The 62,810-nt window shown below is 38.7% G+C and overlaps 1 protein-coding gene across 5 annotated transcripts; it reads right to left on the minus strand.

Moving 5' to 3' along the window:
• Positions 1-5,724: 5,724 nt before the first annotated feature.
• On the minus strand, positions 5,725-58,607 carry LOC128692700 (protein FAM151B). Of its 5 annotated transcripts, XM_070090020.1 has the most exons (8): positions 58,301-58,504; positions 57,512-57,646; positions 55,621-55,800; positions 46,856-47,013; positions 43,940-44,029; positions 20,395-20,511; positions 17,403-17,594; positions 5,725-8,370 (listed from the first exon to the last, which is right to left on the minus strand). In XM_070090020.1, the coding sequence occupies exons 3-8, from the start codon at positions 55,781-55,783 to the stop codon at positions 8,104-8,106; spliced, it is 987 nt and encodes a 328-aa protein (XP_069946121.1). In that variant the 5' UTR covers positions 55,784-55,800; positions 57,512-57,646; positions 58,301-58,504; the 3' UTR covers positions 5,725-8,103. The 5 variants fall into 5 exon arrangements, with proteins under 5 accessions (XP_069946121.1, XP_069946120.1, XP_069946118.1 ...); XM_070090019.1 differs by lacking the exons at positions 57,512-57,646; positions 58,301-58,504 and adding an exon at positions 58,537-58,607; XM_070090017.1 differs by lacking the exons at positions 57,512-57,646; positions 58,301-58,504 and adding an exon at positions 58,520-58,583.
• Between the last annotated feature and the right edge of the window lie 4,203 nt (positions 58,608-62,810).

Below are 62,810 nucleotides of genomic sequence, written 5' to 3' on the forward strand. Positions count from 1 at the left end.
ACAATATGGTGCAGGGTACAATATGGTGCAGGGTACCATATGGTGCAGGGTACCGTATGGTACAGATACAGGGATAACTATAGAAATAAGTCACCCTGACTTTTTTGCGTTATCCTAGGATTTTATACATATGCTACTATGTATGATAACCTATGTAATTGTATTTCTGTACACCTGAATAAACTTACTCAAGTGCATGTGGCATCATAAGTAAGTTTATTTAGTTATACACAAATAAAGTTACATAGAATATCATACTTAGCAGCACATGTTTGGAGAACATAGGATAACCCAAAAAAGTCACAGATTTATTTCCATTAGGGTCTCTGTACCATATGGTACAATGTACTATATGTACATTGTGCCATATGGTACCATTGTACCATATACCATTGTACCATGATACCATTGTATGACATGGCACCATTGTACCATATGGTGCCATTGTACCATATGGCACAATGGTATATGGTTCAAAACCATAGAATTCGTCTTCAGCTCCACTTCCATCAGTCTTAGAACTGTAAGTTGTGAAGAGGAGAGTCAGAATTCGCCCTGAGAGTGAGTGGGGAGTGAGAGCATCTTGCCGCCAGGCACTATGAACAAAGCTGTACTTTGCCGGCGTTCCCACAATGCCATGTGGGCGTCCAGATTTTTTCTATGGTGTGCACACTGACCACCCAGACCCATTCTCTTAGATGTAGGCCTACCAGCCTTCTCATGCTAAATTTGAGGGCGCTAGAATTTTGGCGTAGATCTACGGTTTGGACCCTGAACGTAAAGCCGTAGATCTACGGGACGGACCCTGAAAGGGTTAAAGAAAAAGGGAGTAAAACTAAAGGTCTGCATCCAACTTATCAAATTATGTAAACGTTAGAATATTAATAAATTCCTTCCTCACTAAAAAGACTATTAGCCATATAATAAATATTTTCACTGCATAATATTCTGGGTTAGGCTAAACTAGTTTAATAGGCTGGTAATTCTACTAAAATTTAAAAAAGTTTAGATGCAAATTTTAAAATGTCTTATTAATTTACTTAGATGCCATAATTTGTGCTACCAGAGATGGTTTATACCAACTTATTGCCACAACCTGTGCAACTAAGAGATGGTTTACATCACTGTTCTGTTCTATATTCTACAATTTATAAGTGGATATATATAGAGAATTCTATGGCAAGTTTTGAAGTACGTACTATGTTTTGATAAAGTACTGAACAGGTTGTATGCATGCATACGTAAAGATTACATACTGTAATAAGTTTGCATTAAACATTACTGAATGGAATGACTTACAACCCAAAACACTACTGCATACACTTAAGGAAAGCACTAACCTCATGCAAGGCAACACAACTGTAATTACTCCAACACTTTTCACCCTTTCAGGGTCCAGACCCCCAATCTGAAACTTGTCCACAGGGTCCAAGAATTTAAAAAGAAAAAAAATTTCTTATGAAATGGTAGAGAATCTTTTTCTGAAAGTAATAAAATAAAATACGAAATTTGATGAAAAACTGACGAAATGACACACGCGAATTTTGCCGTCTCAGCAATATTTATGCATCGGCAATTTGGCCTGCTTGGACTCCCATTTTAGGTCAATTACATTATTCTGGTCGACCAAATTCTTAGCCATTTTGCTAGGAGATTAGGAGGCTGAAGGTCCACCTCAATGGGCCTGGGAGAGAGTGTGAGGTGGTTGGAGATGTGGGGAATGAGGCTTCTAGCAGTGAGGTGCAGTCTGTCTCTCACTGTGAGGAGGCTGTAGGTGGGGAGGTAGCAACGGGTACCAGCAGTGAGGTGCAGCCCAGCACCTGCTACAAGTGGCGAGTTGTTCACAGTAATGGGAGGCGCATCAGAGTAAGGAAAGTTAAGAGTGAAGATCTGAAGGTAGGAAATCGCTTCTCTGTTCTCCAGGATGAATGTACTTCAGTGGCCAGTGAAGGTAAGGGTACTACTGCCCCTGCTAATGAAGGTAAGCGCATTCTTGTGGTTGGTGACTCTCAGGTAAGATATGTTGACCGTGCTTTTTGTAATAGGAATAAGAAGATGAGAGATAGAGTGTGCTTCCCTGGAGCTGGTGTTGGGGACATTGTCAACAGACTGGATAATATCATGTCAGGTAATGGGAACAAGCCCATTATCTGTCTCAGTGCTGGTGGAAATGATATTGGGAAGGGTAGGAGAGAAGAGCTGCTAGATAAGTACAGGTCAGCTATAGATTTCATTAAGTCTAAGGGAGGGATCCCAATCATATGTAGCATCTTGCCTAGAAGGGGAGTAGGAAATGAATGGTTGTCTAGGGCAATTGGTGTAAATTGCTGGCTAGACAGATACTGCAAGGAACTTGCAATCCCATTCATTGACAACTGGAACAACTTTTATGGCAAACATGATATGTATGCAAGGGATGGGGTTCATCTCTCTGGGGCAGGGGTGGTAGCACTTGCAGACTCGATTGAGAAGGCCATTGGTGAAATGCCTATGATTTTAAACTGATGGAAGATAGAGGTATGGGTGTGTGTGGGAAACAAGCAGGTTGCAACACTAGGGTTGGAAACAGTAAATGTATAAAAGGCATTCAGCATGAAGTTATAAATAAAGACAATAGAACAGGTCAGAAAACAAAGGGGGACAGCAGAGGGCAGCAAGGGACTAGCTCCCTTAAGGTTTACTATACTAATAGCAGGAGTGTTAGAAATAAGATAGATGAGCTAAGATTAATTGCAAGTGCAGGAAACATAGATATTATTGCTATAACAGAGACCTGGCTCAATCTGAAAGATAGAGAGATGCCATCTGAATGTCACATACAAGGCTATAAATTATTCCACACTGACAGGGTCAACAGGAAAGGTGGTGGAGTAGCGATGTATGTCAGAGACAATTTAAATTGTTGTGTTAGACAAGATATTAAATTAGAAGCGTCAGCCACTGAATCTGTTTGGTTACAGCTTCTCGAGGGCCGAGAAAAACTAATTTTGGGTGTGATTTACAGGGCCCCAAATCTTGATAGGGAGTGCAGTAAACTTCTATGGGACGAAATTCGTAAGGCATCTACATACGAAAATGTTGTGCTAATGGGAGATTTCAACTATAGACAGATTGACTGGAGCAATTTGACAGGAAATTTAGAGTCGGGTGACTTTCTTGATACGATCCAGGATTGTTTTTTAAAACAGTTTGTGACAGAGCCAACTAGGGGAAATAACCTCCTTGACTTGGTTCTTGCCAGTAGGGAAACACTAATTAATAATCTTGAGGTTAATGATGAGCTTGGGGAGAGTGATCACAAATCACTCAGTTTTAACATATCATGGAATTCCCCTAATAATGGCAATCAAGTCTCCGTCCCTGACTTTCGCTTGGCTGATTTCATAGGACTGAAAAATTACTTAGGTGGGCTGAACTGGAATGACCTGACTAGGGGTCAGGTAGGTGGTGATGGTTGCCGATATGATGCTTTCCAGGGCATAGTTCTAGCTGCTCAGTCAAATTATGTTCCAAATAGGGAAATCAGATCAAACAAAAATGATCCTAAATGGATGAACAATAGATTAAAATATCTGATTGGTCAAAAGAGAGGCATATATAGGCAAATCAAAAGAGGAGAGGGGCAATTAAGAAATCGATATATTCAGTTAAAGAGAGAAATAAAAAAGGGAATTAGAAAAGCAAAAAGAGATTATGAGGTTAAAGTTGCAAGAGAATCGAAGACTAACCCAAAAGGATTCTTTCAGGTATACAGAAGTAAGATCAGGGACAAGATAGGCCCACTCAAAAGTTCCTCGGGTCAGCTCACTGACAGTGATAAGGAAATGTGTAGAATTTTTAACACATACTTCCTCTCAGTTTTTACACAGGAGGATACCAGTGATATTCCAGTAATGATAAATTATGTAGAACAGGACGATAATAAACTGTGCACTATTAGGGTCACAAGTGACATGGTCCTTAGGCAAATAGATAAATTAAAACCTAACAAATCCCCAGGCCCTGATGAACTGTATGCAAGGGTTCTAAAGGAATGTAAAGAGGAGCTTAGCACACCTTTGGCTAATCTTTTCAACATATCACTACAAACTGGCATGGTGCCAGATAAGTGGAAAATGGCAAATGTGATACCTATTTTCAAAACAGGTGACAGGTCCTTAGCTTCGAACTATAGACCAATAAGCCTAACCTCCATAGTGGGAAAATTTATGGAATCAATAATTGCCGAGGCAGTTCGTAGCCACCTTGAAAAGCATAAATTAATCAACGAATCTCAGCATGGTTTTACAAAGGGACGTTCCTGCCTTACGAATTTATTAACTTTTTTCACTAAGGTATTTGAGGAGGTAGATCATGGTAACGAATATGATATTGTGTATATGGACTTCAGTAAGGCTTTTGACAGGGTCCCACATCAGAGACTATTGAGGAAAATTAAAGCACATGGAATAGGAGGAGAAATTTTTTCCTGGATAGAGGCATGGTTGACAAATAGGCAGCAGAGAGTTTGCATAAATGGGGAGAAATCAGAGTGGGGAAGCGTCACGAGCGGTGTTCCACAGGGGTCAGTGTTGGGCCCCCTGCTGTTCACAATCTACATAAACGACATAGATGAGGGCATAAAGAGCGACATCGGCAAGTTTGCCGATGACACCAAAATAGGCCGTCGAATTCATTCTGACGAGGACATTCGAGCACTCCAGGAAGATTTGAATAGACTGATGCAGTGGTCGGAGAAGTGGCAGATGCAGTTTAATATAGACAAATGCAAAGTTCTAAATGTTGGACAGGACAATAACCATGCCACATATAAACTAAATAATGTAGATCTTAATATTACGGATTGCGAAAAAGATTTAGGAGTTCTGGTTAGCAGTAATCTGAAACCAAGACAACAGTGCATAAGTGTTCGCAATAAAGCTAATAGAATCCTTGGCTTCATATCAAGAAGCATAAATAATAGGAGTCCTCAGGTTGTTCTTCAACTCTATACATCCTTGGTTAGGCCTCATTTAGATTATGCTGCACAGTTTTGGTCACCGTATTACAGAATGGATATAAATTCTCTGGAAAATGTACAAAGGAGGATGACAAAGATGATCCCATGTATCAGAAACCTTCCCTATGAGGATAGACTAAGGGCCCTGAAACTGCACTCTCTAGAAAGACGTAGAATTAGGGGGGATATGATTGAGGTTTATAAGTGGAAGACAGGAATAAATAAAGGGGATGTAAATAGTGTGCTGATAATATCTAGCCTAGACAGGACTCGCAGCAATGGTTTTAAGTTGGAAAAATTCAGATTCAGGAGGGATATAGGAAAGTACTGGTTTGGTAATAGAGTTGTGGATGAGTGGAACAAACTCCCAAGTACCGTTATAGAGGCCAGAACGTTGTGTAGCTTTAAAAATAGGTTGGATAAATACATGAGTAGATGTGGGTGGGTGTGAGTTAGACCTGATAGCTTGTGCTAACGGGTCGGTTGCCGTGTTCCTCCCTTGAGTCAATGTGACCTGACCTGACTAGGTTGGGTGCATTGGCTTAAGCCGGTAGGGACTTGGACCTGCCTCGCATGGGCCAGTAGGCCTTCTGCAGTGTTCCTTCGTTCTTATGTTCTTATGTTCTTAAAATAGGGTACAGAATAAACAATGCAGACATTCCTGGCACTAAAATAACATTTCCTCTGTTTATCAGTTACATTTCCATGCTTACAAATGAATTCCATTTTGATTTTTTATTCACATAATGAATTTTTATTCACACTAAAAAAATAGAAGATTCAACATTATGCAATATTGTAATAATTGTATAAATAATATCAGAGCATTTGTGAATGTACATTAGACCCACCAGCTGACGTATACTGGACACGTGACGTCATTTGTTTACTCTTGAACACTGCTCAGTTTCAAGCCATTTCCAGTATTAAAACCAATCAAAATCATCTCTATTTCCATAATATATCTTCCATTCTGACCTGACGAGCTGTTGGAGTGTGAGCAGGGTAATATTTTACGAAGGGATTCAGGAAAACCGGTTAGCTGGACTGGAATCCTGGAAATGAAAAGTACAATGCCTGCACTTTAAAGGAGGGGTTTGGGATATTGGCAGTTTGGAGGGACTTCTAAATTGTTGTATCTGATCACCTCTGCCAAGACAGTGATCATGTATGAATGAGGTGAAAGTGTTGAATGACAATGAAAGTATTTTCTTTTTGGGTCACCCTGCCTCGGTGGGAGACTACCAACATGTTGGGGAAAAAAAATCTTCCACTATCAAATGAGACCAAGAAACCGCGAATACAACTGTAAAACATACGAAAAAACACCACAGTCACTGTGTTAATCTAAAAATGTGATCTCAGTTTTTTCTCATTATGCACTGTGTGCTGCAGGTTTTGTTTTATGTGGTGCACACTTACAACACAGATGCATTCTCTCATATCTAGACCCAAATTTACCACTCTCAGCTTATCTTAGTGAGCTGAGCTGAGCTCATGGCGTAGAACTATGGTTTGCACCCTGACTTCAAAGCCGTAAAACTACGGGATGGACCCTCAAAGGGTTAATCCTATTAAAAAAGCTAAGCTACATGAAGAACTGCTAGATGTGCAGCTACCAGCTTGAATGTTGGCTGCATGAGTGCCTCCTAGAATGGAAACTTCTGTCTGAACCAGAGGTAGGTATGAAATTTTCTGAAGTATTCTCAGTCATTACTGGTGGCAGTTGCTTGGTGAAATCTGAAATATTCGCATGAATCTTCCCTTCAAGTTTTGCAATATCCTCTGCTAGTTCTTTGAAGTCATCAAATGAGTTCTTATCATAGCCAAATTAGACTTTTTAAGTATTTTACATTGCAAACCATGTATTTTCCATGGTGATCCTTGGAAATCAAGTGTGACAACATTTTTGATGGCCAGATAAGTTTGACTATCATCTCTGACATAGCTGTATACAAACTGCACACATAATACATTTAATTCCATCGAATCAATCATATCTTCCAGAGATTGTTCAGTAAATATTCCACGTGGCTCATTAAGATGTTGCTGGACCAACTGCCTTCTAAGGTTTGGATCTTGCTGTGTTAATAATTGCTTCTGATACTTCTTGTGGCTTTTGCCATTTTCATGAATGTTAAAAGGATCATAAGACATCAAGTCCTAGGTGCAAACCTCACAATGGATACAGAGGCAAGTCCCATTCAGATTATCTTGATAGTCAACTATGTACTTTCCACCTTCCTTGAACCTCTGGTCGGCACTTAGTGGTGTGTAGCAGCTGCTGCTTGTCCTAACCCATAGTGAAGGTTACCAATGAGCATTTTCAAGCATTTCACACAAATATATAACAAATGTACTACTGTTATGGCATGTGTTGCGATGATGCCAATACCTCATTTACTATAATTATAACTTCTTATAGAATTATTGTACAGAGCTGACACACGCCAAAATATTGCCAGATTCTTGAACTTTTTTTTTTTTTTTGGCAGGCTTAACTCATTTTTCAATTTTTTTATATGCCTTTACTCATCACACACCTCCCCTCTTAACAAGAACGCCCTTGGTATCAATGGTTTTGGATAAACAAAGTCCTACTGTATAAAAGTATTTAGGAATGATATATACAGGAGGGCACTGTATTTTCAGCTCCTTTTCAGTCTCACTATTTTGGCAGTTTTCAATTACTGTAAGTCATTTTTCATTATGTTCAGTGCTTTTACTGTGTTTCCACTTACTGCCATTTTTGTACAAGAGTTGCATAAGGAAGGACGACTGATGTTGTATTTTAGGTATGTATAGTGTATTTATCTTTTTTTTTATGCCTAGCTGTATTGAACACCTAATATTTGATAGTGTTAACATGCTATCAGGTGCTTTACACACCTGCCAGCAATTTTCACTTACCGTTTTGGGCCATGAACCTTTAAGCCGTAAGAAGGGTGCCCTCCTGTAGTTTTATCTTTCACTCAAAAGTTGTAATTGTAGTTTATGTCATAGTAGTAAGGCACATTAAATACCTGCTTCAATTAATGTAGCTTGAAGGCAGCACTCATTAATCATTAATAAACTGGAATAGCCAACAAGATAGACAACTCTTGTTATTCATACAAATACAGAGCAGCTAAAGCAGATGCTAGGGCAACACCTGCAGTAGCCCAGGCATTAATATTCTGAGGAAAAAAATTGAACTTTGCTGCAGCACTAGTGAGGCTTTTTACTTTGGCTTCATCAAAAGCTTTTTGTTGTTTTTCTGGAAGGTCAAAGTAGACTACATCATGGCCAACATTATCACGGAGGGCAATAAGGGCTTGGACATCAATGTCATCTGATGCAGAACTCCACACAGTAATGGTGCTATCAGGAATCTGGAGATGAGAAAAATATTTGAAGGCCCTTTACACACACACAACAATAATTAGTTTGTCATATAGTCTACACAAACATTCTATAATTATGTTATCATTTAAACCTAATCCAAAGCAAAGCATGAAAAAAAAAAAAAGACATCTTCACCCCCAGACAGAATTAAGGAGTTAACTCAAAAATCATCTGGTGTTCATGAGGAATACAACTTCCAACAAGTCCAAGTTTATATTTTTAAAAACTTGGTAAAAGTAAACATGGGGCAGCCAAACAGCAGATTCAACAAAAAATACAGAGCACTAAACAAAACCAACTTCCTCTCTCCATCATAATGGCTGTAGTATAAAACAAAAGAAACCTGCATCTCAAGAATTTCTCTACAGAGAAAGCCATCTGCTCAATTAATAGAGTCTCTTGAGAACATCAAGTAATTCCAGAAATCTACACTGTCGCCAACATCCAGGTTCTGGAGATTCAGCAACTACGAGTGGAAGTTCCGTGAAAGTTTTACACCTGTTTAAACCAAGGTGACGGGAAAACAACATACCACCAGCAACAATGACTTGAAAACAAATTAAATAAATCAACAAGCAATGCTGTACACAAAACCTTTAACTGTATTTGCGACTGAGCAAGAAAAAAAACATCCAAGATTTCCCCTCAGATAAGCGGCAACAATCAAACAGAAATTAAAGCCAAAACCGGTATACAATTTACTAATCTTCAAATACAGCTGTCTGACAGCATGGAAGGACAACAGTAGTAGAGGTTGCAAGTGCATTCACACCTTGAGTATGTTCCACTTTCTTGAACTGCCTGCCCTCCATCTCATCTGTGACTTCTTGACAGAGCAAGACAGCTCATCTCTTGCCTGAACCGAGCCTGGATAGATCTGCCATTTCAGCAGAGCTGGAGGGATGTGGGTGGCCTTACTTTTATGTATAAGGCTAATACTGTCTAAGTACCACACTTGGCTCCACTCCGAGAATACACAACAACAAGATTGGTAGCAAACAGCAACTTCATTCTGACTGTACCCTCCTCCAGAACATCACTTCGTTTGAAATTATTTATTTCCAGGATGACTCGAATCTGGAACATGTTTGTACAGTTGACCAAATGAAATCACTGGCCCACAGATGGTTCTAACTTTATCCTGTTCTCTATTTGTATGTTTCATAACAATAAAAAGATTTTCTAATGAGCTGACATAGGTAACAGCACTTATCTTCTAAATAAAGTTAGGAACCTTAGGCTAACGTTGTAAAACCTTGCAAGAAAAAAATGCATGCAGGTGTATTTGTATGTACAGTAGAAACTCCATATCCACAGTTTCAGTTATCCACAGTTTATTTTGGCCCAAAAATAACTCTTAATTTTGCATAATAATGTCCTCAAAGCACAAAAGTAGAGAAGCTGGCAGTTCTTCAAAGCCTAAGAGAAGCCATGAAGCACTTCCCATCAGTGAAAAAGTGATAATTCTCTACTTACTGTGCATAATTTATCAATTAAATTTAACGATGGAGTTCCATTCCTAAGACCACATCAATAAACAAAATCATCACTAAGTGAAGAGCATACTATAATGGCACAGGGCTTGTGTCAACCATCTTTGATATTATTTTAATGTCACCTTTGCACCATTTATAACATTTCTTTTATACTTTTAAATGTTTATACAGTAGTATGCTGTATATTGTAATAAACAGAATAGAGGAAATCAGCTCTACTATACATTATTTAGATATGCATACTGGTCAAATAGCCCATCGTAAGTCCGAGTCGTTGGTGAACTAATATGTTGCTAAGTGAGGAGAGGCTGTACGTATAAGGTTTGCTACTATCCGTGGTTTCGGCATCCATGGCAAGTCCTTGGAACGTATCCTCCACGGATATGTGGGTTCTGCTGTCTATGCATATATGTGGATATGCATGTATGTAACCAGCATCACCACCACTTTCTCCACCATCTTCAGCCTGTGTATATATGTGAATGTTTAACAAATGACAACATAAGTCAATCACTCAGCAATTCCTGAAACTGTGATAACAATGAAAAGATGACCTTTAACCCTTTGACTGCTTCGACCGTATATACATGTACGTATACGTCTTACTAGCCAGTGTTTCGGACATATATATACTCAATAATTCTGGCGGCTTCAAATCAAGCAGGAGAAAGCTGGTAAGCCCACATGTGAGAAAATGGGTGTGTGTGGTCAGTGTGTACCACATAAAAAAAATCCTGCAGCACGCAGTGCTGTGCAGTGTTTTTGGATTAAAACGCCGACTTTGAGGTGTATTTTTGTATAGTACTGATGGTTGTATTCTCATTTTCTTGGTCTCATTTGATAGAATGGAAAACATATTACAGAAATAGAGATGATTAGTTTCACGATGAAAATGACCTTGAAATTGAGCTCAAAGTAGTGAAAATATTTGATTTTTACCAATGTTCAAGAGTAAGCAAATCACACCACACGTCCAATACACATCAACTGGGGAGTCTAATATTCTTTCGCTAGTGAACTGATATTATTTATACCATTTTTACAATAATGCAGTAGTCTGCATAACAGTAAATCTTCTATTTTTTGGTGAATAAAAAATCAAAATAGAAAACAAGAGTAATGTAAGAGGGGCCTGGAGACGTGACTAATGACCAGAGAATATGTTTTTTTAGTGTAAAAAATGTCTGCATTGTTTATTCTGGACCCTATTTTGAAATTGGCATCTTTTTTAATTTGTGTGAAATTGGCCAAATTGCCAATTTCTGACCACTTTATTGGGTAGTTGAAATCAGTAAATGGGCAGTTTCTTGTACTCAATTGATAGAAAAAATAGAGTTCTACAGAAATAGCTATGAGTTTGGTCGACTGGAACAATGGAATTGGCCGAAAATAGGGCTCAGTCGGCGAAATCGCCGATGCGTATACTGTATAACGCTGAGATCGCTAACTTCGGGGGAGCGTAATTCCATAAGTTTTCGAACAAATTTCGTACTTTTGGTGTCATTACCATCGGGAAAAGATTCTCTATCATTTCATAAGAAAAAAAAAAAAAAAATTCCAAAAATTTTGCGACACCAGGAGACATTTCAGGATTTGGGGTTGCGACAGTCAAAGGGTTAAGCAATCTCATGGAAATCAATTTCAAGAAAGGTCTACTTTAAATTAAGTATAGAGAACAAGCACATGCCAACTGCACAATGAACTTCTACCTAATAATAGTTGTTTAGAATTTGAAGCCTACTGCATAAGGCATTGCAAAGTTATAAACAAAAACCTTAGATAGTATGAGGAAACTATAGGTACCAGATGAATAGTTCTGACATCACACCATGCAGTATTTAAAGGTTCACTCAACTTAAGAAATTTAAAAACCATTTTAAAAACACAATTTTTCAATGAATTACTTTTTGTTTTTGTTTTATTAGTCTTAGAATTCTCTACAAACCCACAAGAAATTTTTTTTTTTTTTTTTCAGAACAGTCCAATTTGATGAAAATTCTAAGTTTTAAAAAAATATTTATTGCATTGACAGATTTGCCCCCCCCCCACACACACACAGAAAGAATACTATCTTAGCTGTAAGGTGCAACAACCATTAAATACATTCTGATCAAGACAATTAAATGGAAATCAAAATTTTGCACAAATTTACACACAAAATAGTTAAATCTGCACCTAACCACCTGAATTTCACTCTCTGCCATCATCAAATTAAGAATCATTTTTTTTTTTTAACAAAGTTACACCACTGATGGTTTTGCATAATTAGTAGCTTTCTTCTGAGCCTACCATTAAGTCAAATTATCTTCTTCATCTTTCAACAAACTGGCTGTATCCTACAAAAGTAGGTTGGCCCAAAAAAGAAAAACAAAAGTTACTCTTTTTAATGTATACAGGAAAAAGGGTTACTAGCCCCCTTGCTCCTGGCATGTTAGTCACTTCTTACGACGTGCATGGTTTACGGAGGAAGAATTTTGTGCCACTTCCACATGGAGATAAGAGGAAATAAAAAAGAACTAGTAAGAAAATGGAAGAAAACCAAGAGGGGTGTATATATACAGCCTCTCCTCACTTAATGATGGAGTTCCGTTCCTAAGACCATGTCAGTAAATGAATTCATTGCTAAGCAAGGAGAATACATATATAAGGGTAGTATGTCTGTGTCAACTATCTTTGATATTGTTTTTATGTCACCTCTGCACCATTTATAACATTTTTAGTACATTTTTAAATGTTTATACAGTATGTACTGTATATTATAGTAAACAGAATAGAGGAATTAGCTCTTAAATACATTATCTAGGTGTGCATACTGGTCAGAGAGCCCATTTTAAGTCCAAATCATCGGTAAACGAGTACATCACTAAGTGACGAGAGGTTCTATATGCATGTGTAGTGTAACCTAAGTGCAAGTAGAATCAGCAAGACGTACCTGAAATTTTGTAAATTTATGAGACAGAAAAGACACAAGCAATCCTACAACTATGTAAAACAAATACAGGCTTCTGTTTTACACTCACCTGGCAGGACGGTATTACCTCCCTGAACTAAAACACTTTCTTGATAGTTGCAACAGAACCCATAAACACAATATCCGACACAAAAATCTCTGACATTCCTCATGTCTGGCTAAATCTCTGCAAAAATTCGATGTATATAAAAGGGCCTAAAATCTGGAACCCCCTGCCTGAAAACTCTAGAACCACAGACTCAACCACCATATTCAAAACTACCGTTAATAAACATCTTATCACCCTAACACACCCCATCTAATTCTCCTTCTTGTATCATGAACACATCCAAAACAAAATAGATTTACTCTCGTTATCTGTAATTCCCCCTAATTTACACTTACTCACCCAAATGACTGTAAACATAAAATTCCTAATATAGCTTTTGCATAATAAATCTTAAGTTAAGTTTGCCTAAGATACTCTCCCAAAATAGGAGCTTTAATAGAAACAGTATATCATGCCAAGACAAAACCATTGCCATTACTAAATTTACTAATTGTAATATTGTTATAAGTTTTGTACTACCCTACTATTATCAATGTAATTAATCACTTCAAGTACCTAACTTTTATATCAGTATGCATTAATGTATGTTAAAATGTACTGCTCCATAACCTGTGCCAATATAGAGTAAGAATTAGTATAAGTCTGGCCAAAATGCCTAGGCATGCTAGTGGCCTTCTTTGTAATTAATACTTTATAACATGTAAACCACACATTGTAAGCTTTGCAAGGAAATTAACATTTTCATTTTCAAATACTGTATTTGTATAATAACAGCTAAATAGCAATCTCTAAAGTTGTCGTTTATTTACTATATCCGTTAGGGATGTATTGAATGTATTTAGCACTAACACATCCAAGAGATGGAAAAATAATTTCATATACCACTTGAAACTTTTCTAAAACATTCCACAGACTGAATTTGCTCATCCTATTTGTCAAGCAAATATACAGTCTTAGTACCAATGGATTGCTGCAAGTGAAATCTCATTAACTTCATTTGTCTTTAGGTTTACCTTGTTGACTTTTACCCTAAGAGCCTAATGTATGATCGAGAAGTGTTACATCCTATGAGTAGTTTTTAAATTTTGAAATGATACATTGCAGACCACGATAAATTGGTCTTGAGCTACATAACATGGAGGTGCAGTTGAATAACAGTTGCTGAATCCTCATCTAGACTTCTGACACCAATACTACACCATCTTTCTTTTAACCAAAAAGATATTTTCTAAAGTTTGTAGAAAGCGTCTCCTAAACTTCTTGAGACTTTTTGCTGAAGACCTGCTCCATGTTTGAGAGCACAAATTTGCAAAGGCACATTTTGAGATTAAGCTCTGAGATCAAAGATTAACAGACTAGTGATCAAAATATTTGAAACCATATCCTAATCCCTAAAACACCAACAACAAGCCATACCACGGGTGGGGATAGAACCCGTGATCAGAGAGTCTCAAAACTCCAGACCGTCGCGTTAGCCACTGGACCAGCTAGCCACAATAAGATTTATCCAACTAGGTATATTTCTACACCATAGGAAGGTTAACATAGGCACCACTGTGACCACAAATGCAAGTTTTTACAGACGAATCTCCAGCCAGTGTGGCCATGATGAACTCTAGCTCAAGTCCCCTCGAAGCCGTCAACATGACTCACGAAATCGTAATGACACGATTGCAAACAAACCATACCACGGGTGGGGATAGAACCCGCGATCAGTCTCTCAAAACTCCAGACCGTCGCGTTAGCCACTGGACCAGCTAGCCACAATAAGATTCATCCAACTAGGTATATTTCTACACCATAGGAAGGTTAGCATAGGCACCACTGTGACCACAAATGCAAGTGAGTCATGTTGACGGCTTTGAGGGGACTTGAGCTAGAGTTCGTCACGGCCATGCTGGCTGGAGATTCGTCTGTAAAAACTTGCATTTGTGGTCACAGTGGTGCCTATGCTAACCTTCCTATGGTGTAGAAATATATGTACCTAGTTGGATGAATCTTATTGTGGCTAGCCGGTCCAGTGGCTAACGCGACGGTCTGGAGTTTTGAGACTCTCTGATCGCGGGTTCTATCCCCGCCCGTGGTATGGTTTGTTTGCAATCGTGTCATTACAATTTCATGAGTCATGTTGACGGCTTTGAGGGGACTTGAGCTAGAGTTCGTCATGGCCACGCTGGCTGGAGATTCGTCTGTAAAAACTTGCATTTGTGGTCACAGTGGTGCCTATGCTAACCTTCCTATGGTGTAGAAATATACCTAGTTGGATGAATCTTATTGTGGCTAGCTCGTCCAGTGGCTAACACGACGGTCTGAAGTTTTGAGACTCTCTGATCGCGGGTTCTATCCCCGCCCGTGGTATGGTTTGTTTGCAATCGTGTCATTACGATTTCGTGAATCATGTTAACCAACAGCAAGAACTACAACACCCTTATACTGGTGATTTTACTTTTAAATAATTTCTTATTTTTCTTACAGGATCGAAGAGCACCAAAAGCTAAAAATAAATAAGAGAACTGAAAAAAACTTTATGAAAACTTTCCTGATTTTTTATGGCCTGTTGAAGGTTGACAAATGAAGCCTGGTGATTATAATGCATATGACTAAAATGTTTATCTAAAAATCCAAACTTGTTTCTATTAAAACAATTTCCCACTATATTATACCAGTAATTCTACACTATTTCCAAACATTTTCCATCATTTCAGATGTGTTTTAGGATGGGGCACCCATGAAACATGGGAAGAAAGGCAAAGAATGGTCACCAGGATTTTATTCCTAGGAAGGACTAAGGTTACACATGATCAAAGAACTGGTTGAAGAGTAAAAAAGTGTAAATGCCAAGAAAAATTTAAAGCATTACACTTTTGCATGTAGTATACCTTTCAGTGTTCAAGTTAGATGATAATCCCTTCACTCAATATTTGAGTTACTAGCTCATAACTACTATCCCTATTATTACTAACAGGTAAGACTCAAACCCTATTTAAAGTTATTTAAATACAGTGGACCTTTGGTTTTCGTGTTTAATCCGTTCCAGAGCCATCAGCTAAAACCAGAATAGGCCAAAACCAAAACCATTTTCCTCATAAGAAATAATGTAAATGGAATTAATCCATTTCAGACACCCAGAAGTATCAACAAAAATTTACATGCACAAAAGAATGAGCATTACACTTGACAGTTACCTTTACTGAAGGCTGTTGTTGATGGATGGAAGACAGGAAGAAAGGGAGAGGGAAGAGAGGTTACTGTTTGGAAGGGGAGTCCCCCTCCATAAGGACTCGAGGTACTAAGTTCTTATCAGGGGTCACTTCCCTAGCTTAAATATAGATTTACATGCAGAAAAGAATAACAAATAAATGTAAAGCACTAATAAAATGTATAAAAGAACATTTAACATCACACTTACCTTTATTGAAGACTCTTGTTGGTCAATGGCAGAGGAGGGGAGGCGAGTTTTTTGTTGGAGAATGTGACACTAATACCAACTCTACGGCTTATTTATCTATCACAATTCAACTAACATGACATAATAAACAATATTAATAATACATAAACATGGAATATACTCTAGAATGAATAAAGTAAGTCATTATGTATGTCACGACTGTTGTTGTTGTTGTTGGGTGTATAAGGGCCACTAAGAGAATAAGCTGTACATAATGGTGGTGAAGCAGCAGCTGAGGCAGTGGTGTTTCCTGTAGCCCTATATAACTCCAACAATATTAGAGGAGTTAGCAGAATTGCTGAATCTCTGAAGAAGGCACCCTCTACCACCATCACAACCACTACCATCACAACCACTACCACCATCACAACCAATACCACCCTCTACCACCGTCACAACCACTACCACCCTCTACCATCATCACAACCACTACCACCCTCTACCACCATCACAACCACTACTACCCTCTACCACCATCACTACCACCCTCTACCACCACCACTTTCGTATTTTTCTACAATTTTTTTTTTTAATTATATCGTGTTTCTCACATTCTTTACCAAAGAGCTGGCACTAGAAGCTTTCTTTGGGCCCATGGTGGCTTATTTAGCAGTCACACACAATAAACAAGTGGCAAAAACAACGGAAATGGATTATTATGAAAAGTTTCATATGACCTGGCAGGATATGTTCACTGACCGAAAATAACACAACACTGGCTGAGAAAGTGTGTGGGAGGCAGCTCTGCCTGCACGCTGGGGACTGGACAGGTTCCATACGATCGATGAAAACTAAGGTAATCAATGAAAACTAAAGCCAAAAATAGATGAAAACCAAGGGTCCACTGTATTATCTTATCAAACAAATGCAAATGTTGTAAGAACCATTCTGTACTAAAAAAATTTATTGAAAGTATTTATACATTACAACCATCTGGATAGTGCAATGTCATGTTGAGCAAATTTTGACTCACAATGTTAGATTAGCTGAATCACCCCTGGATTAAATTACTACTGGCATCTAATATGCACAACACAAACAATTCAATAACTTACAGCATCCACCAACCATTCAAGTGACTCCAATGACCGTCCAATAAAAGCAGCTCGAATTGGGAATGTGATAGGTTGAGTGATGGTGTTTTTTTCAAGTGTGTCTGACATCTCCTCAACCATTTTCTTTGTATATGTTCCTTTATCATCATCGGAAGAGGTGAATTTTGTTGTCCATCCAACTGAAAGTGTTGCCTGGCAAAAGGAAAATAATAAACATTAACAAATGAATGTCAGATTTTGTAGGTAAGTACAGTCAGCAGAGTGGAACCTCGGTTTTCAAATTTAATTCATCCAGATGTTGATTCGACAACCAAAGCAATTTTTCCCATGAAGAATGATGTAAATAGAATTAATTTGTTTCAGACCCCAAATGACAATATAATAATGTACTAATTACTACATAAAACAATGTATAAAATTATATAGCACAGGGTAACTGAGTGGTGAGTTGAGGTATATGTGGAGAAAAAAACGTTATCTATGGAGGCAAAAGGGACTGTATGAAAGTATAGTGGTACTAACACTCTAATATGGTTGTGAAGCTTGGGTTGTAAATGCTGCAGCAAGGAGATGGTTGGAGGCAGTGGAGATGTCCTGTCTAAGGGCAATGCGTGGTGTAAATATTATGCAGAAAATTCGGAGTGTAGAAATTAGAAGGTGTGGAGTTAATAAAAGTATTAGTCAGAGGGCTGAAGAGGGGTTGTTGAGGTGGGTTGGTCATTTAGAGAGAATGGATCAAAGTAGAATGACATGGAGAGCGTATAAATCTGTAGGGAAAGGAAGGCGGGGTAGGGGTCATCCTCGAAAAGGTTGGAGGGAGGGGGTAAAGGAGGTTTTGTGGGCAAGGGGTTGGACTTCCAGCAAGCGTGTGTAAGCATGTTAGATTGGCGTGAATGGAGACGAATGGTATTTGGGACCTGACAAGCTGTTGGAGTGTGAGCAGGGTAATATTTAGTGAAGGGATTCAGGGAAACCGGTTATTTTTATACATGAACATAAGAAAGAAGGAACACTGCAACAGGCCTACTGACCCATGCGGAGCAGGTCCATGTCCCCTTCCCCTGGATTAGCCCAATGACCCACCTAGTCAGGTCACTTCCACTTAAATAGAGCACGGCATCAGACCTAGTAGCACAAGCTAGTCAGGTCCAACTCACACCCACTCATGTATTTATCTAACCTATTTTTAAAACTACACAACGTTTTAGCCTTTATAACTGTATTCGGGAGTTTGTTCCACTCATCCACAACTCGATTACCAAACCAGTGCTTTCCTATATCCTTCCTGAATCTGAATTTTTCCAACTTGAAACCACTGCTGCAAGTCCTGTCTTGGCTGGAAATTTTCAGCATGCTATTTACATCCCCTTTATTTATTCCTGTTTTCCATTTATACACCTTGATTGTATCCCCCCTAATTCTACGCATTTCTATAGAGTGCAGATTCAGGGCCTTCAGTCTATCCTCATAGGGAAGATTTCTGATACATGTAATCAACTTTGTCATCCTCCTCTGTACGTTTTCCAGTGCATTTATATCCATTCTGTAATACGGTGACCAGAACTGTACAGCATAAGCTAAATGAGGCCTAACCAAGGATATATAGAGTTGAAGAACAACCTGAGGACTTCTATTATTTATACTTCTAGATATGAAGCCAAGGATTCTGTTAGCTTTATTGCAAACACTAATGCACTGCTGTCTTGGCTTTAGATTACTGCTAATCATAACTCCTAAATCCTTTTTGCAATCAGTAGTATTAAGATCTACATTATTTAGTTTGTATGTGGCATGGTTATTTTCTTATCCAACATTTAGAACTTTGCATTTGTCTATATTAAACTGCATCTGCCACTTCTCTGACCATTGCATCAGTCTGTTCAAATCATTCTGGAGTGCTCTAGTGTCCTCATTAGAATGAATTGGACGGCCTATTTTGGTGTCATCAGCAAATCTGCTTATTTCACTATTTATTCCTTCATCTATGTTGTTTATGTAAATTGTGAATGACAAAGGGCCCAACACTGACCCCTGCGGAACACCACTTGTGACGTGCCCCCATTCTGATTTCTCCCCATTTATGCAAACTCTCTGCTGCCTATTTGTCAGCCATGCCTCTACCCAGGAAAAAGTTTCTCCTATTCTGTGTGCCTTAAATTTCCTCAGTAGCCTCTGATGTGGAACTCTATCGAAAGCCTTACTGAAGTCCATATACAAAATATCATATTCATTACCATAATCTACCTCCTCAAACACCTTAGTGAAAAAAGTTAGTAAATTCGTTAAGACAGGAACCCCCCTTTGTAAAACCGTGTTGAGACTCAATCAGTTTATGCCTATCAAGAAGGCTACGAATTGCTTCGGCAATTATTAATTCCCTAAATGTTTCCACTATGGAGGTAAGGCTTATTGGTCTATAGCTGGACTTGAGTCCTGGAAATAGGAAGTACAATGCCTGCACTTTGAAGGAGGGGTTTGGGATATTGGCAGTTAGGAGGGATATGTTGTACGGTATATCTTTATATGTACATGCCTCTAAACTGTTGTATCCTGAGTACCTCTGCAAAAACAGTGATTATGTATGAGTGAGGTGAAAGTGTTGAATGATGATGAAAATATTTTCTTTTTGGGGATTTTCTTTCTTTTTTGGTCACCCTGCCTCGGTGGGAGACGGCCGCTTGTTAAAAAAAAAAAAATTTACTAAACGAAAATTTAGCTGAAATACTGTACAGTAAATGAAAATTTAACTGCCACTTACCTGTCAGAAACAAAATAGTTACTCTTGATATCTTTGATATACAATACCATGTCTAATTTTTATATTTATAATCATTTCAACCATCCAGTGGTGTACACAAAAATACAGAATTGTGGTTTAGCAAGTTACAAAGTTCTAATCTTTGCTAACTTAATGATGAACTATATTAAGAAATGAAAAATGACTCCAAGACGTGGACTAGACCATGTTCATGAAGTTATGGGTGATACGAACCTGAGGGAAGGACTCTGAACACCAAGCGAGGAACTTATCAGCATCTATGGGCTCTATACTGCCACTCAACACTGGGCCCTTTAATATGTCTGCATTTAACCACAGTGGAAAATTTATCTGAAAGGATAACACACAATAATTTTAGAAACAACAAATCCTGATACTTATTAATTTTTTAATGATACAGGTCCTCCATCACAAATCTGGCATCATTGGGACCTGTAGTGTGCTGGATTATCGAGTTTGCCAGATTACAGAGAGGTTAGGTTAGAATACACTTAATAAAATTAACCAACTTGACTTGCACAGTTCACTGAATATCGGCAAAAATTTAACATTTCCGCTACTTTGAGCTCAATTTCAAGGTACTTTTCATCATGAAAGCAATCAAAATCATGTCTATTTCTGTAATATATCTTCCATTCTATCAAATGAGTCCAAAAAATGAGAATACAACCATTAAAAACCAGCTAATGGTTGAGAAGTTAACTCCCTTATTTATCGTCCATCTTTTTTATTTTTGTTGTACGTTAAGAAGCATCTTTCCATCATACATTGCCACACAGTTAGCCCTGTGCTACACTCCGTTTTCTCTAATATAAGCCCGAAGACAGGGATAGGAGAATGGTATTTGTATTTATTTATTTAATTTATTTATTTAATGTCTTTGCAAACAGTACATTGAGATTGTGTATATACAATAGTGGGTTGAAATGCAAAGAGAGCCTCTATTATGCCTAGGCATTATGGGCCAACTTAACATTACAGTGGACCCCCGGTTAACGATATTTTTTCATTCCAGAAGTATGTTCAGGTGCCAGTACTGACCGAATTTGTTCCCATAAGGAATATTGTGAAGTAGATTAGTCCATTTCAGACCCCCAAACATACACGTACAAACGCACTTACATAAATACACTTACATAATTGGTCGCATTCGGAGGTGATCGTTATGCGGGGGTCCACTGTATTGGCTTATATTTTACTTAATACTAAGGAGTGGTATATCATAGTTGTACAGTAGGAAAGTAATTATTTCATAGTTGTACAGTAAAATATTAATTATAAATGAAACAAAATTTGTATAATACAAAGATATATTCATATTCTAAAATGCTTTTGTGAAAAACAATGATTTAATTATATTCCTGTCAACAAGGGATAAAAGGTTCAATGTGATTGTTTCAGTTATGATGTGGGAGTACATAGGTGAGTAAATGTGTACTGAGTATTTAGCATTTAGTCTAGGCCTCTAGGGTGATTAAGTGGCTTTTGAGAAGAGTCTTAAATTGATTTTCAGACTGGGTTACTTTAATATCTTCTGGTAATGAATTCCATATTTTGGGGCCCTTTATGTGCATAGAGTTTTTACACAGTGTGATATGGACATGAGGTATATCAAAAAGAGATGTGTCTTGTGTTGTGGTCATGTGTCCTGTTTAGGCTGGTGAGGAAAAGTTTGAGTGGGGGGTTTATATTTGCGTGTATTGTCCTGTGTATGTAGTAGGCACATGAATAAGTATGGATGTTCTTAATGGTAAGCAGATTCAGACTTTTGAAAATTGGTGGAGTATGCTGGCAGGAGTGGGAATTTGTTATCAGTGTTACTGCTGCCTTTTGCTGGGTTATTAGGGGTTTTAGGTGATTGGATGTTGTTGATCCCCATGCACAAATTCCATATGTAAGATAAGGGTATACGAGTGAATGGTACAGTGCCAGGAGAGCTGATTGTGGAACGTAGTACCTTATCTTTGATAGTATGCCTACAGTCTTGGAGATTTTCTTGGTGATTTGTTGTATGTGTGTCCGGAACTTAAGGCTACTGTCAAGGTGGATACCTAGGAATTTTCCCTCCGAGTCTTGTGACTGATGATCCATTTAGTGTAATGTTAATTGGATCATTTGCAGCTTTGTTTGCAAACTGAATGAAAAAGGTTTTATCAGTGTTCAGGGTAAGTCTGTTAGTCATCATCCAGGCAGATATTTTCTGTAATTCAGCATTGACTGTGTTTGCTAGTACGATTGCGTTTGGGTCGGAAAATACACATGTAGTGTCATCTGCAAATAATATGGGTTTGAGTAGCTGTGATGCATTCAGTAGATCATTGATGTAGATGAGAAGGAGGGGTGGTCCAAGGACACTTCCTTGTGGGACTCCTACTGTGATTGGTTGGGTGGAGGAGTTTGCATCATTTGCATACACATATTGAGTTCTGTTACTAAGGTATGACTTTAGGTAGTTGAGGAAGTGGCCTCTGATACCATAGTGCATTAATTTGGAGTACAGTAGTTCATGGTCAACTGTATCGAAAGCTTTACGTAAATCAATGAAAATGCCCAGAGGGACTTCTTTCTTTTCAAGTGCTGTATATATTAGTTCTAGCATGTGTATGATAGCGTCATTTGTGCTTTTATTATTCCTGAATCCAAACTGACAAGGGTTTAATATGTTGTGTGAAACGAGGTAGGAATAGATCCGTCTATGAATTAATTTTTCAAATATTTTAGAGAGCAGTGGTAAGTTAGATACTGGTCTATAGTTATTCAAGTCAGCTTGGTCACCTCCTTTATGGATCGGAGTGACCCTCGCTATTTTGAGGATTGTTGGGAAGGTAGACGATTCAATGGATTTGTTAAAGAGCGTTGCAATAATTGGTGACAATACTTGAGAAGCTTTTTTGTACATAAAAGCAGGTAAGTTGTTTATGTCTCCTGCCTTGTTTTTAAGGGTGTTTATGATGAGCATAACTTCAGTGGGGTTGATTGGAGCTAGGAATAGCGTATTTGGGTAGGTTCCTATGAGGTAGTCTGATGGACGGGTGTTTGTGCTTGGTATTTTGTTTGCTAGATTTTTTCCTATGGTGGAGAAGAAAACATTAAGACTGTTTGCTGTTTCGGTTGAAGTAGGGGTTCATCTGATTTTGTTAGTTTGATTGCTTTGTTTTTGGATAACTTTTTAGTTCCAAGAATTTCAGATAGAGTTTTCCAGGTTTTTTTCATAACACCTTTGATGTTATGTAATCTATTTTCATAATACAATTTTTTTGACCTTCTTATCAGGCTGGTAAGTGCTGACCATATCCTCTCCATACCTCCATCGAACTGCTCAGTATTATGCCAAATATTATTCATTCTGAAGTATTTAACATGTTTTATGTTATTTATATTGTTTCTTATGTCATATTAGATCAATTGTGATAGGCAAATAAGATGTAGTGTTGATACAGGTCCTCCATCACAAATCCGGCATCATTGGGACCTGTAGTGTGCTGGATTACTGAGTTTGCCGAATTACAGAGTGGTTAGGTTAGAATACACTTAATAAAATTAACCAATTTGACTTACACAGTTCATTGAACATCAGCAAAAATCGAACATTTCCGCTACTTTGAGCTCAATTTCAAGGTACTTTTCGTCATGAAAGCAATCAAAATCATGTCTATTTCTGTAATATATCTTCCATTCTATCAAATGAGTCCAAAAAAATGAGAATACAACCATAAAAACCATACAAAAATATACTGCAAAGAGGCGGCTAATGGCTGAGAAGTTAACTCCCTTATTTATCGTCCATCTTTTTTATTTTTGTTGTACGTTAAGAAGCATCTTTCCATCATACATTGCCCAAGTTTCAATGAGATAGCCCAACAAACCACCAAGAAAAAAAAAATATTTACCAAAAATCATATATGACAAGCCCAAGCCAGGTACTGGAAATAAGTCACTTTGTCTCACTTTTCTGGGTTATCCTAGGTTCTCTATACATACACTGCTATGTAAGATAGTCTATGTAACTGTATTTGTGTATACCTGAATAAACTTATTTACTTCTAGTCTGTCAACTGAGTAGTACAAGAAACTGCCCATTCACTTATTTCAACTACCCAATAAAGTGGTCAGAAATTGGCAATTTGGCCGATTTCATACAAATTTCAACAGATGCCAATTTCAAAATAGGATCCAGAATAAAGAATGCAGACATTCCTGGCACTAAAATAACATTTTCTCTGTTAATTAGTCACTGCTACAGGCCCCTCTTATATTACTCTTGCTTTTCATTTGGAATTTTTATTCACAAAAAAATAGAAGATTTACTGTTATGCAGACTGTTGCATTATTGTAATAATTGTATAAATAATGTCAAGCCATTCTTGACTACGTACTGGACTGGCAGGTGGACAGGTATTGGACGGTGACGTCATTTGTTTACTCTTGAGCTTCACTAAAGAATAGAACATTTTCGCTACTGTGAGCGCAATTTCAAGGTACTTTTCGTCATGAAAGCAATCAAAATCATATCTATTTCTGTAATATATCTTTCATTCTATCAAATGAGACTGAAAAAATGAGAATATAACCATAACAACCATACAAAAATATACCGCTAAGTGGCCGCTAATGGCTGAGAAGTGAACTCCACTATTTATGGTCTGATTTCTCTCATTTTTGGTGTATGTGAAAAAGTATCTTTCCATCATACATTGCCCAAGTTTGAATAAGATAACCCAACAAACAACTGAGAAAATAATATAATAATAATAATAATAATAATAATAATAATAATAATAATATCTTTATTTATTACACGTACATGTACAAGGTATACAGGCCTAGCTGACATCAGTGACATACTACTGTAAAGAAAGCTGCTTGTTATGCAGAATATTTCAAGAAAATTAGGTCAGTGTCCCAGGATAACACCCACACTAGTCGACTAACACCCAGGTACCCATTTACTGATGGGTAAACATAGACAACAGGTGTAAAGAAACACACCTAATGTTTCTACCCTGGCTGGGAATCAAATATTTACCAAAATCATATATGGCTAACCCAAGCCAGGTACTAAAAATAAGCCACGTTGACTTTTTTTTGGGTTATCCTAGGTTCTCTACACATATGCTGCTATGTGTGATAATCTATAGAGAGAAAATAACTTTTTTGTTTCAGGTTTATGGTGCAGTACGAGTGTATATGACAGTTAGCCCTGTGCTACACTCTGTTTTCTCTAATATAAGCCCCGAAGACAGGGATAGGAGAATGGTATTTGTATACCATATCCTGTTCATACCTCCATCGAACTGCTCTGTGTTATGCCAAATATTATTCATTCTGGAGTATTTAACATGTTTTAGGCTATTTATATTGTTTATTATGTCATATTAGATCAATTGTGATAAGCAAATAAGCTGTAGTGTTGATATTAGCGTAATAATAAAGCATATTCTCCTGCTTCACGAGACTGAGCTCATGGCAACCGACAGTGGCTTCAAAGCCACCTTATCTTTAATGGATAATGTACTGTGTAGGTGCTTTACATATTGAGAAGCATTTCTTTTATTCATTGGAACCATGGCTAGGGCTAAAAGTAAGCAGGTTAAAACAATAAATGGAGAAAATGAAATTGGAATGACTTATGCAGCAAGTAGCACCACCAAACAGTACCAGCAGGTTGGTGTGGCGAAACTGGAAATTTGAAATTATGCTAGCCAAAATTAATGCCGAATAACTGAAGGAACCGAATAACTGATTGCCGGATTTGTGATGGCAGACCTGTACTGAAAAAAATGGCCTTTAGAGGTAGTGCTGAAATAAATGGTAAAATGTACATGGAAACACACTAGTTCAACAGATGGTATTAATGCTGATAGAACAGATGCATACCAGGGAACTTTTCTTTCAGATACATAAAAACATTTCTAATCTTGTATATAACCTGTCACTTCTGTCAGGCCTGGTTTTGTCAGAGAAGTGCAACATATGTAACAGTAAGATAAACCTGTTCACTGGGATGATTTCACTGAAGACCGGGGTAGAAATTAGCTTATCTGTGGACCAGTATGCTTTTATATTATGCTTATAGACATGAGGCATAAGCATTATTGTTGCAAAAAGCAAATACATTTCTGCAACAGTCGTCTCTTTCCACCGGTGTAGTCTTGACTGTGGTGATATCATCGTATTTGCCATGGTGTACTCAAAATACTTGTTACTTTCCCTGACAATAGTTTCCATCAAGGGCTGGTCAAAGAACAGTTCAAAAAATTCCAGTTCATTGGCAGTGGTTCTAAGGGGACAAGTTGGTAGAATTCCACTTTCAGAGTCATCAAAGTGGTGGGGCTTGGGAACAAAATTGGGATTTTGCTGCCAATCCTAGATACGGTTTGCTGGTGGATACTGGACATCATAGGCTGGTTGTGCTGGTAGTTGTGGTTGTGGTGGGCTGGTGGCTGACACTCAGTTTTGTCCTTGAACTGAGGAGTCAGCAGCGTGGGTCCCAGCCTGGGCTGGTGAGTCACGCATGGCTGTGGCACTACCATCACCACTACCACCACCTACTGATGCCTCTGGTCTATCCATGCCAAGTGTAGCCACATCATTCTCACTTTCACTGTCTATTCCTGGTGTAGGGCCACGGGATGTACTCCGGGATGTAGTCCGTCCCCTGGGCACTGCATAGGGAACACTACCCGAGCGCATGCGGCGGCGTATATATCGACGCTTCACTGGTGAATATGTTTCCTCACTATCACTACTCGAATGATCGTCAAGAGCAATAAAATCACAATCCACGTCACTATCATCGTCATTACTGATGTCAGAGGCCTGGCCACGCGAAAATAATAGTTTTATCTTGGGATGAGGTACAACTGACCGTGACTGAGGAATGCCCACACCAGGGGTAGAAGGTTGAGGATCGTCAGGGTTTTCTGCACTATTATCGATATCCTGGTCATTCATTTCGGTCATTAACTGATCAAAGCCAAAGAATTTGTCTTCATTTCCACTTCCATCAGAGTCAGAACTATCAGATAGGAAGAGGAGAGTCCCAATTTTCCTTGGAGTGAGAGCTGCCTTGTGACGAGGCATGGTGAACAAAGGTAACTGAGCCTGCGTTCCCACAATGCTATGCAGGAGCCTAGAATTTTTGTTTACGGCGCACACGCCACACAGACCTATTCTCTCACATGTAGGCCTACCAGCGTTTTCGCGCTAAATGTGACACTGCTAGAATTTTGGCGTAGATCTATGGTTTGGACCCTGAACATAAAGCCGCAGATCTATGGCACGGACCCTGAAAGGGTTAAAACCTCTCCTCTCCTATTTTTAACTATCAAATCCATTCATTCTCTAGGCTTCAACTTATTAATCTCACTTCAAAACAAAATTTGTTGATAACATCTTACCCACTCTCTCATTTACTCTCTTTTTACATTGCTTCACCACTATCTTAACCTCTCTTTTCCTCTCCATATATGCCTCCCTCCTTGCATCACTTCTACTTTGTAAAAACCTCTCATATGCTAACTCTTTCCTCTCTTACTACTCTCTCTTTACATCATCATTCCACCAATCCCTCTTCTTCCCTTCCACAACCACTTTCCTGTAACCACAAATGTCTGTTAAACACTAAACACTACATTCTTAAACCTACCCCATACATCTTCAACCCCATTCCCTATACTCTCACTAGCTCATCTATCCTCCAACAGTTGTTTATATCCTACCATAACTGCCTCCTCATTTAGTTTATAAACCTTCACCTCTCTCTTGCTTGTTGCATCCATTTTCCTTGTAACCTATCTACCTTTAACTCTCACTGTAGCTACAACTAAAAAGTGATCTGATGTATGGAAGCAGGTAAGGTACCTAGGGACTGGCAGAGACTATACATAGTTAAATAACAAAAAGGCACAATACCGTGACTGGAACGATACACAAATAACCTGCACATAGAAGAGGGGAGCTTACGACGACGTTTCGGTCTGACTTGGACAATTTACAAAGTCACACTACCAAAATTGGAGCAGGATGGGTATATATAAGCAGGAAGAGGTAGTGGTGGTATTAGTAGAAGCAGTAGTGGTCAGAACACCCGTGACTTAACCTGATTCCTCATTTCTTGTTTTTTATTTTTCTTCTTCTCCCTCTTCCCCTTTCCTCTTTCCTTCTTTCTCCTCTGGTTTGTCTTTCTTTCTTCTTTCTCGTGATTCTGTTCCTTCATTATTCCCCTTCCCCCCACCTCTATGCACTTGCTCTCCCTCTGTGAGCACCTAGCTGCCTTGCAGTGCTCCCCTTTCGTTGTATTTGGCTGGCTCCTCCTCCTTATTCCCCACTACTACCACTACCACTACAACTACTATAACTATACATAGTTCCTTTGTATAAAGGCAAAGGGAATAAAAGAGTGCAAAAATTATAGGGGAATAAGTCTATTGGTCCTAGGTAGTAGGTTGGTAGACAGCAACCGCCCAGGGAGGTACTACCGTCCTGCCAAGTGAGTGTAAAACGGAAACCTGTAATTGTTTTACATGATGGTAGGATTGCTGGTATCTTTTTTGTCTCATAGACATGCAAGATTTCAGGTATGTCTTGCTACTTCTTACACTTAGGTCACACTGCACATACATGTACAAGCATATATATACAGTGGACCCCCGGTTAACGATATTTTTTCACTCCAGAAGTATGTTCAGGTGCCAGTACTGACCGAATTTGTTCCCATAAGGAATATTGTGAAGTAGATTAGTCCATTTCAGACCCCCAAACATACCAGTACAAACGCACTTACATAAATACACTTACATAATTGGTCGCATTCGGAGGTGATCGTTATGCGGGGGTCCACTGTATATATATATATATATATATATATATATATATATATATATATATACATACCCCTCTGGGTTTTCTTCTATTTTCTTACTAGTTGTTCTTGTTTATTTCCCGTTATCTCCATGGGGAAGTGGAACAGAATTCTTCCTCCATAAGCCATGCGGAGGCAACTAAAATGTCGGGAGCAAGGGGCTAGTAACCCCTTCTCCTGTATAAATTACTAAATTTAAAAAGAGAAACTTTTGTTTTTCATTTTGGGCCACCCTGCCTCGGTGGGATACGGCCGGTGCGTTGAAAGAAAGAAGTCTATTGGTATTCCTAGTAAAGTGTATGGTAGAGTTATTATTGAAAGAATTAAGAGTAAGAGAGTAGGATAGCAGATGAACAAGGAAGCTTTAGGAGGGGTATACCTGGAGAGGGTTTCAGGTGTCAATGCCCACCCGGCTCTGTTGGAGACCAGGCCTTGTGGTAGATCAGGGTCTGATTAACCAGGCTGTTACTGATGGCTGCACGCAAACTGACGTACGAACCATAGCCTGGCTGGTGAGGTACTGACTTAAGGTGCTTGTCCATTATTATTATAATCAAAAAGAAGCGCTAAGCCACAAGGGCTATACAGCGCTGCAGGGTAGGGAAGGAAGCAAGGGAATTGGATGGCAGAAGGGAGGGGGGATGATCAGCAGGTTACAGAAAACAGCGGGGCAGGGGATAGTACGGGGGTAGAGGGTAGCAAGAGATTCAAGTAGAAAGGGCTGAAAGTATCAGAATTTGTGAAGTCAGTCAGTCGTTGTCAAAAAGTCAATGAGAGAGTCCGGATGAAAGGTGGGTCCATCAGCGAGAAGGGAAGGTAAAGAGAGAGCAGCGGGGCGAAGACGACGACAGAGGTAAATTCTGCGTGCTCGTTGATAAAGTGGGCAGTCCAACAGAATGTGGCTGACTGATAATGGAGCTTGGCAATTCTCACAGAGAGGAGCAAGACGCCTCTCCATGAGATATCCATGAGTAAGACGAGTATGGCCAATGCGAAGACGGGAGAGAGTAGTCTCCCAACCTCGACACTGGTGATAAGAAGACGGCCAGTAACCTATACTCGGTTTAATAGACTGAAGTTTGTTGCCGAGCATAGTAGACCAACGTTGTTGCCAACGGGTGTGAAGGTGGGAAGATATTACAGCAAAATAGTCCGTACATGGAATACCTCTATAAGAAACTGGTAGGTCATGTACTGCTGACCGCGCAGCAGTGTCTGCCTGTTCATTGCCCTGTACGTCAACATGACCAGGGACCCAACAAAAAACGATATCTTTATGCTTAGTAAAGATGCGGCGTAGCCAAAGTTGGATACGGAGGACTAAGGGGTGAGGTGTATCAAATTTTTGTATAGCCTGTAAAGCACTAAGGGAGTCTGAGATAACCACAAATGATGACACAGGCATAGATGCAATACGGATAAGTGCTGTAAGGATGGCATATAATTCAGCAGTAAAAATACTAGCTGAAGATAGTAAATGCCCTTGTACGACGCTGTCCGGAAACACTGCTGCGAATCCTACGCCATCAGAAGACTTAGAGTCATCTGTGTACACAGCAATGGCATGAGAATGAGAGTGAAAGTGGTCAAGAAAAAGAGAGCGGGAAGCGACCGTAGACAGTTGGGCTTTCGAGCAAGGGAGAAAGAACAGACTCGAACAGCTGGAACTTCCCAGGGGGGTAGGGAAAAGTGAGATGCTACATGTACATAGAAAGGTGGTAGTTGAAGAGAAGACAAGAGCGAATGAAGGCGAAGAGAGAAGGGACGGAGTAAGCAGGGGCGGCGAACAAATAAAGAATGTCTACTAATATCAGTGACCATTCTATAAATGGAAGGATTGCGGAGATCATGAGAGCGTACATAGTAGCGCAGGCAATGGGCATCACGGCGATCGGATAAGGATGGAACGTTCGCTTCTGCATAGAGGCTTTCGACAGGGGAAGAGCGAAAAGCACCAAGGCATAAACGTAATCCTTGGTGATGAATGGGGTTAAGGCTAGAGAGAGTAGCAGGAGATGCCGCTGAATAGATCTGGTCACCATAATCAAGTTTCGATAAAATAAGGGTGGAATGTAGGTGAAGGAGGGTTCGACGATCAGCTCCCCACGAAAGATGAGCAAGGGTTTTAAGAAGGTTCAGCCGGCTGTGACAAGTTGCCTTCAGAGAGGTAATGCGAGGTTTCCAGGATAACCTACGATCAAAGAGGAGGCCCAGAAACTTGACTGTATCACGTTCAGGGATACGGGAGCCATAGAGGTACAAAGGATGATCGGAGATGACAGAGCGTCTAGTGAAAGTGATTTGGTGGGTTTTAGTGCTGGAAAATTTAAACCCATGTGTGGTGGCCCAATTGGAAACACGGTCGACTGCATGCTGGAGAGAAACTGTAAGGAGGTGACAGTCAGCGCCTGCACAGGCAATAGCGAAGTCATCAACATAGAGTGATGACCAAATATTTGATGGAAGACTAGAGGCCAAATCATTAATAGCAAGGAGAAAAAGTGTTGTGCTCAGAACACATCCCTGGGGGACACCTTCAGCTTGGATAAAGTCCGGGGAGAGCACATTATTAACCCGAACACGGAAATGCCTGTCAGTTAAAAAGTTCTTAAGGAAGGATGGTAGATTGCCTCGAAGGCCTAAGGAGTGGGCTTGGGCTAAAATATTATACCTCCAAGTTGTGTCATATGCCTTCTCAAGGTCAAAAAACATGGCAGTAACTGAGTGGTTATTCGCAAAGGCATTACGAACATACGTATCCAAGCGCAGTAAGGGGTCTATGGTAGAACGTCCCTTACGAAAGCCATATTGACGAGTGGAGAGACTGTTGTGTGTCTCTAAATACCACACTAAACGTCTATTTACTAGACGTTCCATTACTTTGCAAACTGCACTGGTAAGAGCAATGGGACGATAGTGGGAGGTTTCATGTCCCGTAGTGCCTGGTTTGCGGAAAGGGAGAACAATGGCGGATTTCCACAGCTGTGGAAGAACTCCTTGTGACCAAATAAGATTGTAAAGGCGTAATAGGACTGCAAGGGCTGACTGATGTAAATGTTGTAGCATACGAATATGAATGTCGTCGGGCCCAGCTGCCGATGATCGACAAGCTGAGAGTGTTCCCTCCAGTTCTTGAAGTGTAAAAGGCACATTATACTGTTCTTCTCTGAGAGAAGAAAAGTCCAAGGGTGCTAACTCTCTGGCAGACTTTGAGGAAAGAAATGAGGGGCATAGATGGAGTCCCTGAGAAATACGGACCAGATGATTGCCAATTTCATTGGCAACATCTAGTGGGTTTGCTATATCAACACCGGCAACCCGCAGAACAGGAGCCGGGTCAGGAGAATATTTACCACTCAGTTTTCGTACTTTTTTCCAGACTGCACTCATAGAGGAAGCAGAGGTGATGGTGGAGACATAATCTCGCCAGCAAGTGCGTTTAGCGTCACGGATGACACGGCGAGCGATCGCACGCTTCTGTTTAAAATCAAGGAGTCGCTCTGTGGTTCTATTGTACCGGTACCTGCCCCATGCAGCGCGTTTCAAACGTACTGCACGAGCACAAGCAGGAGACCACCAAGGCACGCATTTCTGAGAATGCCTGCCCGAAGTTTGGGGTATAGAATGAGAAGCTGCGGTGAAAACGGAGGACGAGAAGAGGTGTAAAAGCTCATCGATGGAGGACGAAGAAGGAACCTCTTTAAAAACAGTCAGGTGTGAGTAAAGGTTCCAATTTGCCCGATTAAATTGCCAGCGTGGGGTGCGAAGAGGTGGCGAATATGAAGGGGAAGTAAGAATGATTGGGAAATGATCACTGTCATGTAAGTCCGGGAGAACAGACCAAGTGAAGTCTAATGCGGCGGAGGAAGAGCAAACTGAGAGATCGATGCAAGAGAGAGTATGAGTCCGAGGATCAAAATGGGTGTGAGTACCTGTATTTAAAACATGGAGGGGGTGGGTGGCAAGAAAAGCCTCTAACTGAATTCCACGGGAATCACAGTGAGACCCCCCCCAGAGGAAATGGTGGGCATTAAAATCACCAAGTAACAGAATCGGTGGCGGTAATGACGAAACAAGGAAGGCAAAATCCGGAATAGATAATGCCCGAGAAGGAGAGAGATATAAAGAACAGAGCGTATACCACCTATGTAAGTGGATACGGGCTGCTGTGTAATGCAGCGAAGTATGAACAAATAGCTGATGGTACGGAATATCAGTGCGGAGAAGAAGGGCACTTTCATTAAAGGTCCCATCAGGAAAAGGATCTGAAGAATACAATCAATTATAGCCTGAGATGTGAGAAATAACAGCAGAGTGTAATTTTGGTTCCTGTAAGCAAACACCAACAGGGGCAAACTGGGAGAGTAACATCTGAAGCTCACCCCGATTACCCCTGAGGCCGCGTATATTCCACTGTAAAAAGGCCATGATTGGCAATGATAAAGATACTTGAAATCCGCAGGTAAGGGTTCCTACGGACTAGAAGGGTTAGAAAAGTCCACATGCGGAGGCAGTGGAAAATGTTCAAGCAGCGAAGGAACGGTGCGCTGTGAAGAAAGGAGTTGCGCAGATGGAGCAGAGGAGAGAGAAAGAGCGGAAGGTGGATCAGTGTCCATTGATGGTTTGGTCTCTGCAATATATTCAGAGATTGCTTCAAGTGTTTCGGAATTCAGAGATGTCGTATGGGAGACAATATTGGGAATGGTAGGGGGAGGATGAGTAAAGATTGGAACTGTATTGGACTGTACCAAGGTAGGGGGGGGCGAAAGGGTGGAGGGAACTGGAGAAGCGTGGCAGGGGACAGAAGAGACAGGAACCTGGGAGGTGGCAGAAGAGGAAGAAACTTGGGAGGGAACAGGGGAGGAAGGTACATTACGAGGAGGAGGGTGAACCTCTGCACTTGTAACTGAGCCAGTGAGAGGGGAAGAACTAGGGACAGAGACAGGGAGGGTAAAATGAGGAGGTGGAAGATGGGTAGGAGGTGTTACCGGACCTTTTTTTGACTTTTGAGAAGTAGAGGGACGATTGGGAAGAGGTGTCGTACGAGGTCTCGTCGATACTGAGGCTTGTAAGAGAGAACTCGAAGAAGCGAGATTAGACTGAGGCGTTGAAGTAGGGACGTCTGAGCCGAGGACAGCAAAAGGATTAGATACAGGAGTGATTATGGGAGAGGTAACCACAGAGGTGGGTGTAGAAGATGGGATACCAGAAGTGGGGGGACGTTTTGAAACACGGGAATAAGAAACACGTGGGAGTCTCCCTTGGAGGCGGAGATGAGAAACTGCCATGGCATAAGGGAGACCTTCTGTCTCTTTGAGGTAACGGATTTCCCGCTCGTTTAAATAGACCTGACAACGGCGAGAGTACGAAGGGTGAGCCTCATGACAGTTAAGGCAAGAGGGAGATCGATTGCAAGACGTATTAGAATGGTCATCGGCACCACAGACTGGGCATTCGGCGATAGATCTGCAATATTTCGCTGGATGGCCAAATCGCCAGCAATTTCTACACTGTTGTGGTGTAGGGATCACCTTTCGAACTTGTCCTGCTATATAAACTGAGGATGGGAGTTCTCGGCTGTCAAAAGTTAAACGAGCCACATTGCTAGGGTATCGTCTCCGCCCACGGGCAGGAAGAACGTAAGTGTCTACCTTGAGGATTGGGAGATCTTGGAGTTCCAGCTGTTCTAGAATGTCGGTGCCACATGTCTGGAAATTTTGTTGAACTATGGTATGGGGCAGAATGACGGTACCACTACAAGAATTGAGGGAATGATGTTTTTCAAGGGTGACAGGAACAGTATCTATATGGGAAAGACGAGAGAGCTCACGAGCCTGGGTAGCATTCTGTACGGTAATGATGCGCGTACCGCTCTTAAGAGCATGAAAAGAAATATCTTTACCAACATGGCGTAGGAGTGCCTTGCCAATACTATGGTCAGAAAGATAGGCAGTAGAGGAAGTTGGTCGTAAAGTGAAGAATTTAGTCCACTGTTCAGTCTGAAACTGAGCGTGGAAAGGTAGTGAAGGACGTGTCGATCGTTTCTGAGAAGAATGAGAAGGTGAAGGTGGAGAAGTATCATCAGCAGGTAATTGTCGTTGACGTTTAGGCGTGGGACCAGAGTTGGTCCGACGTGGAACGGGTCGGCGATTTGAAAATTGCCGCACCGTAGAGGGAGAGGCCGGAAGCACAGTCAGAGGAGAGCGAAGGTCTGATAAATCGAAGGAGTCAGTCGAGGCCTCAGTACCTGAAGCGGGTGAGGAAACAGCACCGGCAATAGGTACAGAGGCATGAGGAATGTCTGAAGAGTGGTCCAAAGACGAGGCGGGGTCAGAACGGGGTGCGGTATCAAGAAGGGGCCCGGGGGTACCAGGTTCATGGACTAGGGCTGCCATGGTTAGGTTACTTCTTTCTTTTTGTTTTTAAGAAAAAAAAAGAAAGAAAAGAAAATAAAAATAAAAAAAAGAAAAAAAAAAGGGGGGACCGGGGAGGGATAGTTCCTAGGAGGAATGAAAGGGCCAGAAATCTCCCTCCGCGCCCAAGAGGACCTCAGCACCGCAAGTAGCGCAGATGCAGCATGGAACCCGTGCCATACCCTACCCATCATGCTAGTAAACTAACAATCCGGGATAGCAACCTCACATCTGCCGAGCTACCTCGGTGGACAAAAGAGAGGGCGGCCGGATATCCGCCACAAAGCATACCTCCTTCGGCCACCACCCCCGGAATCCGAAAGGTGGCTTCCAGAGATACACTCGTCGCCCGAAAGACACCCAAAGCTACTCCGGGATACCGGAGAGGGATCGGGACATCCCCAGGCGATCCAGATTCCACGGCAAACTACGCCACCGCTAAGAACCTCAATGGAATGGGATGGACCCCGGTATCCTTTCTCCTACCCAGGAACTAGCGCGCCTGTGGGAGAAATCCCAAAGGACAAAAAGAGGAAGGGCAAAAGGGAGGAGTGGGGAGGAGGAGGAGGAAAGGAAAAAGGGGAGGATGGGGAGGATGGGATAGGGGAGGGGAGATTGGGGGGTAATTAGGTTCGGTCTGAGGAAGAAGACCGATAGGTCTAATTCCTCAGACCAAGAGCCTCTTCACCACGCCAAGGAGCCCCCCTTGAAGAGGAGGTGCTTGTCCAGTGCCTTCTTGAAGACAGCCAGGGGTCTATTGGTAATCCCCCTTATGTATGCTGGGAGGCAGCTGAATAGTCATGGGCCCCTGACACTTACTGTGTGTCTCTCAGTGTACTCGTAGCACCCCTGCTTTTCACTGGGGGAATATTGCATCTCCTGCTGAGTCTTTTGCTTTCATAGGGAGTGATTTTTGTGTACAAGTTTGGTACTAATCCCTCTAGGATTTTCCAAGTGTATATTATCATGTATCTCTCTCACCTGCATTCCAGGGAATACAAATCAAAAGACTTAACCATTCCCAGTAATTTAGGGTAGGGGGTGTGTAGACCAAGTGTTTACAGTAAAACATATAGGTGAACAGTATTTATGTAAGGGTAGAGGTTTTTATGGCAATTATTTGGAAAAGGTGTATAGGACGGGGGGGGGGGGATGGGGCAATGTGGCAGATGTTGCAAATGTATGGAATAGGAGGTAGGCTATTGAAAGCAGCGAAGAGTTTTTTCGAGGATAGCGAGGCTCAGGTTTGAGTATGTAGGAGAGAGGGAGATTATTTACCAGTAAAAGTAGGCCTTAGACAAGGATGTGTGATGTCATCATGGTTGTTCAATATAATTATAGATGGGGCTGTAAGAGAAGTGAATGGTCAGGTGTTGGCAAGAGGTGTGGGGTTAAAAGATAAAGAATCTAACACAAAGTGGGAGTTGTCACAGTTGTTCTTTGCTGATGACAGTGATTTTAGAAGACTCTGAAGAGAAGTTGCAGAGGCTGGTAGATGAGTTTGGTAGGGTATGTAAAAGAAGAAAATTAAAAGTGAAAATACGAAAGAGTAAGGTGATGAGGATAAAAAAAAATTACATAATGAAAGACTGGGTATCAGGTTGGAGGGAGAGAGAATGAAGGAGGTGAATGTATTCAGATATTTAGGAGTGGCTGTGTCAGCAGATGGGCCTATGAAAGATGATGTGAATCATAGAATTGACAAGGGGAAAAAAGGTGAGTGGTGCACTGAGTTTGTGGAGACAAAACTTTGTCCATGGAAGCAAAGTGGGGAATGTATGAGAGCATAGTTATACCAATGCTCTTATATGGGTGTGAAGCATGGGTGGTGAATGTTGCTACAAGAAGAAGGATGGAAACAGTGATGTCATGTCTAAGGGCAATGTGTAGTGTGAATATAATGCAGAGAATTCATAGTTTGAAAATTAGGAGGAGGTGCAGGATTACCAAAACTATTATCCAGAGGGCAGAGGAGGGGTTGAGGTGGGTCAGACATGTAGAGAGGTTGGAACAAAATAGAATGACTTTGAGAGTGAATAAATCTGTAGTGGAGGGAAAGTGGGGCAGGGGTTGGCCTAGGAACGGTTGGAGAGAGGGGGTAAAGGTTGTTCTGCGTGCGAGGGGCTTGGACTTCCAGCAAGCATGTGTGAGCATGTTAGATAAGATCGAATAGAGACTAACAGTGTTTAGGACTTGACGTGTTGTTGGAGTGTGAGCAAGGTAACATTTATGAAGGGATTCAGGAAAACCAGTAGGCCAGACACGAGTCCTGGAGATAAGAAGTACAGTGCCTGCACTCTGAAGGAGGGGTGTTAATGTTGCAGTTTTATAACTGTAGTGTAAGTGCACCTCAGGCAAGACAGTGATGGAGTGAATGATAATGAGTTTTTCCTTCTTCAGGCCACCCTGCCTTGGTAGGAAATGGTCGATGTGTTAATATGTTAATATATATAACAATAATATCTTTATTTCTACAAGTACATGTACAAGGTATACAGACCTAGCTGACATCGATGACATACTACTACATAGAAAGCTGCTTGTTATGCAGAGCATTTCGTACAAATTAGGTCAGTTTTGTCCCAGGATGTGATCCACACCAGTCGACTAACACCCAGGTACCCATTTTACTGATGGGTGAACACAGACAACTGGTGTAAGGAAACATGCCTAATGTTTCTACCTTTACTGGGAATCGAACCTGGACCCTCACTATGTGAAGCAAGAGCTTTAGGCACCAGGCCATAGGGCACCGTAAATTTAACTTTAATAATCAGAAGTGACTGAAGCAAAATAAACAATCATGAAGACTGTGAAAGAAAACCGAAACATAGATGTGGTCTACACAGATTTTGCCAAGACATAAAAACATAAGAAAGAAGGAACATTGCAACAGGCCTACTGACCCATGCGGAGTAGGTCCATCCCCCCCCCCAATTAGCCAAATGACCCACCCAGTCTGGTCAGCTACACTCAAGGAAGGAGCACGGCACCAGACCCAGCAGCACAAGCTAGTCAGGTCCAACTCACACCCACCCACACCCACTCATGTATTTATCTAACCTATTTTTAAAACTACACTGTACTCGGGAGTTTGTTCCACTCATCCACAACTCTATTACCAAACCAGTGCTTTCCTATATCCTTCCTGAATCTGAATTTTTCCAACTTGAAACCATTGCTGCGAGTCCTGTCTTGGCTGGAAATTTTCAGCACGCTATTTACATCCCCTTTATTTATTCCTGTTTTCCATTTATACACCTTGACACTTCAACTTATATTTTGCACTTATGATGAGGGAACTTGAGAACCAGTTACTGGCATACTGTACCTTGATCTGCAGTTATGGTTATGATCATTGCAAATATCCAAATGAATAAATTTTTATTAATAATGTTTTCTCAACTGTTTCTATCAATACTCAATATATGCTTATTTTATGCATGTAGAGAGATTTTAGATAATTTATTTTAATCAGAGGGAAGTACTAAATCCATTGAAGTTATAATGCCTGGAAAATGGAAGGCACTCAGATTCAATCCAAGGAAGAATAGGGAAGGATAAGTCCAGTTCCTTGGCTCAAGGTATTTATCATGAGGTACATGTACAGAGTGCTCCCTGGAAACAGGTCACTGACTTTTTTGAGTTACATAGTGTAAATTACCTAGGATATGATAATTGCACTTATGTGTAACTGTGCCTAAATAAATTTAATTATTGACAGACACTGTTTAAGAGCTATAAACTTAGAAGGGCCCTGCTTTACGGCATTCCGCTAATATGGACACTTAAAATTATGACCAATGGAAATAAGTCACTCTGTCTGACTTTTTTGGGTTATCCTAGGTTCTTTACACATATGCTGCTATGTATGATAATTCTATGTAACTGTATTTATGTATACCTGAATAAATTTACTTACTTACTTACTCTCTACACGGCTCCCCCCACCTGATTTTCTAATACAGTCACCGCGCCCCACCTTGTTTGTTTACATTCTTCGTGAGCTCAGTAAGCACTAAGTCTCTCCATTTTGTCTGGAAACTCCAAAATTTCAAATGTTTTTAAAAGTTATTTCATATTTTATATATACTCTGATAATTATACTTATGTATACCTGTACTTAAATAAACTTACATACTGTGCTGGCGTGCAGGTACACATTAAAATCAGTAAGAGTGTCTTATGTCTCCAGACGTCATATTAGTAATGATAATAATAATCATCGAGTCTCATTTAAATGTCGTATATTACGTTAAATACACATTTTCATTAATCCATCTATGATATTTTTTCAAAATTATATAATAAACACGATACATAACATAAAAATATGATAAATACACCCCACAATAGAATAAATAAACATAAATATGAGATGTGGTAGCAGACGACTTGCACAAGTGACGCCATATTAGAAATGCTAATAATAATAATAATAATAATAATAATAATAATAATAATAATAATAATAATAATCACCGAGTCTCATTAAATGTTGTATATTACGTTAATATACACATTTTCATTAATCCATCCATTATATTTTTTTCAAAATTATATAATAAACACGATACATAACATAAAAAGATGATAAATACACCCTACAATAGAATAAATAAACAAATATGAGATGTGGTAGCCAGATAACTTGTACAAGTGATGCCAAGAATAACATTTTCTCTAATCTAACATAAGAGAAAATGTGTTACTGGGGGTAACTGTAGAAAATTATTCCTTTCATATGTATGTAAGTAAGTTTATTCAGGTATACACAAATACAGTTACATAGATTATCATACATAACATATGTGTAGAGAACCTAGGATAACCCAAAAAAGTCAGAGTGACTTATTTCCATTGCCTTCACTCAGAGCATCATTTCTTCTCAAAATGATGTTACATGAGAATGGGAGTGTCCTTCTTTATTTATTCTACCGTATCAATGTAGAGACAACCTGTACACAATGTAACTTGTACACAAACCAGACGTGTACACTTCGTTTACAAAACTTACCTTCGCCTGGTTTGCTTACATAACTCTGCGCCTGTCCTCTCTCATGCACTCATTCTTTCTCTCTCTCATTTATTCGTTTTATCTCATTTACTTACTCCTGACCCTACATTAAGACTACAAATATTTTAAGGTAAGTAATGAGTGAACTGTATATACATTTTATTGCTCTGGGATGCTTAAATGTAATAGAATATTATGTGTAGGTGGGTTGGCCTGGTATGGTAGCCCGGCTGACTACCATACATACCACACTTGATTTTTTACAATAAATACTACTCATCTCACCCTATATTTTAAGGTAAGTAATGAGTGAACTGTATACACATTTTATCGCTCTGGGATGCTTAAATATCATAGAATTGTATGTGTGGGTGGGGTGGCCTGGTATGGTAGCCTGGCTGACTACCATACATACCACACTTGATTTCTTACAATAAATACTACTTGTCTCACCCTAGATTAAGACTATAAATATTTTAAGGTAAGTAATGAGTGCACTATGTGTGTATTGTACGTTTTTATTGTTTTTTGATGCCTGGTTCTATTGCTAACTTAATATATGTTAGTGTAAACTTGTTATCTAGTGTTTGTATGCATTTGTAAGTGGAAAAAAAGGGTGTTCCACTTTACGGCGGTTTCCGCTTTACGGCGGTAGCCTGGAACCTAACCAGCCGTATAAGTGGGGCCTTCCTGTACTCTGACAATTACACTTACTTGTAACTGTACCTAAAGGGATTCAGGGAAACCGGCAGGCCGGACTTGAGTCCTGGAGATGGGAAGTATAGTATCTGCACTCTGAAGGAGGGGTGTTAATGTTGCAGTTTTATAAATGTAGTGTAAGTATGCCTCAGGCAAGACAGTGATGGAGTGAATGATGATGAGTTTTTCTTTTTTCAGGCCACCCTGCCTTGGTGGAAATCGGCCGATGTGTCAAAAAAAAATATATATATAACGATCACTCTGAGGTGCATTAAATGTCGTATACTGTATTACGTTAATATAGACATTTTAATTAATCCATCTATGATATTTGTCTCAAAATTATATAATAAACACGCTACATAAGATATGAACAAGATAAATACACCCACAGTAGAATAAATTAACAAATATGAGATGTTTTTTCAGTCGTCTTGTCGGAGTGTATGAAAGAATAAAATTTTCTCTAATTCAACACCAAAGAAAATGTTTACACAATAGTATTACTGGGGGTAACTGTAGAAAATTATTCCTTTTATGTGCCTTCACTCACAGCATCATTCCGTCTAAAAATGGTGTGTTATATAAGACTGGGAGTGTTGCTCTTCATTTATTCTACTGTACCAATGTGAAGACAACTTGTACACAATGTAAGGTGTTTGTATTATGGTATAAGATTAAAAAATATGGGAATGAATGAGTATTAACCAAAAGCAGATGTGTTCGTCTGTTTACGAACTCTGTGGCTCTGTCCTCTCTCATTTACTTGTTCTCTCTCGTTTGTTTGTTTTTATATTATTTACTTACCTCTTACCCTACACTAAGACTACAAATATTTTGAGGTAAGTAATGAATGTACTGTGTGTATATTTTACTTTATATCAGATTAGATTAGGTTTTTTAAAAATTTTTGACAAATTACATGGTTGTACAGAGGGATATAATACATAGTTGGGTGTACATGCCAAAAACCGCTCTGTATGCTGAGCATTTTGGGCAAACTTAAAGATTAACTTAAGAATAGTACATAGTATAATACATAGTTCATATGGTCATTAGACGAGTTAGAATGAGTACAGGAGAACATATAATATCAGGTGATGCTACATGGTTTTGATAAGTCTAGTACAGAGTTTTTACACTATTGAATTAGTTTATAAAGATTACAGTAATACATTGTAACAATTTAAAACAATTTACAGTGTGATGTATTACAGTTTAGCACATCTTAAAACAATGAAATCTGGTATTACAATGGAATAATTTACATTATGATGTACTGTATTACAATCTACTATTTAAAACAGTGAAAAGAACAGACATACTAATTTCAAAGTAGTAAGTGGTTGAGCATTCATCAGCACAATATGAGTAGCTTTTGAGAAACTGGTAGTGATTAGGTATGGTTTGTCTGGTTAATTTTGGGTGATGAGACGATTTCTTATTTGGGCCTTAAACTGATTTGCAGACAGGGGTCCTTAAGTTTGTTCTGGGAATGAATTCCAGATCTTCGGGCCTTTTACGTGCATAGCATTTTTGCATAGGGACAGATGAACACGGGGGATATTGAGTGATCTGTGTCTCATATTATGGTTGTGTGTTCTGTTATAGTTATCAAGGAGGAATTTAAGAGGAGGGTTTACATTAGAGTATAGTGTTCTGTGTATGTAGTAGGCACAATAATAAGTGTGGAAGTTTTGGAGTGTTGTCTAATGCAGGAGTTAGTAATCAATTGCTCTGCAGCTTTTTGTTGGGTTATTAAAGGCTTAAGGTAATTTGCTATGGTTGAGCCCCATACACAATTACCATAGGTGAGGTAAGGGTAAATGAGAGTGGTACAAAGCTAGAAGAGCTGATTGGGGTACATAGTACCATATCTTTGAAAGGATGCCTACTGTTTTGGAGACTTTCTTGGAAATTTGCCATGTGTCTGAAATTTGAGACTGCAGTCAAGGTGGAGACCTAGAAATTTGCCCTCTGCCTGTCTAGAGATAGGTGGACCATTTATCAATATATTTAGCTGTACATTTGAAACTCTGTTTCCGAAAAGCATGAAGTAAGTTTTGCCAATATTGAGAGTAAATTTGTTGGTTATCATCCAAGTAGATATTTTTAGCAGTTCAGCATTTACTGTGTCTGTTAGTATGGTTGGACTTGAGTGAGAAAAGACATAAGTTGTGTCATCTGCAAATAAAATGGGTTTAAGGAGATTAGATGCATTTAGTAGGTCACTGATGTAAATGAAAAAGAAGTGGGTCAAGAATGCTTCCCTGTGGGACTCCAACAAGAACAGGTTGTGTAGTGGAACAGGCTCCATTTGTGTATACATACTGGATACTATTGTTAGTGTAAACTTGTTATCTTGCATTTATATGCATTTATAAGGGGAAAAATGGAGTTCTGGTTTCTGGCAATAGCCTGGAACCTAACCTGCTGTATAAGTGGGGCCCTACTTTATTTACGATTTTATGCCACTTACACTTTTTTTTTCTCAACACGCCTGTCACCTCCCACTGAGGCAGGGTGACCAAAAAAACTATACTATATGAAGATTGGTCAAGAACTATGGGTAAAGCTAAATTATAAAAATTATCCTTCTTTAGTTTTTTATTAAATGCATGTGTATGTTCCCTTTTTGCATGTGTGGAGAATTAAAAAAAAAAAAACACTACTGATGGGAGACTGAAAATCTTTACTTCTTCAGGTACCTGAACTTAACTGATCACTGGCATTCTACAGAAGATAATAACATTAATAACTGCTTACCTGGCCTGTGTAACTTTTCAGCAGCTCAAGGCTCTGTTGTACAATACTCAGATCTTTGAAATCTAACTTGGCTCCCTTCTTCTTTCCTACCTGTTGATAAAAATGATCAATTATCATATTCATTAAAGAGGATTACTTACCAAGAAATAAATTGTACACGAATATAATTACTGGGTAGGCAAATCAAATGTTCCAAGTTTGAATCTCCTTGTAGGGAACTGTCCTAGTTCATTCCTATCTTCCTCCACCGAGTAAGTGACATTTTACATCCAAGGATGGGATTAGTAATATTCTGACTCATTTTTTTTTTTTTGGTGGGGGGATGAGACTGAAAGGATGCTTTCAAAGAAAGCTTGGTAACTAGTTTTTAAGAGATTAAGAAACCATTCAAACTGTTTTATTAATTACAAGTAAAATTTGAAAAATTAAGTAAAACAAGAAGGATGATTCTTCATTAATCTATAAAACTTTTCACTATTTTACTATAAATAGTTTAGTAAACATCAGTACTGTACTGTATTGCTTGGACAATACGAGTCAATTTTGAGGAAAGGCAGTTCCTATCATTCTTTTTTTTATCACATACATATTTAACAAGCACTGAGCCCACATGGACCATACAACACTGCTGTGTGATGTGTAAGGAGTTATTGGAGTTGGAAGTTAGTGAGGGTGTAAATTTAATATCAAAGTTAGTGCAATAGGTTAGTTTTCAATTAAAAAGCCAGACTGAATTTGCACCCAAGGTGGAACTTTCAGTGAGGATGTCAGAGTTAAAGTGTTTGAGTTGCAGATGTGAAAAGTGAATTCTGCACGTTTTCCAATAGGTAGAACAGCTCATTCGTTCAGCCTGGCAGTCCTCATGGTAAGGTCCTGGGAGCCTCTTCAGATGGTATTCATGTGCCTGTTGTGTTCAATTCTTAACCTTGCAAGCCCAGTTTTTCAACATGCCACAATGATGAAAAGACAGTCAGGGATAGAACTGATCAATAGAAAATTTCCTGTACTCTATCTAAGACCAGAATTGTTGCCTGTATCTTTTGAGTTGTTGAGAAAGTGCTGAAAAGATAGTCTGAGAAAGGGATCCACCTTGTTGGAGATAAGTTGTGAATAGTGGATCAAGAGACAATCTGCATGTTCATTTCCCAGACCATCAGTGTGTCCAGACCCAACAAGAAACAATTTCTTGTGCTTATTAAACAACCTTCATCCATATACAATGAACTTATAATCTGACAAACTAATAGGGAAAGGGTGTGTATGTAAGTGTACGTACACTACAGCTAGCAGTCATGCATACTGTGTACACTAGTCAGCACCTTGTGCACATATTTCTCATACCTTGACCTGCTTTTCCACTTTATGACTGGTATTTCCCTTTAGTGATATTTGTTCTTTAATACTTTTGGGAAAATGCAACAATAAATAAGTTATAATTATTGTTTTAGTGTAACAAATTGACAAAGAAAGGTTTAAAATTTGTTCATCATTTAAGAGCAATTATACACCTTTAACCCTTTGACTGTTTACGTTGTATATATATATGTCTTACGCTCCACTGTTTCTGACATATTTATACGCGTAAATTCTAGCAGCTTCAAATCGAGCAGGAGAAAGCTGGTAGGCCCACATGTGAGAGAATGGGTGTGTGGTCAGTGTGCACCACAAAAAAATCCTGCAGCATGCAGTGCATAATGAGAAAAAAAAAAGCTTACCATTTTTTTGGATTAAAACGCCGACTTTGAGGTGTATTTTCGTATAGTACTTATCATCGTATTCTCATTTTCATGGTCTCGGGTGATAAAATGGAAAACATATTGCAGAAAAAGATGATTTTTATTACCTTCATGATGAAAAGACCTTGAAATTGAGCTCGAAGCAGTGGAAATGTTCGATTTTTACCAATGTTCAGGAGTAAGCAAATTACACCACACATCCATTACACGTCAACTGGGGAGTCTAATATTCTTTCACTAGTGCACTGATATTATTTATACCGTTTTACAATAATGCAGTACTCTGCATAACAGTAAATTTTGTATTTTTTGTATGAATAAAAAATCAAAATAGAAAGCAATAGTAATATTAGAGGGGCCTAGAGAAGTGACTAATGAATAGAGGATATGTTATTTTAGTGCCAAGAATGTCTACATTGTTTATTCTGGACCCTATTTTGAAATTGGCATCTTTTTTAATTAGCGTGAAATTGGCCAAATTGCCAATTTCTGACCACTTTATTGGGTAGTTGAAATCGGTAAATGGGCGGTTTCTTGTACTCGACTGATAGAAAAAATGGAGCTCTAAAGAAATAGCTATGAGTTTGGTCAACTGGAACAATGGAATTGGCCAAAAACAGGGCTCAAAGTCGGCAAAATTGCTGATGTGTATATGTCGCCAAGACCGCTATCTATCGTTTCATAAGAAAAAATATTTTTTTTTTCCAAAACTTTTGTGACATAGAATGACAGTTTCAGAAAGGGGCTTGCGACAGTCAAAGGGTTAAGGCAAAAACCATGTTGATAATTTGTTAGTAAGAGTTGTAACACTGACTGTGTAGGTGACAGTGTTCATGGCCATAAAAAAATATATATATAAAAGACACACTAAAAACCATCAGTTAAAACCCACATTATATTATTAATGTCAAAAGACTTGCAAATTTTCCCTGAGGTCCCTACCAGCACCTCAGTAATTATAAACAATGACAAAGGCAGAAAAGCCTTAGCCTTAGCTGTGTTAATTTGGATGAACCAAAATGTGATCTAGTTTTAATTTGGGTAGAGAGCTTACAATTTTTTGTCACAGTGTTATGATTAACATTCTTTTAGTTGCATAACATACTTTGTGTGGCAAATCTTTATTTACAACCCAGATCACATTGTGACACTCATCACAATTAGCCCTTTCAATAAATACCTTGTTTGCTTCAATTACTTGGTCAATCCACATCTCCAAAGATAGGTCAGAAACTTGGTGGGGAGGATGTGCCATGATAGGAATCAGCGGGTCATCAGGCCCCTGATCAGTCAGGTGACCAGCTGACACATCTGCTTCCAGCATCATGATGGATGGGTCTGTATAATAGGCAACTTACTGCTTCCACTGATAACATAACTCAGTATTTTACTTGTTTAAAAATATGAAAATACATCAATGCATCCTGATAACTCCAATGAATAAATATCACTACTGAATCACAAAGACTTTTCTAAAATATTGCATCTTAACCCTTTCAGGGTCCGTGCCATAGATCTACGGCTTTACGTTGAGGGTCCAAACCATAGATCTACACCAAAATTCTAGCGGTGTCAAATTTAGCGCAAGAAGGCTGATAGGCCTACATCTGAGAGAATGGGTCTGGGTGGTCAGTGTGTGCACTATAGAAAAAATCTGGATGCCTGCATGGCATTGTGGGAATGCCACCAAAGTAGCTTTGTTCATCATGCCTGGCAGTAAGGAAGCTCTCACTCCCCACTCACTCTCCTGGCGAATTCTGACTCTCCTCTTCACAACTTACAGTTCTAAGACTGATGGAAGTGGATCTGAAGAGGAATTCTATGATTTTGAACCATATGGTACCCTTGTACCATATGGTACAAAGGTGCCATGTCATACAATGGTATATGGTACAATGATACCAATGATACCATATGTACTATATGGTACAATGTACCATATAGTACATTGTACCATATGGTACATTGTACCACATGGTACATTATACCACATGGTACATTATACCACATGGTACATTATACCACATGGTACAGGGTACAGGGACCCTAATGGAAATAAGTCTGTCTGACTTTTTTTGATCATCCTAGGTTCTCCAAACATATGCTGCGATGTATGATAATCTATGTAACTTTATTTGTGTATACCTAAATAAACTTACGATGCCACATCTGCTTGATTAAGTTTATTCAGGTGTATACAAATACAGTTACATAGATTATCATACATAACAGCATATGTATAAACTCCTAGGATAACCCAAAAAAGTCAGGGTGACTTATTTCCACAGGGATCCCTGTATCTGTACCACATGTCCTGTACCATATGGTACCCTGCACCATATGGTACCCTGCACCATATGGTACCCTGTACTGTATGGTACCCTGTAACATATGATACCATGTACCATATGGTCAGTTGGAGATGTTAATGCCACCAGGCACAAGCCAAGACTAAGTGAGTGACGACACAAGCTAGCTAGTGACTCTGCAGTTTCCAAGACAAAGTGCTTTGTCATCCACCTCAAGAAAAATGTTGAGTGGCTGTACATTTGTATATAATAGAACATTACTAATATACAACATTTTTGCATATTTTTGTTGTAAACAATTATTGTAAATGAAATAATGATGAAAATATTAGTGTGTTTATTGTGTTGAGTACAACAGTACCACATATGTGTAGTATCATATGGTACAATGTACCATATGGTACCATTGCACCATATGGTACCATTGCACCATATGGTACCATTGTATCATAAGGTACCATTGTATCATAAGGTACCATTGTATCATAAGGTACCACTGTACCAAATGGTGCCATTGTACCATATTCTACCATATGGTACCATTGTATCACATGGTGCCATTGTACCATATTCTACCACTATACCATATGGTACCATTGCACCCTATGGCACCATTGTACCATATGGTACTATATGGTACTGTTGTATTCAACACAATAACTGCACAAATATTTTCATCATTTTGTTTACAATAAACTTGTAAACAAGTTTTGTAAGCAATAAAATGATAAACAAATTAGTGCAGTTATTGTGTTGAACCCCAAACAGTTGTCAACTAGTAAGTGTAACTCATGACTTTATTCAAAAAGAACTAAGCAGGTTAAACCCAACTAAGAGCACAGGCCCTGATAACATCCCGTCTAAGTTCCTAAAAGATGGTGCTTCTGAACTGTCAATCCCTATTGCTCACATAATAAATCTATCAATCACAACTAATACCATACCGGAGGGGTTCAAGGAGGCCAGAGTTACTCCTATCTTCAAGAAAAATAGTAGGTCTGATGTCAACAACTATAGGCCTGTTAGTATACTCAGTATAATATCCAAAATTCTAGAGAGGGCGGTGTACTCTCAAGTAGTTAAGTACCTTAATGACAGCAACATTCTCCATAGCTATCAATCGGGCTTTAGAAGATCTTACTCAACCGACACCTCCTTAATTAATCTGATGGATTACCTGAGAACTGAAATGTCAAAGGGGAACCTCATAGGTATGGTAACCTTAGACCTGAAAAAGGCCTTTGATACTGTCAACCACAATATATTATGTAAGAAACCTCAAGCTATCAGTACAGGTTCTGTAGACTGGTTTAAGTCCTACCTTAGCAACAGGAAACAAATTGTCAAAATCAACAAAACGGAATCAGAACCCCTGCCGATAACATGTGGAGTTCCCCAAGGTAGTATTCTGGGTCCCTTATTATTCTTATGTTATGTCAATGACATGTCTATCAGTGTCAAGTGCAAACTCCTACTGTATGCAGATGACAGTGCCCTGTTAGTATCAGGTAAAGACCCACAAGATATAGCTAATGTTTTAACACTGGAACTGGAGTCCTGCAGCAAATGGTTGGTAGACAACAAACTATCATTACACCTCGGGAAAACTGAAGCCATTCTCTTTGGCATGAAACATAAGCTGAGAAGGGTAAATAATTTTAATGTCCAGTGTAATGGGGAGCCCATCACTTTGGTTTCATCAGTAAAATATCTGGGAATCCCCTTTGATCCATGCATGTCAGGAGAATTGATAGGGAACAGTGTAGTAAAGAAAGCGAATGCCAGACTGAAGTTCCTGTATAGACAAGCACAGTGTCTACCTACTGAGGCTCGCAGGACCCTATGTCTAGCCCTTATACAATGCCATATGGATAACGCTTGCTCTTCATGGTACTCTGCCTTGACAAAAAACTGAAAGATAGACTGCAAATCACCCAGAACAAAATCGTAAGATTCATCCTGGGGCTGGGACCAAGAGAACATGTAGGCCAGGATGAATTACAGCAGTTGGATATGCTGAATGTTGAAGACAGAGTAAAACAACTGAAGCTAAATCATGTTTATAAAACTGCTCACAAACAGTGTCCAGAATATCTTGCTGTCAATTTTGTCAAGGTTGGGAACCAAAGCAATCATAGTACTAGGGGGAGAGAGCACAACTTTGTAGTACCCACAGTCATTGGCCAGGCTTCAAACACCTTTTATTGTATATTATTATTATTATAATCAAAAAGAAGCACTAAGCCACAAGGGCTATACAGCCTTTTATTGTACAGCAATAAAGGAATGGAACAGACTACCCGCACATGTCAAAGCCAGTCATAGCATGAATCAGTTCAAGAAGTGTGCCAAAAGGTGTCTGATGAATGTAGCTACAGAAAGGGAGGGGAATGATTTTCTATTTTTTAGCTAACATACGTGTAAATTTTACCTTATTCCTAGTAATGACCCTCGTATTGTAGATAGTCTTAATGACCCTCGTGTAGTAGTCTTTTTAGTATGATAATAAGATGTTATCTTCATTATAGAATAATAAGAATATATTATAACCTTTATATTATAATAATAAGGTAAAAGGACCCCAATGGAAATAAGTCACTGTCTGACTTTTTTGGGTTATCCTAGGTTCTCTACACATATGCTGCTATGTATGATAATTCTATGTAACTGTATTTGTGTATACCTGAATAAACTTACTTACTTACTTATTTAATATACATTATATTGGTCTCACAGGCCACAATGTTACTAGAAAAAGAAAAAAATGAGAAAAGAAAAGAAAAAGTATAAAAAACGTAAAATAAGAAATGCGATTTTGTTGAAGTCGCTGATTTTGCCGCCACCCGGTCATTTTGGGTCAACTTCCCACCGCTGTATCTCAGTAAGTACTGATCAGAATTTTTTTTTTGTTGTTTTATTACCTTCACAAAAATATTATCTTTAATTCTGTAAGAAAAAATAATTTTTTTTTTTTTCAGAATTTCTTGGACACTGGGGCACCCCTTCAGATTTTGGCCCTGGACCCTGAAAGGGTTAAACAAACCTTAGATATGGCATGTATATACTTTATAACTTTGTAGAAACGTATAACCAGAACTAGAGTAAGGGTGGCCCCTTCAGCTTGTATCTCTCCATTCACCAATTAAAATTGACCCTCAAAAAGAAACACAGTATGGTGCAGTACAGGAGAGCTCCATACATACATACAATACTTACTTTAAAATATGGCATTTGTCGCCCTTCTGTTACGCAACTATTTTATGAAACGGTCGAAAAGCCACCAAACATAATGAACCAAAGATCATGAAAAAAAAGAGGGACACCAAAATGAGGGAGCCAAAAATGCAGGATTCTCCTGTATTAGAAGGCAAAACAGAATTTACATTCCTCATACTTTTAATTTAACACTTGAAGTAAGTTCCCATGGAAATTCAAATGACAAGGTGGGTTGCCCAGTAGGTCTTGTATCATTGAAGAATGAATATATGTATAGTCTGATCAATTTGTGTTCAGAAAAACTTCATTCACTACTAGCCACAGAAATAGGGAGGAACAAGAGGATTTTGAGAATAATAAATGTGTTAGTGACACTACACGTGTGGTGATGGTATACCTGGAGGGGTGTTTTGGGTGTCAACTCACCCACATCCCAGGCTGTGACTAGGCCTCGTGGAGGATCAGGGCCTGATCAACCAATGGTCCCAATGGCACTTGTCTTGCTCACAATTCACAGAAATGCTACCTTAGGAGTCACCAGTTCCAGTTTTAAGCAATGTTCTATAAATGGCATTTAAGTTATATTCTACAAACTAAAGATTATGGAAATCAAAAGTTATCTGATGCAGCAGTGTGAATTTTTCTTCAACCCTCATATTGCTGTGTCAAGGACTGCAAAATAAAAGTTTGATTTTGATTTTTTCTTCTGGCCTGAGCAGGTTCATCAGCTTCCTATGTAAATTGCTTAATAATTTTTCTAATAAAGTGGATCTTGTCCTAAGTGTACTAGGATCTCAAACTCCTCCAGTGCTTTCTTTTGCAGTTTTCAAGATTGTAAAGTTTCAAACCTTGTGTGAACCTAACTAACAGTGTAATAATAACATGTGAATGAATCAACCTACTGGAATTCTTAGACATTTACTCCTAGACCACAAAACCACTAAACACAGAAGCAGTTTTACTTGGTTCACAATCATTTTTCTCAGTATCCAGTCTCACTCTGATTTCAGATAAAGAAATAATTTGCATTGACAAGAGTGAAAAGCATACAGATCACATAATCCTTACCCTGAATCCCAAATAAAGATGGGTTTTGAGTGCTCTGATTTAAAGCAGAAGTTGAGCCTATCACGAGTGATGGATTGGGTAAAAATTTACATTTAAATACGTACATACCTACAGTATATCTCCACAAAATTGACATAGGTGCTCCCACATGATGACATTTTTTTTTTTTTTTTTTTTTATTATCACACCGGCCGATTCCCACCAAGGCAGGGTGGCCCGAAAAAGAAAAACTTTCACCATCATTCACTCCATCACTGTCTTGCCAGAAGGGTGCTTTACACTACAGTTTTTAAACTGCAACATTAACACCCCTCCTTCAGAGTGCAGGCACTGTACTTCCCATCTCCAGGACTCAAGTCCGGCCTGCCGGTTTCCCTGAATCCCTTCATAAATGTTACTTTGCTCACACTCCAACAGCACGTCAAGTATTAAAAACCATTTGTCTCCATTCACTCCTATCAAACACGCTCACGCATGCCTGCTGGAAGTCCAAGCCCCTCGCACACAAAACCTCCTTTACCCCCTCCCTCCAACCCTTCCTAGGCCGACCCCTACCCCGCCTTCCTTCCACTACAGACTGATACACTCTTGAAGTCATTCTGTTTCGCTCCATTCTCTCTACATGTCCGAACCACCTCAACAACCCTTCCTCAGCCCTCTGGACAACAGTTTTGGTAATCCCGCACCTCCTCCTAACTTCCAAACTACGAATTCTCTGCATTATATTCACACCACACATTGCCCTCAGACATGACATCTCCACTGCCTCCAGCCTTCTCCTCGCTGCAACATTCATCACCCACGCTTCACACCCATATAAGAGCGTTGGTAAAACTATACTCTCATACATTCCCCTCTTTGCCTCCAAGGACAAAGTTCTTTGTCTCCACAGACTCCTAAGTGCACCACTCACTCTTTTTCCCTCATCAATTCTATGATTCACCTCATCTTTCATAGACCCATCCGCTGACACGTCCACTCCCAAATATCTGAATACGTTCACCTCCTCCATACTCTCTCCCTCCAATCTGATATTCAATCTTTCATCACCTAATCTTTTTGTTATCCTCATAACCTTACTCTTTCCTGTATTCACCTTTAATTTTCTTCTTTTGCACACCCTACCAAATTCATCCACCAATCTCTGCAACTTCTCTTCAGAATCTCCCAAGAGCACAGTGTCATCAGCAAAGAGCAGCTGTGACAACTCCCACTTTGTGTGTGATTCTTTATCTTTTAACTCCACGCCTCTTGCCAAGACCCTCGCATTTACTTCTCTTACAACCCCATCTATAAATATATTAAACAACCACGGTGACATCACACATCCTTGTCTAAGGCCTACTTTTACTGGGAAAAAATTTCCCTCTTTCCTACATACTCTAACTTGAGCCTCACTATCCTCGTAAAAACTCTTCACTGCTTTCAGTAACCTACCTCCTACACCATACACTTGCAACATCTGCCACATTGCCCCCCTATCCACCCTGTCATACGCCTTTTCCAAATCCATAAATGCCACAAAGACCTCTTTAGCCTTATCTAAATACTGTTCACTTATATGTTTCACTGTAAACACCTGGTCCACACACCCCCTACCTTTCCTAAAGCCTCCTTGTTCATCTGCTATCCTATTCTCCGTCTTACTCTTAATTCTTTCAATTATAACTCTACCATACACTTTACCAGGTACACTCAACAGACTTATCCCCCTATAATTTTTGCACTCTCTTTTATCCCCTTTGCCTTTATACAAAGGAACTATGCATGCTCTCTGCCAATCCCTAGGTACCTTACCCTCTTCCATACATTTATTAAATAATTGCACCAACCACTCCAAAACTATATCCCCACCTGCTTTTAACATTTCTATCTTTATCCCATCAATCCCGGCTGCCTTACCCCCTTTCATTTTACCTACTGCCTCACGAACTTCCCCCACACTCACAACTGGCTCTTCCTCACTCCTACAAGATGTTATTCCTCCTTGCCCTATACACGAAATCACAGCTTCCCTATCTTCATCAACATTTAACAATTCCTCAAAATATTCCCTCCATCTTCCCAATACCTCTAACTCTCCATTTAATAACTCTCCTCTCCTATTTTTAACTGACAAATCCATTTGTTCTCTAGGCTTCCTTAACTTGTTAATCTCACTCCAAAACTTTTTCTTATTTTCAACAAAATTTGTTGATAACAGCTCACCCACTCTCTCATTTGCTCTCTTTTTACATTGCTTCACCACTCTCTTAACCTCTCTCTTTTTCTCCATATACTCTTCCCTCCTTGCATCACTTCTACTTTGTAAAAACTTCTCATATGCTAACTTTTTCTCCCTTACTACTCTCTTTACATCATCATTCCACCAATCGCTCCTCTTCCCTCCTGCACCCACTTTCCTGTAACCACAAACTTCTGCTGAACACTCTAACACTACATTTTTAAACCTACCCCATACCTCTTCGACCCCATTGCCTATGCTCTCATTAGCCCATCTATCCTCCAATAGCTGTTTATATCTTACCCTAACTGCCTCCTCTTTTAGTTTATAAACCTTCACCTCTCTCTTCCCTGATGCTTCTATTCTCCTTGTATCCCATCTACCTTTTACTCTCAATGTAGCTACAACTAGAAAGTGATCTGATATATCTGTGGCCCCTCTATAAACATGTACATCCTGAAGTCTACTCAACAGTCTTTTATCTACCAATACATAATCCAACAAACTACTGTCATTTCGCCCTACATCATATCTTGTATACTTATTTATCCTCTTTTTCTTAAAATATGTATTACCTATAACTAAACCCCCCTTTCTATACAAAGTTCAATCAAAGGGCTCCCATTATCATTTACACCTGGCACCCCAAACTTACCTACCACACCCTCTCTAAAAGTTTCTCCTACTTTAGCATTCAAGTCCCCTACCACAATTACTCTCTCACTTGGTTCAAAGGCTTCTATACATTCACTTAACATCTCCCAAAATCTCTCTCTCTCCTCTGCATTCCTCTCTTCTCCAGGTGCATACACGCTTATTATGACCCACTTCTCGCATCCAAACTTCATATTCTCTTTTCTCCTTCCATAACTGATCATTTAACATTACTGCTACCCCTTCCTTTGCTCTAACTCTCTCAGATACTCCAGATTTAATCCCATTTATATACACAATTGTTACATTCAGAGTGTAAAATCTTAAGTTTGCATTACCTTGAGATGCTGTTGCCATCCCATTGTCAATCTAAAGCAAACAAATTCTTGTTTATATCACCCCACAAAACCTAATTTAATTGATCCTGCAATAAAATATTTAATTTCATAAATGGGGTAATGCATTATCCTGTACCTGCAATGTATTTTTTCAAATCCTCTTGGGAGTTGATAGCATGACCCCATGTGACTATGCTGAGGTCTTCACCGACATCTGGAAAATAGTCTGCAACATCTACATCTCCCTTCACAGTTGCTGTTGCCATTGTCACAATCACAAAGACAGAAAATACTTTCATAAAGTTTATTCCACCAGCTGCAAAAATAAATTATAAATGATGAGTGCCCCATTGGAATAAGTCACTTTGCTTTACTTTTATCGGTTATACTAGACAATTTACACATTATTATGCAAGACAACTGTAATCGTCCAAAATTGTGTAAAACTTATTTACACTATGGAAATTACTATTATTATTATTATTATTCAATTCATGGAAAAATGCTAAACCCATGGGGGGGGGGGATGGGGTCATACAGCACTTGGGGAAATGAGAGGGATTCAGGTTCAATTCATGGAGAAGGACGATAGGTCCAATTCCTTGGATCAAGAGTCAATCACACAAGTTGTCATGCATATCTGGGTGACAGTAAATAAACTTTCAGGAAATCTAGAAAAGATTTACTACTTGCTATTTGGTAATAAAATAACTAAATAAATGTCAAAATAAATTACAATAAAAAAAATAGAAAAATTAAGGTAAAATTTTTGGATTACACCAATAGTGCAAACTAAAATTTAATAGACACATCCAATACTTTGTAACAAAAGCATCAAGAACTGTGGCATCCTCTCAAAATTTCTATTGTATATAATATGTGCCTCCCTCCATGCCTACTCTATGCTATACACTCGTCTATTCACATTACATATATGTTGTCTGTATTATATAAATAGTTTAGAAAACTGACAATATAGGAGTGGAAGGGATTGTCTGACCATGTCGAAGCCTGTCCTAGCATGAACCAGTTCAGGAAGAGAACTAAGGGGTACCTAATGAATGAAGCTACAAAAAGGGAGGAGAGTGATTTCTTGTAGTTAACATTTGTGTATTTATTATTGTAAGATGATACTCTCTATTTAATCTTCATATATATAACTGTTCATTTTATTCCTACTGCACCTCCTTTTACTGCAAGTGATTTTCACACAAGAGTTACTTAGCGGCTTTAATTTTTAAGGTTAAAATCATAACTGATTTCTATTTTATCTTACTGCTAACCTTTAAAATAAGATATTACAAGGACCTCAATGGAAATAAGTTATTTCGAATTTATGGGGCTATCCTAGGTAATTTATGTATGTACTAGGTATGATAATTGCACTTATGTATACCTGTACTTATATAAACTTACACAGTAAAACTTACACAGCCTAAAATAAAGACTAATCTTTCTTTGAAGAAAAGACATCAGTGCTAGAAGTTTATGGCTGACCAGAGGATGCATTCTAAAGTTACTGCAAGAATCCAACAAAGTGTGTACCTAAACAGCCTAGAGCAAAGAAATTTTTCATCCATTTTATCAGATGAATCACCCATTAACACTGTCAATAGGGAACCCACACATGCAAATAGTTCCATGAATCTTGCCCTACATACACTACACCAGTGTTGAAAATTAGAAACCAATCAAATAAGGAGTACTCATGTAATAAACAAAGAATTGTTCCATAAAAATAGGAAAACCTAATTTAGCAGAGAATGTTCAAAAAAAAAAAATAGGAAAACCTATGTTCTTAAACTTAAAAATACGACTATTTTTTCTTGCCAGGACCAATGACAAGAGGTAAGGTTAAGCTATGTTAGGTTATTTTAAGTTAGGTTAGGTTAGTGTCATTAGGCTTGGTTATGTTTCATGTCATTTAAGCAGTAATATACTATCTTGACTGCAAAACTGGCTTAATATTACAATTCAAACTACATATGCATAACTAATGGTCACAATTGGCTGAGTAGCAGTTCTACCTTAGTGCCCATAGCCTGGTGGCTAAAGCTCTCGCTTCACACGGCAAGGGTCCGGGTTCGATTTCCAGCGAGGGTAGAAACATTGGGTTTTTCTTTACACCGGTTGTCTATGTTCCCCATCAGTAAAATGGGTACCTGGGTGTTAGTCGATTATTGTCGGTCGCATCCTGGGACAAAACTGACCTTATTTGCCAGAAATGCTCAGCATAACAAGCGGCTTTCTATACAGTAGTATGTCATTGATGTACAAGGTATACAGTCGTAGCTGACATGTACTTGTAGAAATAAAGATATTATTATATTATTATTAAATCTGCATTTTAAACCTGAATAATCACTTACCTAACACTATACATAGTACTGAAGGTTTCCGTCACTTGTAGTTAATACAAATATATTTTACCTCATTATTATTATTATTATAATCAAAAGGAAGCACTAATAAGTAAGTTTATTCAGGTTAACACGAAAACAGTGACAAAGATTATCATACATAGCAGCAAGTGTACAGAACCTAGGATAACCCAAAAAAAGTTATAGCGATATCAACAAAAATAAAGTGAGGAACAGTAGTACTATCACAGGTTATCATAAGTAAACTTACTGCATAATATAATTACGATATATGATATATTGTTCACGAGAAATACCTTCCTATGATAGCAAGATTACTGAATGCTCAAAAGTCTCTCATTTTTGTGTTTAAAGTGTCGTGACACACTTATTTATCTATATTACATACATCACTGGTGTTTTTAGTATATTTAATAACTCGTATAACCAACGTACATTATAAAATGTTAATATTTGAAGAGTGGAATAACAAAGAGAAACAGCAGCAGCAGCAGCAGCAGGTGGTGGAGGTCCAGGAGTGACCACCTGTTACCACCTTGACAACCATCAATGATAAAACTACGAGTGTTAGTAACATATATCACAACCTGGGCATGATGTACCCATCACTACACTGTATGAGAGTACCAACTACAACTGCGTGAGAGTACCAACCAGTCTACTGTAGTCACCTTAGTAACACCCAGAGTCTACGTGAGTCAACTCTCATATGTTTATATCATCAACTTGTCATATATCCACCTCCCAACTTGACATTAATAATCATTATATATATATATATATATATATATATATATATATATATATATATATATATATATATTGATATATTTATATATATATATATTGATATATTTATATATATATATATTGATATATTTATATATATATATATATATTGATATATTTATATATATATATATATATTGATATATTTATATATATATATATATATATTGATATATTTATATATATATATATATATTGATATATTTATATATATATATATATTGATATCTTTATATATATGTATGATATATTTATATATATATATAAATATATATATGTATTTATATATATATATTTATATATATATATATATTTATATATATATATTTATATATATATATGTATTTATATATATATATTTATATATATATATTTATGTATATATATATATTTATGTATATATATATATTTATTTATATAGATATATATTGATATATTTATATATATATATTTATATATATATATATATATATATTTATATATATATATATTTATATATATATATATATATATATATATTTATATATATATATATATATATATATATATATATATATTTATATATATATATTTATATATATATATATATTTATAGATAGATATATATATATATATATATATGTATATATATATTGATATATATATATATATATATTGATATGTATATATTGATATATTTATATATATATATTTATATATATATATTGATATATTTATATATATATATTGATATATATATATTGATATATATATATATATATATATATTTATATATATATATTGATATATTTATATATATATATATATATATATATTGATATATATATATGTATTGATATATTTATATATATGTATTGATATTTATATATATTTATTGATATATATATATATATATATATATATATATATATATATATATACATATTTATATATATGTATATATATATATATATAATTTATATATATATATATATATTTATATATATATATTTATATATATATATTTATATATATATATATTTATATATATATATATTTATATATATATATATATTTATATATATATATATATATATATGTATATATATATATGTATATATATATATATATGTATATATATATATATATATATATATATGGATCCCAGTTTACAACCTATACAGATGTGACAAAGTGAACAGGCAAAAGGGGGGGGGGGTTGGCCTGTACATTGCAGAGTCACTTGTTTGCACAGAACTGCTTAATGCCTCAAATGATGTAGTGGAAGTTTTAGCAGTAAAGGTCGAGAACCAAAACCTAGTCATTGTGGTAGTCTACAAGCCTCCGGATGCAACATCCCAGCAATTCCAGGAACAGCTGTTAAAAATTGACCACTGTCTGGAAAATCTTCCAGCTCCTGCACCCAACATCTTGCTCCTGGGGGATTTCAACTTAAGGCACCTAAAATGGAGGAATATAGCAAATAATATTGTTGCAGTAATAACACCAGGAGGCAGCTCTGATGAAAACTCACACTCACACGAGCTTTTAAATCTCTGCACAAAATTCAATTTAAACCAGCAAATAATAGAGCCTACTAGACTGGAGAATACACTAGACCTCATCTTCACTAACAATGATGATCTGATAAGAAATGTCACCATATCAAAAACAATATACTCAGATCACAACATAATTGAGGTTCAGACATGTATGCGTGGAGCCCCAGACCGACAAAATGAGACTAGTCACGAGGGAGCATTCACCAAATTCAACTTCAGTAACAAAAACATAAAGTGGGACCAAGTAAACCAAGTCCTAACCGATATAAGCTGGGAAGATATACTAAGCAACACAGACCCAAACTTATGCCTAGAACAGATTAACTCGGTGGCACTCGATGTATGCACAAGGCTTATTCCTCTAAGAAAAAGGAGGAGTAGATGTAAAATAGAAAGAGACAGGCGCTCCCTTTACAGGCGACGGAAAAGAATAACAGAGCGGCTAAAAGAGGTCAATATATCAGAAATGCGCAGGGAGACACTGGTCAGAGAAATAGCAAGCATCGAACTTAAGCTAAAAGAATCCTTTAGGAGTCAGGAATCGCGGGAAGAACTAAAAGCCATAAATGAAATCGAAAGAAACCCAAAGTATTTCTTCTCCTATGCCAAATCAAAATCGAGAACAACGTCCAGTATTGGGCCCCTACTTAAACAAGATGGGTCCTACACAGATGACAGCAAGGAAATGAGTGAGCTACTCAAGTCCCAATATGACTCAGTTTTTAGCAAGCCGCTAACCAGACTGAGAGTCGAAGATCAAAATGAATTTTTTATGAGAGAGCCACAAAATTTGATTAACACAAGCCTATCCGATGTTATCCTGACGCCAAATGACTTCGAACAGGCGATAAATGACATGCCCATGCACTCTGCCCCAGGGCCAGACTCATGGAACTCTGTGTTCATCAAGAACTGCAAGAAGCCCCTATCACGAGCCTTTTCCATCCTATGGAGAGGGAGCATGGACACGGGGGTCGTCCCTCAGTTACTAAAAACAACAGACATAGCCCCACTCCACAAAGGGGGCAGTAAAGCAACAGCAAAGAACTACAGACCAATAGCACTAACATCACATATCATAAAAATCTTTGAAAGGGTCCTAAGAAGCAAGATCACCACCCATCTAGAAACCCATCAGTTACACAACCCAGGGCAACATGGGTTTAGAACAGGTCGCTCCTGTCTGTCTCAACTACTGGATCACTACGACAAGGTCCTAAATGCACTAGAAGACAAAAAGAATGCAGATGTAATATATACAGACTTTGCAAAAGCCTTCGACAAGTGTGACCATGGCGTAATAGCGCACAAAATGCGCGCTAAAGGAATAACAGGAAAAGTTGGTCGATGGATCTATAATTTCCTCACTAACAGAACACAGATTGTAGTCGTCAACAGAGTAAAGTCCGAGGCAGCTACGGTGAAAAGCTCTGTTCCACAAGGCACAGTACTAGCTCCCATCTTGTTCCTCATCCTCATATCCGACATAGACAAGGATGTCAGCCACAGCACCGTGTCTTCCTTTGCAGATGACACCCGAATCTGCATGACAGTGTCTTCCATTGCAGACACTGCAAGGCTCCAGGCGGACATCAACCAAATCTTTCAGTGGGCTGCAGAAAACAATATGAAGTTCAACGATGAGAAATTTCAATTACTCAGATATGGTAAACATGAGGAAATTAAATCTTCATCAGAGTACAAAACAAATTCTGGCCACAAAATAGAGCGAAACACCAACGTCAAAGACCTGGGAGTGATTATGTCGGAGGATCTCACCTTCAAGGACCATAACATTGTATCAATCGCATCTGCTAGAAAAATGACAGGATGGATAATGAGAACCTTCAAAACTAGGGAGGCCAAGCCCATGATGACACTCTTCAGGTCACTTGTTCTATCTAGGCTGGAATATTGCTGCACTCTAACAGCACCTTTCAAGGCAGGTGAAATTGCCGACCTAGAAAATGTACAGAGAACTTTCACGGCGCGCATAACGGAGATAAAACACCTCAATTACTGGGAGCGCTTGAGGTTTCTAAACCTGTATTCCCTGGAACGCAGGAGGGAGAGATACATGATTATATACACCTGGAAAATCCTAGAGGGACTAGTACCGAACTTGCACACGAAAATCACTCACTACGAAAGCAAAAGACTTGGCAGACGATGCACCATCCCCCCAATGAAAAGCAGGGGTGTCACTAGCACGTTAAGAGACCATACAATAAGTGTCAGGGGACCGAGACTGTTCAACTGCCTCCCAGCACACATAAGGGGGATTACCAACAGACCCCTGGCAGTCTTCAAGCTGGCACTGGACAAGCACCTAAAGTCAGTTCCTGATCAGCCGGGCTGTGGCTCGTACGTTGGTTTGCGTGCAGCCAGCAGCAACAGCCTGGTTGATCAGGCGCTGATCCACCAGGAGGCCTGGTCACAGACCGGGCCGCGGGGGCGTTGACCCCCGAAACTCTCTCCAGGTAAACTCCAGGTAATATAAGCTGGGAAGATACACTAAGCAACACAGACCCCAACTTATGCCTAGAACAGATTAACTCGGTGGCACTCGATGTATGCACAAGGCTTATTCCTCTAAGAAAAAGGAGGAGTAGATG

The sequence above is a fragment of the Cherax quadricarinatus genome, chromosome 30 (assembly GCF_038502225.1).
Source record: "Cherax quadricarinatus isolate ZL_2023a chromosome 30, ASM3850222v1, whole genome shotgun sequence".
NCBI classification, from domain to species: Eukaryota; Metazoa; Arthropoda; class Malacostraca; order Decapoda; family Parastacidae; genus Cherax; species Cherax quadricarinatus.

Bases quoted from the DNA above. Each gene is read 5' to 3' on its own strand.
- LOC128692700 (XM_070090019.1), bottom strand. From the start codon at position 55,783: ATGAAAGTATTTTCTGTCTTTGTGATTGTGACAATGGCAACAGCAACT. The intron at 17,595-20,394 runs GTTCGTATCACC...TCCTTTTGCCAG, and splicing joins GTTCAGAGTCCTTCCCTCAG to GCAACACTTTCAGTTGGATG. The intron at 8,371-17,402 runs GTAAGTTATTGA...TCTCATCTCCAG, and splicing joins TTGAATGGTTGGTGGATGCT to ATTCCTGATAGCACCATTAC.